This window comes from Xenopus laevis, chromosome 3L (genome assembly GCF_017654675.1).
Source record: "Xenopus laevis strain J_2021 chromosome 3L, Xenopus_laevis_v10.1, whole genome shotgun sequence".
Lineage (NCBI taxonomy): Eukaryota > Metazoa > Chordata > Amphibia > Anura > Pipidae > Xenopus > Xenopus laevis.
Window position 1 is genome coordinate 81,494,215 of NC_054375.1, and position 60,948 is coordinate 81,555,162.

At 38.0% G+C, this 60,948-nt stretch overlaps 1 protein-coding gene and 1 long non-coding RNA gene across 3 annotated transcripts in view; both read right to left on the bottom strand.

The window, feature by feature from the left end:
• LOC108711171 (copine-8) overlaps positions 1-7,926 on the bottom strand; it is a 167,737-nt gene extending 159,811 nt beyond the window's left edge. The window contains exon 1 of one of the 2 annotated variants that reach the window (XM_018252626.2): positions 7,556-7,926. In XM_018252626.2, the coding sequence (XP_018108115.1) occupies positions 7,556-7,683 (128 nt within the window). In that variant the 5' untranslated portion in view covers positions 7,684-7,926. The remainder of the gene's footprint in view (positions 1-7,555) is intronic. The other variant, XM_041586448.1, reaches the window with a different exon arrangement.
• Positions 7,927-32,700: 24,774 nt separating this feature from the next.
• Positions 32,701-60,076, bottom strand: LOC108711172. The gene is made up of 3 exons (XR_001934860.2): positions 59,787-60,076; positions 35,138-35,245; positions 32,701-33,051 (listed from the first exon to the last, which is right to left on the bottom strand). It is a non-coding gene; the product is annotated as an uncharacterized LOC108711172 (long non-coding RNA).
• Positions 60,077-60,948: the final 872 nt, after the last annotated feature.

Sequence of the window (60,948 nt, forward strand, 5' to 3'; positions counted from 1 at the left end):
ATAGTTATTGCTTATTTTTATTACTCCTCTCTCTTTTCAGCCCCTTTCCTATTCATATCCCAGTTTCTTATTAATATCAATGCATGGTTGGTAGGGTAATGTGGACCCTAGCAACCAGATTGCCAAAATTGCAAACTGGAGAGCTGCTGAATAAAAAGCCATATAACTCAAAAACCACAAGTGAAAAAAAGAAAACTGCAAATCATCTCAGAATATCACTGACTGCGTCATACTAAAAGTTAGTTAGTAAAGGTGAACAACCCCTTTAAAAGATTAATTTTTCACTTGTTTTCCTTTGTGATTTCACCTAGATTTAATAAAGCTTCTACTGACTCACTTTGCAGTTTAGACCTGCCTAAAATATAAATATCCTAATCTGTCTGTCCACTACCTTTCTTCCCACTTGGAAATGATCTGATGTCATTGGAAGTGTGCACCTAAAATGTCATTCTTTATCAAAGGAAATATTCCCTAAATACACCAATTGCCACAGATGGATACAATAACACTATGCTGTCATAAGTTCTCTCCAGTACTTAACTTAACAGTAGCAAACATTTTGGAAGTATTTACATCTAGTGAGGAATTTGTTTACATTGGGTTCACATTATATTAAAATTATATCATACAAATAAAATCTTTGGAGAAGTATATTAATCATCATCCAGGTTGCTGCTCCTTTATCGTAAAGTTCCCTTAAAACTGTCTTGTATACTTTATAACCAAAAGGTAATGTATTCTAGCCTAAACCACAAGAAACAGCTCCAAACCATAATCCTTCTCCACAAATCTTGTCAGTTGGCATAATGCAATGTGACAGACAGCATTCTCCTGTGATCCACCAAACGCAGGCTCATCCATTTGTCTGTCACAAAACCCCCCATGTTACAGATAGTTTTTGTGCTAATGATTCCAGAGGTTTTTATGTTATATAGAAGTAGTGTCTGAATACCTTAGGCCATTTAAAATCCCATGCACTTTTGATAGGCTTGAAGAACATTTAGAAGAATAATTACCAAGACTTGTTAGTCAAAAATGCATATGTTCGATCAGTCAGCCCAGCAATAAAAGCAGAGAAGAGAGAAGGGGAGCTACCAGTATGGGCAATCTTGATGCAGTTACTGAGCTTAAAGAGGATGTTACTCGTAAAATATGTTTGTGTGACATAGAGAAGCAGGTAATTTAAAAAAACAATTTGCAATATTTTATTTTAAATGCTTTAAATGTTTTTTTTCTCAGTAGCTCTTTAGTCTTGCATTTTAAAGGTTATTTGAACTAATGATCTTAACAACCCAGGTGTTTAAATAGCAAATCAGGAAATAAATAGGAAAACACCTGAAAAGAAAGATTTATGTTAAAATATAATGGCAACAACAATCAAGGCTCACAGTATGCTTTGAGGCTGCAATCCCAGCAAATGGAACGTCGTTTCAGTTACAGGTTGGAAAGTAAAACTGACATGCAAATTTATAAAAGCCTGAGCAAATGTGTCAGTGGTGAACAGTTACTACTATTATAAACCTATGGAAAGATGCAAAGCTTCCATTACCATTTTATACCTTGTTGCTGCCACAAGTAGCATCTATAGGCATGTGTAACTCACTAGCTTTACACTCTCATGAGATTTTTCTTTTTTTTTTGTAACAAAGTATTTTATTTATTTGTTGTTACATAGACAGAGTACAAGAAAATATGAATATTATAGCATATGTAGCACTTTAACATCCAGTAATAAGCAATACAGTTCAGCATATGCATTCTCACGAGATTTTTCATGTGTAGAGGAAAAATATTTAGGGACCTTACACAATGCTGCACAGGACAGACACCACTCGAAGTTAGGGCTCTTTAATATTGATGTGCATCTATTGACTACATACTGAAGGCTTAGAACAGCATGTATTACATTTATATACTTTTAATACAATAGTTTTTCTCTGATTTGACTTGCATTTCTATATTTCATCCCTGTCATTGGCAGAAAAATTTCAGACCTCAGTTATGTAGACAATTTTTTTAACATTTTGTGCTCTTTCACTCTAGGAGCATTTCCTTGGTGGGATTTTAATTGAAATAGAAAATTATATATCCTTTATGGGGGGGGTTGGTTGAAAATTTTATAAAAATTCATATAATTAAAATTGAGAAATACATGATTTGGAACGTTCCTCGTCTCTCGAACTGGCCAGTAATATGTAGTTTTATGGAGATTTTGTATTTTATAGGCCCAGTAATACCCTACTAAATTTAAAAGTACTAGTCCATAAATCTGCAACCTTTAGATTGAAAGGCCAAAAATTTCGATAAATAGTAGGTTTACCACAGTGGGCTATACATTTTTGAAAAGAACACATTCTGACAAATCCAAACTTGGTAAATATGTCTACTCCAAACTGCAGTACTTTCCTCAAGTTAGTAGTGTTTTTAAAAATTTCAGAATATTTGGAAAAATTACCTCAAAGTCTGCAATTTACAAAATATTATTCTGCACATCACTAGGTACCAACATAAAGCATCCTAAATATTAATGCCATGGGTCTACTAAACTGTGTGATGCCCAGTATGCACAGATATCCCAAAATATGTGCCCCCAAAATAAAAATAGTTCATATGAGCCATCTTTTCTGCCATATCAACTTGTCAAACTTAACATGTTTACTGTATTTTTAATGGGGTAAAGTCATAAAAGGTTCACCTTAGAAAGCCATAACTTTTTGAAATATACACATTCTCCTGAATACAAAATTCCAAAATTAGCAACAATGTAGGTCTTCTCCAAACTACCAAAATGCAATACTTTGCTAAAGTTAGTGATTTTGATTATATTTATAGAAATTGCCTCAAAACTTCCAATTCACAGCATTATATCTCAAACATATCCTTGAGTACCAAGATAAAACATCATAAATATAAATGCTAGTTGTCTACCGAACAGTTTACAAGCCATATACCTAGCTAATCCAATGTATGCAGGGCATCAGAGGACCAAAACCACATTTTCATTTTTTTAAAACTTTGGCTGCTGCAAAATAAGTAACCTGATGAAACTTGGTAAAACATTTTCAATGTTCAGTTGCCTTTGACTTAATTCTACTAGATATTGTATATCATGACCTGGATAAATGAGAATCTTCATAGACAAGTAACCTGAATGCATATTATATGTCAGAAGAGTCCACAAGAGTATTCGGATTCCTGAAAACCACTTTAAAAAAAATTACTAATATCTCAAATCTGAAACCTAAGTTGGTAAAGACATCTCTGCAAAGCAACTAGCTGTTTTTATGAAATGTCTATATTTTTGGAAAGTCCACACTCTGATGCATGTTCAAATTGATTTTGTGTATTTGTGTATGATTGTGTGATTGTGTGTTTGCACATGTGTTTGCAAAACCTTAGTAAAATGTGTGGTGTGTGTAAATGCATGCCTTACTGCTTTTTGGAGTATGGGGGCAGCTGGCAGCAGTTGAGGAACCCTAGATGCAGAGTCACACACAGCAGGAAGTGTGGTGGGCAGCTCAGGTCGCTGTAATGAAATGCCCAAACAGATGATGGAATGATTGTGTTGTTGGACTGAAATGACAGACACCATGTATCTAGGAGATTGTCAGTGCCCCTGATTCTGAAAATAACCTCTACCTGCTAAAAAATGCCATTCTTGGCAGTTTAGAGCTTTTGCTGCCAGTGTAGCGTGTAAGGTATATGTGTGTGTCAGACAAAGGGTTAATATATTTTCAACGCCCACCATGCTACACAGAATAGCCAGGTTTTAGTGCTGGGATGGAAAAAAAATATGAGCTGAGCCGAGTCCAATCATTGGTTCCATATAGTATAACTGATAATTATTATTATTATTGTACAGTGAATCAAGCACCATTCACTATGAACCCTGTACTCAGATTGCCACAGTAGATATTCTGTATACATGGCTTTTTAAAGAAATATAGACATTGGCAAAAATAAGGTTTGCACCGTTTCAGAAACATTATAATTAGGGATGCACCGAATCCACTATTTTGGATTCGGCCATACCCCCAAATCCTTTGTGAAAGATTCAGCCAAATACTGAACCGAAGCCAAAATCTTAGGAGTGGGAAGGGGAAAAAATGTTACTTGCTTGTTTTGTGACAAAGTCACACGATTTCCCTCCCCACCCCTAATTTGCATATGCAAATTAGGATTTGTTTCGGCCGGCAAGAAGGATTCGGCCGAATCCGAATCCTGCTGAAAAAGGCCGAATCCCGAACCGAATCCTGGATTCGGTGCATCCCTAATTATAATAAATTTAGAGATCTACACTAGCTTTAACTTGGTACCTATAAAAGGTATGAAGATTTTCTTATGATTTTTTTCAATCACATTTCATGAAAGGTCATCTCTGTTGGTTAGTCCTTGGTTTTATTCTGCAAGTATCTATTGGTAGTTCTTCTCTGTTCTGTACACCTGCTAGCAGCATGCCTTATGAATGTACATTCATCCAATAGAAGAGTTCTTCAGATGTGCAGTAGTCTGCCAACAAATTCAACTATTAAATGGATCCTGCTTTAGCCTAAAACAGATCTCAATTCTCTATCGAATCTTCCTTGAAAATTTCCAGCTTCACAAGATTCCATACCCAATGAAACCTTTAGGGTCAGGAAAAACGCTCAGATTCATGGAGATTAGTCGCCCGGCGACAATCTCCTCTTCTTCAGGGTGACTAATCTCCACAAACTGCCTCCCCCAGTGATTTACATTCCAGCCAGCGGGAGAGATTCGGGAAGATTAGTCACCCGAAGAATAGGAAATTTGCCACCAGGCAACTAACCCCCCCCCCCCCCCCCGGATCCAAGCGTGTGCAAGCAGCCCAACTGTGATGAATGTATTAGCTTCTTGATAACATAAGTTATAACAAGATAATCTAATGGAAGCTATTTAAAATGACACAGATAATATTGTCTGTCACCTCACATTGACAAAACTCTGTGTACAGTTGTCTGTGAAAAATACGTCATATGTTTTAGGTTATTCTGATTATACTGTGGAATTCACCCACATAAAATGTCATTAGTTTAAAAAAGCAATACAGCCATGATATTGAGATATTATTCCTGCAATGTAGGTGGTGCCATGAGATGAATAGTTAGCTCATTAGAGTTAGCTCATTAGAATTGTTACAAGGCCAAGATAAAATAATAAATATTTTACTATAGTACAAATTAGCAAAAAAGTCTTCAGAGGCGCCCAGCATGCACAACAGCCACTACCTGGCTCGCCCTCCACCCACCAGCCCACTTGTGCCCCCTGCACCCTACCTGCTTGTATGGGGGTAGGTAAAAGAGCAGCTGGGGAGAGATGATTTGCAACTATAAAGGAGGCAGACCCCATGGTCTGGACTCCCTGTGATCGTAGGGCATGCTTCCTGTATAGTTATGCCACTATCATTACATTGATGGAATGCACAACCCCAGGCACATCTGACCTCAATACAAGAAGTAACCAGTGGTAAGGTGTACATAATTAGATCAGATGCTACCCATGTCAGAAGTACAGGGGAAAGGTCACATATACCTCAAGGCCTTGGTAAGCCTGAATAAAATACATCTTAAAAAGCTAGATCCATACATTGATGTCGGTTCGGTAGTCACAGTCCATCATGGAATAAATCAGTATTTAATAGTATTTAACTGACAGTATTAGGGTACATCTGCTTTAAACAATTTAAAGCACTGGGTTTACAGAGGTTGTTCATCATTCAGATCAGTTCCTGCCCTAGTGGAGCTTACACTCTAAGGTCCCTATCCCATTCACACACACACTATGGTTCATTTTATCATAAGCTAATTAACTTGTCTGTGTTTTCAGAGTGTGGGAGGAAACTGGAGTACCCACAGTAAATTCAAGTAACCACAAGACACATGCAAAACATATAGACTCCCTGCAAATTGTCATCAGAATCAAACTTAGGACCTGCCACAACAAATAAATTCCCATAACGTTTTTTGTACTTAGATTCGTTTGAATGGAAACATTAAAGTCTCACAACAACATTACATCATCTTACAGACTAAACTCTGATAAAACATCAGTATATGCTTCTAGAATGTTCTGTGTAGATTTGTAGAAAAAAACAGTTAAAAGAGCTACAGCACCTGTAATAGTTGTGCTCATATTTTCCCAATCTGGCAACCTTTGTTTTTAGACACATGGGCATTTTCTGCACAACAGTACAGAGAGGTTTTAAAAAAAAAAAAAACACAGCAAAGATCTGCCTGGATCCACCTGTTAAATAGATAAAAAAAGGAAATACTGATCTTTGCTTTCCTAAGAAAATGTTGTTGTAAAGCTGATGGAAACTTACATTCCTTCACATATTACAAATCTACAAAAAAAATTACTGTGAATATGAATATATATAATTTTTTTTTTCCAAAATAAAGTGTATATATTATAATTTTACGATTTGTAACTCCAGGGAAAACAATATCACTATGTTAACTTGTAAAATACTGTATAAACAGGGAATTTAGTAGCAAAAAACATATTATGGTGAACTGAAGACCTCCATTTAATGGATTCCCTTGCTCAGGTATTACATAACTGCTTGCTTGAACACACTATTGGTATCTAGCTAACCATAATCCTCACCTAGCTGTCAGGAAAAAAATGCTTCCTTGGAATAGACCATGTCACTTCAATTGCCTTGCTAACCAGTGTTTATATAAAGCAGGTAGGTACCACATGCTTAAAGGCTGCCGCCATCTACTGCACGGGTATTTTATTTGTTTTGTTTATACTGTAGCACAGGGTTGTAGGGATTGAGCCACACATACAAACAGTCTGTTATTTCCTTGTGCATGGCAGCACTGGGAATATTTATACAATAAACGTGTCTCAGCCCATATCTCCCTTGGATTGAGCAAACTTGGATGTTTTGATATACTGTCGGATAAATGGCATTTGAGACAGTGAATAGTGGAAACACCATCAGCAGTTGTGCAAGACCAAGTTCATGTGAAGCAATGCTTATGGAAATGCTCTTTATCAGCTGCTAATCAGATGGAGCATTTAGTAAATGCCCGTTTCAAATCTGAAAAGCAAACAAACAGTAAATCATCCTCAGATCTGAAGTCACACAGTAACAGGGAATGCCAGTTAATAAACTTGCAGCTGCCATCAGGCATTACCCAAACAAAACCAGAAATCTGCAAAACACAGCTCAATTCTCTATTCCTATTAGCAAGGACCCAGCAAATCTCTGCCCTGGCACTGAGATTATCTGCCTGTGCTCCCTGTGAGCGGACAACACAAGCCCTGGCCAGGTACTGTTGCTTTAAGTACATACATTCAATAAGGGAATAAAAACTGCAGGATACTATGGGGAACCCCTGCCCCAATACTGCCCTGTCTGTAACAGATGCAAGTGACAGGCACTTGATCCAGAGAAGTAAAAGCAGATAGTAGGTCAGACACACACAAGTTTTCACTATGATAAATGCAACACATGTACTGCTCTGAGGGGACAGTCCCAGCACTGCCAGTGAGTGAGGAAGATGCGCACGGGTTGGACTCTCACCTGCACGACACTGTCAGCTCCACTTTGGTGGCCGGGATACTGGCACTGAAAGGGCAGAAATCCCCCATGGGCGCCATGCCTCTGTAACCGAAGTCCATCTCGAAGCCCAGTTTATCCGGTCCGAACATGGGAACTGCTGGGGCTGAAAGAGCCAACACTGAGCTGCGAGGAAAGATCAGGGACAACGAGCAGCTCCAGGCTCTGGACTGACAGAAGCAGAAGACACAGGAGGCGGGAGCAAGGCGGGCACTGACACTGGCTACAACTGGGCGGGATTCCCACTCACACACACATATTAAATCCTTCGCAACTTCAGCCTAACAACATCCCGTGCACACAACAGATACAACGGCAGCATTGTGTCCTGTGTGTGTCCTGCCCTGAAACGCTCTGCCTATCTACTGCTGCCTCTATACTGACACAGCTACTGACACAGCTACTCCTCGCGTCACACGGGGGAAAGGCGACGCGGAGTTCCCGAGTTTGTTGTCAGTGAGCGATTTATGTCAGTGTGCATAGGGATTCATGTAGCTGTGTATAGGACTGGGTCTGACATAGGTTTTGTCTGAGCTGTGCCCTTGCCCCGAGGAACCCGCACCAATGCCCATGTGCAACTTTGCGCAGTCAGCTGCCGAGTGCCTTCTGCATTGCAACATTTGCGAATAAGGAGCTGTTAGATCAGTATGTCTTCCTTGCTTTTCGCTTATCTTTTATTCACAGTCGTTGTAGATCTCACACACACTCTCTCTCCCCAATGCTTGGGTGCTTCAATAATCAAAGTATGCGAAAAGTTACAAACGTTTAATTTCAATGTTCCCCCTGGCTCTGGTGTTTCAGTGACAGCTCAGAAATCCAGGCGCAGATTCTGAACTGTTACAATTTGCTACATTATCTGATATATTTCTCAGCAGCGTCCGTGGGAATATTAGCAACTATTATCAATTATAACAGCTGCCTTCAGGGCAAAGCCAGACATGTAGTTTTGACGTTGCGTTTTTACAAAAAGGTCCATCAGCGTAATTACGCCACACGCAACCGTCAACATGCGTTTATCAGCACGCAGGTTTCTTTTCCCAACATGCACTTGACATTGTTCTCGTTTCCCTTAATTTCGGCTGGAAATAGAAAATAGAAAAGCTATTTTGAAATAGAAAAACTATTTACATGTAAAATATTCACAATATTCCACCTCTATGCCTAGGCATAGAGGTGGGGCAGACAATTACTTTCACTTTCCATTCAGCACTTCCAAGATGTCACTGCTCTCCACCGTTCACCTACCATTTAATTATGTAGTCAGTGCATGGGAATGGACATTGGGTCCCCCATTCTGGTGCACAAACAAGATTCTGAGATGATGCAAGGCTTGCCTTAATAACAGTGCCCACAAAATGGCTCCTGCCTGCTTGCTTTAATTATGAATTCCCAAACTGAAGGAAACAAGATTCAAATAATTTATATAGTGTAATTAAAGTTCATCTTGCTTGATTAAATAGGATTTTGTATATAGTTTTTGGGTGACAGGTCCCTTTTAAACCAATTTATAGTTATTTTCAACCAGGTTCATATAAGCATTCTAAGTAGGTTTCCAATATCTATTAATTTTCAATACTTACTTCAATAAATACATTTATAAACAACATTAAAACCACTGACCGTTATAATCAATGTATATTGGAAAGTTACTTAAAATTTTATTTGATTATGCAAAAAAATCCATTTTGGGGTGGGGATCCCTTAAAAGTACAATAAATAAGGAGGATTGTACTGAGATTTTATTTTAAACAATTTATGGTATTAGTAAAGGAAGTATGGAGCTGCATATTTTCCCAGCAGAAAATACATAATTTTCATATAAGAGAGTGTCTTATGGACACACACGTCTAGCTTTTGTTCATTGGAAGTTGTATTTATTAAATTCATCTCATTGTTATAATTATACTTTAATAATAGTATGCATGTTCTCTTTTTGTCATGAATCTGCTGTTTAAAAGAAGTCACTTGGGCACCCCACTACAGATTCTTCTGCTATTTTTGTGTAATTTTTCTTTAAAGGGGACCTGTCACCCTAAGAAATAATTCCAAATTATTTTCTATCATGTTAGTTGTGCAAAATAAACTTTACTTACACTATATTTATTATTTACATTTTGTTTCCTTCAGTCTTGGAATTACACAATCACAGCAAGCTGGCAGGAGCCATTTTGTAGACACTGTTATTAAGACAAATTGTGTATCACCCCAAAATCTTGTGTATGCACCAGAATGAGGGGCCTTATGTCCATGCACAGTGCCCTACATAATTATAGAGCCTGAAGAGGGAAGGGAAAATGTGAGGAGTGCAGTGACATGTAGGAATTGCTGAATGGAAAGTGAAAGTAATTGAGGCCTCGGGCATAGAGGCGGGGCAGAGAATATTTGATTGACAGCTCAGATATTTAAACACATTTATAACAGTTATGGATATTTTAATGAAAAAAATAATTTCTGTTCCATGTTTAATTTGCAAAGGACTTCCATTATACAGCTTTTTATATGTAGCCGACAGGTCCGCTTTAATACGTACTGAAAATTATATTTAACCAGCCCCCCTCTACACACAATTTAGAATGTTCTCTTTACCCTAAAGACATGACTTAGCTGAATCCAAATGCATCTAGTTCTAGTAACTCTCTTAATGCTTGAACAAAACAGCATGTCAGGGGTAGTGAACAAATGAGTTAGCTATGCATGACTGCATTTTAAAAGATTAGCCTTGCATCTACAAAGTGTCAGCAGAACAATCTTGAAAACTACTCTACTATATCACACACTATGTTAACAAAGAATGCCTCATACTCACCTTTCAAATCCTCTTGCAGTTAATAAAATTACCCCATTACACTTTAGCTGACAAATAAAAAAGAGACAAAATGCTATTCATAAAGCATATACTGTATGAATGATTTTCTAGATGCTTGCTAAACCAAAACAGTTTAAAATCTTCAAGCATGCTTTATTTTTTCTGATCTTGGTACAATAATAGGGTATTTTCACATGATTATTAAGCTTTCAACCAAGATATTTCCCCTTTCTCGATGCAATAATATTTTGTCCTAGAACTATTTTTTCAGCAGCAGAACATGCACTGGCCAGCAAAAGTTGTGTGGTGTGCCATATTTAAATACAGATGTGTGGAACATGTTGATACGGCCACTTTGTTTTTTGTTTAATTTTGGCATTTATTATTCAGCTTCATTCTACCATAGCTCAACTCATACACTATCATGAGGAAAGATATGCAAATGACTGTGCAAAGGGACCTCGTCTGTTCAGAGTTGTGATTTTCTACCAGACATTTCTTCCACATATCACATCTGCATACAGGGCAATGTCAAAATAGAGTGGAGATTAAGTTAGCTTTAACTTGATAAGGTTGGTTTGCTGAGGGATAAATAATAAAGTGCAATTTTTAATCTTCAGTTTATTCCAAGTTTCTCCCATGTAGCACCATTTTCTCTTCTACACCATCACTTTTGTGCAGAACAGATATACATTTATTAGGTGAGGCTATACTGCTATACAAGTTAGCAATGACTTAAAGAAGAAGTTTTCGTACTTTTAATGTTTAATTTTGCCCTGTCATTTACTTAGGCTTCTCTTTACCTCCGAACCATGTAAAAGATGCTATGTCATAGGTAAAAGGGTATTCAGAAAAAAAATAATAAATATTAACTAAAACGTATATCCCAGTTGATGTTTAGACTTGGCCCAACATCCACTGTTTGGAAACCACTACCATAGGCTACTGCCACATTAAAGCTATAACCCCAAAATGAATACTTAAGCAACAGATGTTTATATCAAATGAAGTGGCATAAAATGATCTTACCAAACTGATATATATTTTTAAGTAAATGTAGGGGATCAGAGAAATCCTTCCCCTATTTTTCTGTCTGTGACATCATCCAGCCATGTTACAGACTGGAGAGCCATCTGATTGGCTGGGCACCCCAGTGGTGGGAGAGAGGGTGTGCCTCACTTTGGAGCCATTTGTACAAGGTCTCCAACAGAGCTTAACAGGGGTTGTATGCTGCAACATCCAGCCAGAAACAGTTCTTGTGAGACTGTCCAAGCTTCTGCATCTGTAGAAGTACAAAGAAAAGTGCCACTGGTGAGATTGATCCTGCTGCAGAGCTGCCTGTAATCTCCAGTGTGACTGCCTCTGAGAGCACCCAGGTGACTAAGCCACCCAAGGAAGGATACTGACAAGGATACAAGTGTGGGGCCCCAATTTGAGGATAGGTCTTGAGCATTTACCTGCTACATAGGAGCGGCTACTAAGTTCCAAAGGCAGAGGTACTTTTGGGAAAGGTAGCGGTACCTGGGGTATAAGAGCTCTGGGGTAGGGACATTTCTGAACTGAACTATGTAGTTATTAACCCCTTCCAGATGATTGGGACTTAATAAAAGGACTGTGTTGGAGAAACAGTCAGGTATCTAATACTGAGATAGGTAGGTCCCACGTGCCACCAGTGCAGGAGTGCATTGTGTATTAGATTGCCCAAGTTCTTTCACTACTGTTTTAGATAAAGTTTAAATTTGTTCATTTGCAAACTGTGTGTTTTATTTTTCCTAGTGGAAACCCCCTGAGGTGTGCTCCTCTGTGTGGAGGTACTGCACTGTAAATGCCTGTTCCCAGTACTTTTCATATGCAAAAGGGACTCCAAGGATTGCCAAGGGTTATTTCTATTTAAGAGACAGTAACCAAATTAGGGTTACATAAAGATTGCCCTTTTACATCTCTTGCCTTCAACCACCATTTCTTGATTGTCTGTGTGCTGCCTCAGAGATCACCTGACCAGAAATACTACAACTCTAACTGTAACAGGAATAATTGTGGCAGCAAGACAAAACTCTGTCTATTAATTGACTCATATCACCTAACATGGTTTGGTTTGGCATGGTTTGTATGGTTGTTTGTGTGCACCATGAATCCTACTATCCCAAGGGGCAGCCCTTGTTTTTTAAAATGGCAATTTATATTTATTATTACCCAATGGCACATACTACTAAAAAAAGTATATTAATATGAAAATGGTTTATGTACATGAAGCAAGGTTTTACATATGAGCCGTTTTATTTATTATTGTATTTTTATAGAGACCTACATTGTTTGGGGGTATAGTTTTCCTTTAATGTGAATCGATAAAACAAAAGATCCGACCGCTCGAGCTCCCCGATACTCCCCTCGTCCAGGTGCTCAGTCGACAGTGTCACCACTGTAAGTATAACGAAAACTCCGCAGGCAGACAGCACTTCTGGATGGATTTATTAGGAAAAAGGCTGCTGTATACCGCCTAACGCGTTTCGGGATTGTATCCCTTTATTTATAGGCTCATAGGAGCCTATGATTAAGGGATACAATCCAGAAACGCATTAGGTGGTATACAGCAGCCTTTTTCCTAATAAATCCATAGGAGCCTATGATCAAGGGATACAATCCCGAAACGTGCTAGGCGGTATACAGCAGCCTTTTTCCTAATAAATCCATCGCCTTTGATTAAGGGATACAATCCCGAAACGCGTTAGGCGGTATACAGCAGCCTTTTTCCTAATAAATCCATCCAGAAGTGCCATCTGCCTGCGGAGTTTTTGTTCGTTTTCCTTTAAGCCAATTCTTTACATGCAGATAAACACTCCAATCAGAATACCCCTGTGCCTGCACCATTGTATCAGCACAGTTGCAGGTGTATGTATTTCAGCACCACAATGCCTATTGTCGGCCTGTGTTTATCCACAGCCAAGAATCAGCCTGGTGTGGCATTAATCTTAAATGACCCTTGGTGCAAAACGGTGTTGCATCAGAGAGATTTTGTTCTACCATTGCTCTTAGCCAGCCATTTCACCTGGGCAAATACCCCACACTACCACTCCTCAGTGGGGCACAGATCTTTCCTTGAAAACTCTTAGAGGACACTCCAGAGGTGTGCTATAACAGTACTAGATCCAGTCAAATAGATATGGTGGGTTGTACAGTTGTATAAATTAAAATGTATGACTTGGGTTTTTAAGAAATCTTTGGTCCTTTATTTATTGTCTCAGGCTGTCAGTGGACAGATTCTTAAGGTGTCTCTTCTTTCACAGTGGTCTACTGGAGTGACATGAAACATAGGCAATACATTGGTTGGGAGTTGCAGGGAGTTGCCCCAACTGAAATTCCGTCATAGGCACCTTACAAGCAGCCCACACTTTTACCACTACTATAGCACACCTGCAGGTAGGCTACACCAAGGTTCAGCAAGTACAGTATGCACATCATTTTTTACTGGAGGAGTTATTTTATTTTTATATTATTTTTGCATGTCAACATAACCTTGCTCTCCTATGAACTTATGAAAACATAAATTATACGAACATGTACAGTCATACATATAAGTGTATACAACTTCTGCATAGGGGAGAAATTTGGCATATATTGCTATACTATAACCACACAGTTTAGGGGGTGAGGCTGTTTTATACGGAAAATTGTTTTTATTTCTGTGCCCCACGTAACAAATATTGGGATGAGCCAGTGATATCCATGGTTTATCATACCTGCTATTGGCTGTATGTGTTAACTTGTTTTGCCAAACTTCTCAGCTTCATCTAAATCAGTGTGGCATACTGACACTGTATTAGTTGGTTGTATTATTGAACTGCTAAATTAAGTCAAATCTACAGAGTAATAAACTGAAGTGAATGTTTAAAAACTACCAGAAAAATAATACATCATTTCTAAGTAGATATCAGTAAACTAAAATAAAAGACTATAAATTGACTCACATTCATTAATAGCAAATGTATCTCCACAGATATGGTAATCCATTTATTTTTGTCAGGAAAAGGATAGTTTACTTTCCTTGCCTTTTCCCTAAGGTTCACTGACAAAACAGCAAAATGTGATGTTTAAATGTGAAATTGCCATCCATGAAAAAAATCTTCATACTTATAATGTTTGCAAAAAGCAACAAGAAATGCTAAAGAATCAGTGAGATGGAAAAACAGCAAAGCTTCAAGCAGAATTGCTCATTAATACCAGGTTAAAATAGAAACCTCTTAAAGCCTGACAGCAAGCTTATGAATTCATTAACAATGCTGAGGTATAAGAAAATGTAGTTGTTTTTTTTTTTAATTATACTAATTATTAGACCCTAATTATTGGTGGAGTCCAAAACACACTCACGCAATAAAAATGCCAATTTATATTGTATATACCACAGTGGTTAGATATTTTATTAGTCAGCCCTATTTTCTGCATATGAACAAGAGAAAAAGGGACCACTGATCAGTAGCTTGAGGGAAGCTATCTTCTAGAAAACTCATCAGTATCCTTCAAAGAGAACATTATAGATACAGCCCACCATTGTGTCTATTGTTCCACATACTATAAATAACAACCCATTTATGACTGAAAAATGCCTGCAGCTTTTATGAGTGACGTTTGTGAATATTAAAGTGACGTTACTATTAAATGGATCTATTTTTAAAAAGTTAAAGCTTGTATTTTTTCAGCATTTTGCATTAATCTAAGAATGTGGGAAGATTTGATCCCTGGTAATGGTCACCAAGTTAATTAAGTCTATAACTAACTCTATAATGTGCAATTACTGTCACCTAATTAATGTTACATGATAACCATTTGTGTGGGGTGGTTAGTTTAACTGTACTTGTATTACGTCTTTTTTATCTGTATGGTAAAAAAGTTATGTCTACATATTCTGCATTCACTGATCAGTTCCCAGAAAATCTACTTCCCAAAGCTGCCGTAAATAAAATGTATAATTATATGAAAATATGAATTACTATGTAAATAAGGAATCAGTAACTAAAAAGATCTGTATTACAAGCATATATGGATTAGAATAAGTGTGTGTAATGCAACAGAAGCACTAAATAAGCACTTCAATGGAGAAAGAACTGTGATACCAAAGCAGCTTCATGTACATACTCATGTCTTTGAACCTACTGGCTTTAAAGTAATAGAGCAGATGAATGCATTCCTCGAGCTTCAGCTTTATTATTTAGCTATTAACACATAGGGTTATGTGTTACTAATTCAAAATTTGCACTAGGATTTAAACATATTGAATGCATCTTTACAGCTATATTTCCCCTAATTTAAGCATGTATGGACAGCGTTGGACCGGAGCACTGGAGGCCCACCAGGTCTGCAAAACAAAGGGCCCTCTTGGCAGCCACTGGTTGCCCCCTTCTGACTTCCAAACTAAATCCATACTGCCCCCCGCGCATGATGCACGCACACGATTGTGCCGATCACACATCGATAATCTCCTTTACGTAAGGGACAGCCGATTGGAGGAGCTGGCCAGAGAGGGCCAGGGCCCACCGGGTTTTTCCACGGTGTCCCAAGACCCAGTCTGACCCTGTGTATGGATACTCATCTCTCTCAGACACTCATGCAAGCTGTTATGTTGCAATAACTTAAAAATGTCCCTGGGAATAAGCTTCAATAAGCAAATTCAGAGTTAGAAGAAAATCAAGAGTCCATCTTGGGCGGCATGGCTAGCAGCCAACATGAGCAGACATCTTTTAAATGCTCTGTTCTCCAGACTAATTATCATGATTTTACTATAGTACACCAGTCCAAAAACAGATCCACTGGGCACCTAATGGGACCCCTTACCACAAAGAACAACAACAGGGCAGAATAAAGCACAGAAGGGTGCATCAAAGGTCGCAGCTAGATTGGAAAAATATGCAAGGGAGGGCAGGGAGTGGCAAATCTCTAGTAGACGATCCTTAGATATCAGACTTCCTTCCTGCTTTGCGCGCACTGCCAGAACCATACCTCCCAACCGTCCCTTTTTCGGAGGGACAGACCCTCTTTTGACAGCTCAACCTACAGTCCCTCATTTGTACTGGAAAGAATTCCATTTTCAGCCAGAAAAAGAAACAAAGTTTCTCACTTAATTGGCTTTTAGCAGAGAGCACAGAACAGCTAACAGGTGCAAATAAGATACTTTGTAACAATTTTGAGACACAAAAAAACAGTTTTACACTTTCATAACCTGCCAAATTTTGTAAAATTAACATGGTAGTTGAGGGGTGTGGCCACAGAAAGGGGCGTGGTCAAAAAATTTGCTGTTCTACGTGCAAAAAAAAAAAAAATGATGTCCCTCTTTTTACTTCCAAAATGTTGGGAGGTATGCCAGAACCGATGCTACCAAAATATGGCCATAAAAACAGGCATGTACCAACCTTATAAACACCAGGATGGACAAGATTAAAATGAACTTGTCCATCATTTAACAGGACATGCAAAAACAGAGACTACACTTAGAAGCTTTAGAACAGGATGAGCGCAATGAAAGATGCTTATGAGGCCTGTCCAGGGGGCAGTGCAAGACCTCCATAACACACTCATAAAATGCCAACAGAAGGCAGGTGACCTAGAAAATAGGTTACATGATTAAATGGGTTATCTACTAAAAAGGTGACAAATTCATGCATCATGGACTCTATTCCCTGCTAGAACATAAACATCTTCACAGGTACATCTTAGATTCATCCTGACCAAAAAGCCACAGTACTCCAAAGTATTTTAAATGTTACGTTGAATCAAATGTCAGACTACTCACTTAGTATACTTTTAAAAATAAATGTTTAAAAGCAAGGTGAAGGAACATATTCTGGACATACATAATTTGAATTTATAGTCTAAGTATTGCTAAATATATTCACTGTGTACATGTTGGTCAATTTCAAGGAATACAGAATACATGCAAATGTTAGTGGAGAAGACCTGGATGAAATGCATGTGAAACTGAATGGAGATTTAAGACTCAATACATATAAATTAATAATTGGGCTAAATGGATCACTGAACATTCAGACATATTTATAATCTGAGATTGTGTACAAATATATTAGCAGCAAATAAGTATTATGGTAAAAGATGGGTAAGACAATTAACATTCTAATTAGGGCCCTTGCGTTAATACACACAAATTTTCCACGGACTGCAGTTGCACAGTTTCCGGTGTGTATTGCCACAGGAGGGCTATAACTATATGAACATGGGCACTGCTTAACCTTTCTAGGTTTGTGCCAATTTCCCATTTATAATTATCTGACATATCACACAACCTCATTTTCAGTAGAATAAAGAATGTCTCAATCTATTCCAAAGCAAAACAACTCAGGTACCTTATTATTGTGCATACATGTGAAGTGATGCCTTTAAAAAATCATTATAGATTGAGGGAAGACTAGAGAGCTTTGGCCTGTAGCATAAAGAATTAATTGGCAATGCTTTTATATCAGTTTGTTGTGCTTGTTAAGATTAAAGACTGTAAAAAGATAATGTTACATTTTTCAGTTAGAATTGCTATCTGTGCTATGGGAGGATGGGAGAATTCAGATAAACTGTTAATTATTAGCAATTGCACAATTTAAAACTACTCAATCATAATATGGGTTACCCATAAGCATATTTGTTTCATAAACATCTCAGTCTGTTCACAACATATTATTCTGAACGAGAAAAAAAAAGAGAGGGAGAGATTCCAGCGAAAATATTTTTCACCCCTGGCCAGCAGAAGGTTTAGGTTCTGAGTTTAATTTCCCACAACACAACTTATCATACAGTATATTCAGTCAAATGTCCAATAACACTGTGAACAGTCCCTGACAAACCATGTTTTGTGCATATTGTCCCAGATAGAACAAACTGGGGTGCAGTATACTTTGTTGCTTATTACACTGTACAGGCCATTAAAAATAAAATGAGCTTTGTGCATGTAACTCTTAGATCAGCGAAATGTTTTTTTTCAAAACATATTGAGCAAACAGATTTATATTTTATTTAATTTTGAAATATAACATGGGGCTAGACATTTCAGTTTCCCAGGTGCCCTTAGTCATGTGACTTGTGCTTTGATAAACTTCAGTTACTCTCTACTGCTGCACTTCAAGTTGGAGTGCACTGCAAGTTGGACCCCACTCCCTTACCCTCCAACAGCCAATCAACAGAACAATGGGAACATAACCACATAACAGCGCCTGGACACAAGATAACAGCTCCCTGTTAGATATGAGAATAACACTCAATAGTAAAAATCCAAGTCCCTCCGAGACTCCTCCAGTTACATGGAGTAGGAGAATCTGGCATGAGGAATCTGAGGATCTGAGATGTCTGCCTACACACCAATTTTACGCCTAAGAAATACACTTGTTGGTTCAGCAATAAAATGTTATATGGTAGAGTGAATTATATGTAATGTAAACAGTGTAATTTAGAAATAAAAAACTACACCATAAAAATCATGACAAAATCCCTTAAACAAGTTATCCGAAAAATAAAACTAGTTTTAACACTTTAGGATTACAAAAACAGAACAGTTTTCCTTGTTGGAGTATATTCCATACTACTTTTCCTATTTTAGCCGTCACAGTTATGGACAAAATTTATATTATATTTGGGATATTGTTTGTGGAAATCAGGCTGTTCTTGTCCCCAAACTGCAGCATTTTAATAACCGCACATAGTAGCAGTGATTGATTATGAAAAGATCCTTGAGTGACACATATGGAGTAGTGAAAGGCAAACCAGGCCTGAAAGGCAAACCAGGCCTGAAAGGCGGCTGAGAAAACGCAACCTGCTTCCATCCGCCCTATGTTGGCAAATGTATTGATCTGCCTGCCAACACCCAAATAGGGCAGATTTCTCCAGCAGCACCTGACAAGTACTAGCACTTTCAGATAATAACCATATTAAAGGAAAAGTAAAGGTATTTTAACTTGGGGGTGCCAACAGTTAGGCATCCCAAGTGATCGGAGTGATCACTTGGGGGGCCTAACTTTAGGCACCCTTAAGTTAAAAATCCTTTCTTTCTCCTTTAAGTAATGGGGGCGAATTCAGGCAATTTATTGCCTACTGAGCTTTTAAATACTTCATGTGCCAAAATTGCTCCAAGTTTCATTGTTCCTACTACATTAGTATTTATACAGTAGAACTCCCATGTTATGTTTTTCAGGAGACCTTGAAAAAAAGATGTAAAATCAGGGAAAATGTAAAATCTGGGCCCATAGAGATACATTAAAATTGGTGGGACCACAAAAAAAACAGTGTAAAAGGCAGGAAAATGTTAAATCCGGGGACATAAATTCGGGGTAATACTGTAGTTTAGTTTTTACTTCTAATCATTAAAAATCATGAGGCATGTTTCTTTTATGTGTAATGAAGTTAGCACATTTTGCACCTTATTTTATAAAAATGCTAAATTCCATCAAAATAAAATGCTTGTATAAGTACTAGCTCAGTGCTGCATATTAAATATTAATGGAAGTCTGTCATCTTGGTGAAAAAAAACTTCCTGTAAGTAAAGTGCATTTTATGTCATGGGATGCTTTCACATACTTGTGGTCAATTTTATTCATCAGCATTTTTATTGCTTCTCTGACATCAATAGCTCAGAATTCCATACTCCTGCTATGTTATAGCACTTAGCTCTTTTGCTTTGCCAAGCCAAATATATATCAAATAAATCAATGTATAATTTACACATTGCATATTCATATACATGTTTTACTGAGCTACCCAGCAAGTGAATTTATTGAAAAAAAACTTTCACCAATCATAGATCATATATTTTTGGCCACATAAGGATTCGCTGCATTTGCATGCTTTTCTGCATCGAATTCTAGGAATGTGAACCAGGATAGTACCATTTCTATTAAACTATGGGGGGTGACCCTCAGAGAGGATGTCACCCCCTCCATTGTCAGTATTTGACAGAACCTTTCAGCTGTGTTGGGTGGGGGTGTTTATTTCCAGTGTTGTGGGATGGTCACATTTGCAGACTGGGTATGATTGCATAAGCAACATCTCTTTCCTTAGAGTGCATAATGGGCCCAGGCATAAGAACAATTAAATATACAGTATACTGTTTCTTTTAGTCTGGCCCAAATTGCTGATATGCAATCTAGGTCTGACCACAGTAAGAAATATTGTATGTTCTTCCATCAGATTTCAGCTTTTTCTATCACTGGTGAAATTCCAGGGCTGCCTTGAGCTTAATTCTTAGGAAAATCAAATCTTTCATTTCTATGATCTTGCTAGTGTAACTTCTATCCTAGTTATTTCATGTAGATTCAGCGTGCAATCTTTTTCACATTTTTGACAAACAATACAAACAGTATTTGCAAATCCATTAAAACATTCATCTTGACAAGCACTACTTCAACAAAGCTTACATTCACTCCATTTGCCCCTCTGCCCAGTTATACCCACGATAAAGGACAAAGATTGATCAATTTACCCATGAGCTTGAACTTAATGAAGTTCACCTTGGCATGAAACACAAGGCTTTCTAAAATGTTGTTATATATTTTTTTTTACATCAGTTGCCTTGTGGATTTTTTTAATGCCCATTTACCCATTTTTGTAATTGACAGTTTTCCACTTTCCTACAGTATATCGAGGGTCTGGGGCTGGTGCAACAGGACTACATCTGTAATCTTAGTGCCATGCTGTCATACCCCCATATGTAATAAAAGGCACTAAGTTTGCCCAGGAGCAGTATGCCATAGCAACCAATAAGATTTTTGCATTCAGACAGGTGACCTGTAAATGCTGCCTGCTCATTGATTGCTATGTGTTACTGCTCCTGGGAAAACTTAGTAGGGCTCATTTATAAACAGTGGGCAAATTTGCATCTGGACAGTAACTGATTTTCTCAGCCAGCTGCAGGTTAAACAGTGAAAGCAAACATTTGATTGGTTGCCATGGGTTGCATATGCAAATTTGCCCAGTGTTTATAAATGAACCTCAATGTCTTTTATTACATAACCCCCATTGTATTGTATGTTTATCAAGAACCAATTACCCTTTCCAATATGTTTTTGGAGGGAGGGACACACAGAGGAAAGCAACCCAAGGAAAAAGTACCTGCACCTCAAACCAGTAATGCGAACCACTGGAGCCATATTCCAGAACTGCACTCCTTAACTGTGCCCTTGTCGGGGCAGCCATGCATGCAGAGCTTGCTTCTCACTGCTCGAGCAAATATGAAATGAAAATATAATTCACAGCACAAGCTTAGTTCAGCAGGGTGAATCATTTGTGCATAGTATTAATTCATATTTCAAGCTTGTGTTAGTCAATATGTGTTGTAGGAGAAGGGTCAGAACCCACTTACTGCCATTTAGAGTAATGAGCAGCCAAAAGATCTAACAGGAGGGTAGTGGGCTAGTACCCTGGTTGTACACCATAAAATAAATTATACCACTTAAGTAATTCTTAGTACTTGTAAGTAGTGATAATTGAAATGTTTGACAAGTTTCGCCTGAAAATGATACCCATAGACTCTAATGGGTGAAAAAAATTGTCCCGTGTCAAATAAATGTTGTTGTCCGTACACTTCAATGCAATTCTCTGATCCGTCAGGGTAAATAGCGTGACCTGCCTTAATCCCTTATGTGACCTGTGTTGTAGCTTAGCCAAGCATATTAACAGTATAATAGTTAAATCACCCTTTCTAGTGTTCCAAATTTCCTGTAAAAGGCAAGGTAAGCATCATACATCTTATTATCCACAGTAAGAACCCTCTATCAAAAGTCTGTCAAATAAAATGTTTCTCTAAAACATTCAGTTAGGGAAAATGTTTCAGAAAAATAGAAGTCTGTGTTGCATTATGATTAGTTTGTGGAGTTTTCTTTGTTACTAATCAAATGAAACACATTTTAGCATATTTTAAAAGTGTGAAATTTGTTCTCTAACAAAAGCCTCAGTATCATAGTGAGCACAATGCAGTATGAAATATACAATATTGCTGGAGCCTACAGAAGAATGTGGTGCCCACTAACTTCTTATGCTTGAATGCATACCATGTGACCTGTTTATAATGCTGATGGTGAAGTGCTATAATTAAATATGATTATGTGTTACATTTATGTAAATATCATAACTGACAGTACTGATTACAAGGCTTTCAGAAATTAGCCAACTTATTGTTTTTGACAAGTGAAATGATTCTGCTATTTTATATGTACAGTCTAACAATGTTTTTTTTTTGCCTTACAGAATGAGACTATGTATTTAAGATTTACAGCATATTGTTGATGCAATTTGTGAAATGTGTTTCATGGAGCATTACTCATGAATTTATTATATTTCAAAGAGGAATTGATTGTTTTATGCCAATCAGTTCATAAAAACAGAACTTATTGCTGAAATTATAACATTGGCAAACCATTAAAAGTACAAATAAGAGTGAAAATAAAAAAAGTTTACCCTGAATCTTGTCTCCCACAGGTAACTTTGCCATTGTGATTCGGGAAGGTGAACTGAAATGTCATCTAACTTACTACAGGACCGTGGAATTGGGGTCTGACAGGGGTCTGTTAGGAATGTGGCTAGCCATATACTTTAACTCCTACTTGGTAAATTTCAGGCTGTTTTGTATTGTGTACTGTATGTGCCAAGTCTTCATTCTTCACAATATTAAGAGTAATAAGCCTTGTGAATTTCAGTTTATTTAAGAAGTTATTCACAATGAACTGACCCAACAAAGAAAGTGGAAATATTTACAGTGTTATGTTGCTGCTCCTGTTGCAGTTGGCTACAGGTCGTACTTAGAGCTCCAGCCAGGCTGGCAATGATCCCATCCCACACTAGCATAGTGACCCCCTTATCCCATAATGACAGACTGCTATGACTGTAATAGGCCAGTGTCAATATGACCCCTTCCTATCTTTTTACCCAGCGATTCTGAACCTGGCGACAAACTCACCTGTCTGTGTAGTGACCTACCCCACCCTATACATGTCCCCATTGACCCAAACTGTTGATTTTAAGGACAAACTGGATGATAAGGTGGATGGTGAACTAGAGGGAGAAGCGGAAGAATAAGTTCATACCAGAAGGCTTGCTACATTACATGATGACAATTATATATGCAAGTTGAAAAACTCTGTTTTTGAGTACCCACCTAAAAAATTTTATAAAGGAAAGTTAAAAAGCTTCTTTCTTTACATTGCCTATGGTGGTGGTTAAATCGAAAAGGAATTGACACATACGTGTTGGAGTTAGTCCATCCTTTGAGCACAAAACGTGGTGCCATATTTAAAGCAATATAACCCAATATATCTGTTTGTCTGTTCCTGTGCCTTTGGCTCTGGCTCTCTTTTTTTATAGATATTGTGATACGGGTTTGAAGGGATACAAGTGCGAGCCAGATAAGGATTGTGAACTCAATTGGATCTTGGGACTATATTATTTTGGACACATTTTATACTGGGTTCAGCTTTGTTCTGGTGTCTTGTGTCAGTCGTTTCCTGACTGTTCCAATTGCCTCGGATGTGGGTATGCATGTGGATAGAGATATAACTTCATAGGATACCAATTTCTCATTGGTCTCCAGTTTAACTCCATACACTTTCTTAACAAAGTCCTGAATTTGTGGTGAAGAACCCAAAAACTCGAATTAATCAAGTTTTCATTGGGAAAAAAAATACGCAAGTCGCTCAAATTAAATTGAGTTTTCGAGTGAAATCCGCTCTAAAGCCCCCCCAAAAATCATGAAGGCTACAAACATCTTCAAAATGGTTGAAGGGACCTCTGCCATTGACTGACAAGTTTTAGCTGGAATTTTTTCAGATTTGAGCTATTTCCAGGTTCCGGGTATAATACATTTTTTAAAAAAAAATCAGGTTTTTTTTTTTAAACCTCAAACACTATTTTTTTGGGTAAAAATCAACTGACCTTTGATAAATAACCCCCTAAATGTCCAGTTGCATTTGACTTAATTCTACTAGATAAAGTAGAGACAAGCACATCAACATTCCAATGGGTAATTACAGCCCTTTCATTAAAAGCTTTAATTGTACAGTGCAAATAGTTTATGGCATGGACAAAGGGGTTGGCTCCCACCTCCCTTCAGATGCAGAAAAGAAGTGGGAGTCACCAAAATGTTGGCATACCAGAACCAAAGTAACATTAAGCACACAGCAAAATACTTCAAAGCATAAAACATTGGTAGCTTACTCCCATCAGTGTTTCTCCCTTTTCAACTTGAGGAATATCCTGCTCATCAACAAACAAACTATGATGCATATTAGTAACCATGTTTAACTTTCAATGGAATATTCAATGGGTGGTTAGAGATGGCAATAGATATAGCACCATGGTGTGGACTGCCAGCAAATAGGTCTCTTTGCATTCCCCATCCTATTGCTTGACATGCATTACATTTTGTCTATACTCAAACTGAAGTGTAACAGGCAAGTTAGTGTTGGCCAAAGAATTAAAAGAAAAACAAATAGAAGAAACAGCACTTTTTACCAGAATGAATGTAAACATGGCCCCCATGAGGCTGTGTTCATGAAACAAACCTCCAGGTTTTTAATTCTTAGATTAATCTGGTATCTAGTCATACCATATGAGTGTGATTTTTATTTTGTTTTTTGAAAGGGGCTTATTTATACACTCTTCGATCTAAATGAGAGTAAATTGCTCAAATAAGATTGCCAGATAAGTGATCACTTGATAAATCAAAGAAAATTGCTGAGCAAGTACAAAGATGTTTGTAAATGGTTTTAATTTCAAAGAATTGTAGCTTGAGTATGGTAATAATGCATGAATCAAGCTTATAGAAAATATGTAGAGCTCTAGAACATGAACATTTCCTGACATAGTTTAAGCTTAAACTTCAACCCCTAGTAGGCAAAATATATGCAAATAGATATATGTTATTTAATATTTTAGAGAACTTAAGGTAAATGCTAAAATTGAATGGCTAGAAATGCATCTTTAGTGGCACATATCTTTAATGTGGTTGCCTTGGGCTGCTATAGAACCCAAAACATAACATACAACATTTCTGCTCTACTTCTTTATGTAGGGGGACAGAGAACCATTCCCCCTGTTCTGTCTGTGACATAATCCAACCCGGTTACAGGCAAGGGAGAGATTAATTTGTCTGGGAGCCCCAGAGGACAGATGGTAAAAGAGGAGAGAGCGAGGATCAGAAGCCAAACAGGTTACAAAGGAGCCCCTGCTGCAGCATCCAGCAATAACCAGTTTGAGGGTTACTTTTCATAAGATCAGACAGAATTCTGCTTCATCTCATTTTGAGCTTGTCCAGGTGGTGAGGCCTAGAGCTCCAGCTGTACAGAGAAAGTCCATCCTGTTCCCTGCCAAGCTGCTAGAGATCCAAGGGGACACTTTGGAGAGTGCCTGTGCTACAGAGTTGCATGTAATCTCCAGTGTGTGCCTCTGAGAGCACCCTGGTGAGTGAACCACCCAAGGGTGAGTCTTGGCAAGGAAACAAGTTTGGGGCCCCTATGTGAGGACAGGGGCTGTTCATTTATACGTGAGAGCAGCTACTAAGCCCAAGGAGGAGTAATTTAGGGAAGTAGAGCTACCAGGGGTATAGGAACTCTTGGGAAGGGACATATTGCATGGAACTGAACTGTGCATCTATTTATCCTATGCAGAGTTAATTGTGGGAGTGTGATATTAAAAGGACTGTGATAGGAAGCCAGTCAGTCTACTAGCAAGTTAAATACGTTCCCAGTGCAGGAGTGTTATCTGTATTAGATGTCCATTACATTTTTAATTGCTACATAAGATTATATTTGTTGATGCAAAGCTTTGTGTGTTTTATTTTCCTAGTAGAATTCCCCTGAGGATTGGTCTGCTGGATTGCAAACAGATAATACACCAGGTAAAGTGAATGTGTTCCGGTTCTACAAAAGTCTGTCAAGAAAAGGTCACATTTAGTTCAGCTTTAAATGGTTGCTTCACCTTTAAGTTAACTTTTAGTATGTTATAGAATGGTCAATTTGAAGCAACTTTTCAACTGGTCTCCATGTTTGTTTGTTTTTTGGTTTTTTTGTTATAGTTTTTAAATTTTTTGCCTTCTTCTTCTGACCCTTTTCAACTTTCAAATGGGGCTCATTGGCTACTAATGTATTTTTATTGATTGCTCATCTTCTATTTTGGCCTTTTCCTTTTTGTATTCATATTCCAGTCTCCTATTTAAATGCATGGTTGCTGTAGTAATTTGGACCCTAGCAACCAGATTGCTGAAATAATTCACAATTAATACAAAATTTAAATCAATTGCAAATTGTCTCAGAATATCCCTATATCCTACTAAAAGTTACCTGAAAGGTGAACAACTCCTTTGAATGGCACAAGAATTGGGCTAGAAATTATTCACCTCAATTTATGTATGGCCAGTCTCACTGGCAGCTACTAAATGGTACACAAATCGAAGAAACTGCCTATTATCTAAACACTCCACAAAGCTGGGCCTTATGAAAGAGTAGCACGTAAAAGTGTTTGCTTTGTGTCCCACGTTTGCATGTGGGGCACAAACATGAAAAATGAAGGGAATGTAATATGTTTCATTAGTGCAAAAAAACCTTGCGAACGTTAGCGACCATGTTTTTGTCCTTTTTGACTAATTAAAGACCACAACAACAACCAAATAGTTTTTGCGAACATTCGCAGCGGATGTAATAAAATTTCACAATCACAAAACTTTTTTTTGCAACAAAATATTTAATGAAATTCCGGAGCAGGAGTTAACGCTAAACCTTTGCTTAGCAAAAATGCACAATGTCATATTCACCAGTGACAGATTTTACATTGCAAGCAGTGCTAAACATTCTCAAAGACGCCATTTTAAATAACGCTTGCGACTTTTAATTGCATTCCCCCCCATAATGTTTGACGAAAATTGCAAATCACCATTTTTTTACCTAAATTGTAGATTTTTTTTTTGATTTTTTTACTCTAATGAGGGTTTAACGAGGATTTACCCACTGGTCAGGCGGTGTTCAGATTGACTTTTGCACAACCTTTGCAGGTGGGTTTGTACTGAACTTTACATGTACCCACCCACAACCAAGCATGGCTCTTTATAATTTTACATCTTCTCACCCACCCCTTCTGTGACTTTAGAGAGGTGCAGGTCAGGCGCGGGCCAATAAATACAGTACCAGTGCTCACCGGCTTAGCACAGTACAGGTGTTGAACAGCTGGGTTAGGGTCGGGTACAGGTCTTTTTTGTCGCGCTGCACATGACTACAGACCTGATTGAGAATTTGTGGCAAGACTCGAAAATTGCTGTTCAACAATGGCCCCCGTCCAAGTAGGCGCTCTGGGTGGGGAGGGGAAGAGTGAACTATATCAGTGAAAGTGAGAGAAGACAAACTCAGCATTGCTTTCTTTCCATTTATAAAAGGAGTTTTAGCACCACTTTATCCTTCTCTTGTGCAGTGTGTACAGTAGTACATAAAATTTTATGGGGTCTCTAAAAATAATCACTGATCTTTGTATATGTAAAATTACTGTAGTATAGTCTAGCCTAGTTGGTAAATCACCTGATGAAGCCCGGGAGGCATTGCTGATGCTTTCCTCCACTCCCTTATGTATAAGGCAGTTAAATCCTAATTTTCTGCCCTTCTAACCCCTGTCCCACAGCTTTAAATTCCTGACACCTCCCCCAAATCCTCTTTTTACCTGCCCCCTGACATCACAGAACATCCTATCCCCCTCCCTATGACATCAGGGACCCAGAATTCATTGAGGTATGGCATGTTGCGAGAGACTGCAAATTGCCAATACATGCCTCCCAACTGTCCTGTTTTTCGCTGGAAAGTCCCGATTTTGACAGCTCTTCCTGCAGTCCTGGATTGTAACTAATATGTCCCGAGTTTCTGTTTGATCTCCTGCACTGACGCCAGAAAAAGATGCAAAGTTTCTAAAGTTTAATTTAACAATAGGCTTTTTCGCAGAGAGCCCAGAATACTCAGCACCTGCACTTAGATATATTTTTCCAATTTGAGATACAATTTTACCCGTTTATGATAAGCAGGTCTCTTCAGAGAACTAAGACTTGCAGTTTAAAGGGCAATTCACCTTTGTTAGCAAAACTGTAATAACACAAAAAAAGAACAATAAAATGCCCCCCAGAAATGTGCTTTCCATAACCTGCCAAATTTTGTAAAATGGACATGGTATTTAGGGGTGTGGCCACAAAAAGGGCATGGTTAAAAGGTCACCACGATAAGCGGGCCAGAACTTTTTGTTCCTCTTTCTAATTTTAAAATTTTGGGAGGTATGCTAATGTGGTGCCACTAGTCAATAAGAGATCCCGTTCTCAGCCTAAAAACTACAGGTCAATTAGTTTAATGTCAGTGGTAAGAAAGCTTTTCTAAAGGGCATTAAGGGATACAATACTTGACTTCATTGCACATAATAATACTATGAGTTAGTGCCTGCATGGTTACATGCGTAAAAGATCTTGCCAAACTAATTTAATTGCCTTTTATGAGGAGGTGAATAGAAACCTTGAGTCTGGGATGGCAGTGGAAGTAATTTACTTAGACTTTACTGAAGCATTTTATACAGTACTATACAGAATGTTACTGGTTAAATGAAGGAATATTGGCCTGGAACACATAGTATTTGTACTTGGATAGAGAAATAAATAAGCTGGAGAGAGTGCAGGGACGTACAATTTAACTGGTTAAAGAGATGGAAGATATCAATTATGAGTGTAGACCATCAAGGTTGGGGTTGTTTTCTCTAGAAAAAAAAAACTTGTGAGAGGACATTTGTACATTAGAGAGCATTATAGGCAGATAGCAGGGGATCTTTTTTCCCCATAAAAAGGTCACCCCTTTAGACTAGAGGCAAAGAACTATCATGTGAAGCAGAGTAGGTGGTTCTTCACAGTGAGGACAGTGAGGTTGTGGAATGCACTGCCGGCTAATGTTGTGATGGCTGATTCTGTTATTGTCTTTAAGAGGAGCTTGGAAATTTTTTGGACAAGTAAATAATTTAAGCTATTGTGTGCTAAAATCGACATTTAGTATAGATATTGGTATATATAGTTTAGTATGGAGGGGTCAGTGTGAGTATGTCTGGCCCATGGGTTTCATTTGGAGGGGTTGAACTTGATGGACTTAACACAGGTTGGAGATGATCCCTGGTAGGCTGCTGGCTCTTTTTGGATCTTAGTGTAACTAAGAAATATAGTAAGTAACTTCTTATTGCTAACTCTCAAATTGAATGATATCGGTGCATCTAAATTTGTAGATCTTTTGTTATTAACTTGTACCCATTGTAAGGTAAACTAGCTTATCCTGTGTGAGGGGCCTGGTGTGGAATGTACCCTATGTTCTGCTACAGGAAGGGATTTTTAAAGACCATAATAGCAGCACATATCTGTAGATTTTTTGTTTTGGGCTTAGATAAAGCCTATATAAAAGGTGATACCTATCCATTACTCTGGATTTTCTTGTATACAGTATATAGAAAACATTTATTGTACCTGTTAAAGTATAACGTCCAAATTAGTTCTCAGTACAGATAAATATGCATTTTAATTTAACACATTTTTTGTAACAGCTTTTCTGGAACCCTACATATCTTATTATTATTTTGGTGAGCATATTATATTACACATTTGTATAAATTGCTGAAGTCTTGCAAGAAGACTTCAGATTAACACTTAAGAAAACTAGAGCTTTATCATTTTTATGGATGTTTGTCTGTTGACTGCACACTTGGGAAGAAACCCCCCTACTCCACACTTTTATGGTCATTAAAGCTTGGAGCTTGACAGTTCTGTCACCTGCAGCCAGATACATGTCAGAACTAGCTCATACAGTACAATATTATGTCACTTTTGCATTGGAGTTCTCACCCCTCGCCCTGTTTTTTGTGTGTGTTAATAGATATTACATGTGACAAGTGTAAGCATAGCACACCTACTAAATCTAAACATGCATTTACAGCTACTGGATCTCTTTGTTTAAACATTAATGGCTGAAGGTCTGCAGCCTAATGGCCAAGGTGTGAGGGCTATGAAGGTGTCTGACCCACTGCCAAAAGCAAATTTTAAAAACAAAAAAAACAGAGAGTCATACAACATGAGCAGCAAGAGATGCAAAGAGCAGATACACACCATTTACTGCAAGAGAATCACTGAAAATATAAACTGCCACAGTAAAAAGGAACAGTCATACCATAGTTCATTAACCACTATAGAGATGTCCAGCTATTACAGTATAGATTGTACATCTGTATTGCACACAGAGAATATCAAAATCTAATAAGCATCACTCGATTTCGAGAATATAAAACATAATTTTTAACATATTGTGAGGTTGTGTACACTGCTGTAGCATGGATGCTGATCTTTTAATGCAGTAGTATAAGGTGGTGGCTATGGTTGGAAAAACAAATCACCTTTCTGAAGGAAAAGGGAAGACCATCATATATTTCACTGTAGTGCACAGTAGCCTCTGGTTACATCTATGACGAGACCCCTTGCAGCATTACTTTAAAGAGGCAGTTTACCCTTACATTTAGGTTTAGAATTATATAGGCAGTGGATTTGCAATTATGCATTTTTTGTATTAAAGGAGTTGTTCACATTTAAAATAACTTTTAGAATGATGTACGGAGGTAATATTCAGAGACAATTTGCAATTATTTTTCATTATTTGTGGTTTTGCGTTATTTAGCTTTTAATTCAGCAGCTCTCCAGTTTTCAATTTTGGCAATCTGGTTTCTAGGGTCCAAATTACCCTAGCAACCATGCACTGATTTAAATAAGAGACTGGAATATGAAGGGGAGAGGGACTGAATAGAAAGATGAATAATAAAAGGCAGCAGTAACAAAAAACTGTAGCTTTGCAGGGTGTTTTTTTAGATAGACCTCATTTGAAAGCTGGACATCAGAAGAAGAAGGCAAATAATTCAAAAACAACATAATAAAAAATGAAGTCCAACTGAAACGTTGTATAAAATTAGCCATTCTAGAACATTAAAAGTTACTTTAAAAGTAAACCACCCATTTAAATATTATTTTGGGGGGGTTTTGGAAGCTCTCTAGTTTTGCAGTTTTTCAGCAGCTATCTGGTTGCTAGAGCCCAGTCTACCCTAGCAACCAATTATTTTAATGAGATCCCCATTTGAAAGCTGAAAAGAGGCAAAAGAAGATTGCACAGAATACATTATCTGTTTTCAGGTGAATGTAAAATAAATGGTAAAGCAAGCACCACTAGGTTGAACTGGATTTTCCATTTCTATTTAGTGACAGATATATTTCATTGTGTTTTACTGGTTACATTGCCCCATTAGAACTATATTTGACTATGTGTCCATTTGCAACTGTATGAGTTGGTCTATATAATATGTTTCCAAGAGACTGGCAAGACCACAAGTACTGCATATTGCAGTCCACTATCCTTGTAAAGCTAAGGCGATGTGACTGAAGCAGACAACCATGTGGTGTTACTCACAATCCTCTAGGCTGGTGAGGAGAAGTTATTCAGTACTGCATTAACACAATTTACACTTCTCGTAGAGTGTATCATCAAATATTCATTGCTCAGGCACTGTATTTTACAAAGTGCCCTCAGCAGTCACAGGCTAAGGCAGCCATTACAGAGATTACTAATATAAAGGAGATGAAGTCAAAAAGGAAACCTGTCTACAATCAATGGTTTGAGTTAGGAGTTTACATCTGGGGTTCAGATTAAAGTGAATGAAAATGTAGAGGCAGAAATTAAGACATTTACGATCAATTGTATATATGTTATGAGCAGTGATTTACAAATGTTTACTTTATTCTTTAATTTCAGTATTTAATACCCTTCTTTAATCATTTGAAAAATTATTGTAACTTGTTTGGCGAGTCGCCTCATATGAAAAAATTTAATTTGACTGCCCACTTTTCTGAAACGGTGAAAACATTCGAACAGTAATTCTACCCCAAGGCCTAATCTGGTTTTATTTTGAGACATGAAACTATAATGAATGTGAGGTAGAGAATGCAAACGTTTATGAATATCATTTCTGTGCGGTTTATAATGTCATAATAAAAGAAGCAGCCAAAAAAACATGTTCCATTACTCCGAATAAATTGCATTATATTGCCTGCATTTTAACCTATGCTGCATGTTCTCTCCTTCTGTAAAGAGTTTATAAAATTAAGCCACAGAATGGGAAAGGCAGGAAGGTTAAAAAGGAAGCGCCAGTACACTTCAGTGCTAGATTTACACTTACTGCCAAGAGGAAAATTAGTTTTCAGAAGAGAGCAAATCTGCACCTATAATAAAAAACATATTCAAATGAATTTGTTTTTATGTATTTATTTTTTTCAGCTCTTTTCATGTCTACCACAATTTTTTGCAAAAATCTTAATACAAAGTGTTACATTAAATGACTGAATGTTCATCCGAGTTTATGATAGCAAACTCATTCCTCAGTCACCTCCTCTTAACAGTAATGACATAGGAGAACAATTCCTCCGGCCTCGCATCATCAGCAATCCATTGTGGCATGCTGTGGTCTGTGTTCAAGCTGTGCAGCGCGCTTGAATGATGTGATCATTTGTGACACCTTTATATCATGCTGGAGGACATCAGTGGGCCTGTCCAATGGCTCCAAACTTGCCTTCAGCACCCCAACTTTACACACTGTGACTCTGCAGGTACGTAGGTTAAGCACATGTATATCACAAAGTGTTAACAGGCAACATTAACATTTATACACTGACTCACCTGCCGAAGCAACACAACACTGAAAGCTGTTATGGAAAGAACCCTCAAACTTTCTATTCCATTTTGATCCCTGGTGGTGTGCTTTAATTCCTATTTTGGCACTAAGTAATAGGTTGGCTTTTTTTAAAAATACATTGAACAAGGCAATATTGTGTTAGTAGCCTTCAGGAAAGAACAGTTTTTTAGGGGAACTGTAGTGCATTATATGTCGTTTAAAAAAGAGCTGATATTTTCATTTGAAAATACTGGGCAGAAATGCTATTTTTTGCCATTATAAAGCACAAATAGAATATTGTTTTTCACTAAACTTGCTCCCCTCTGTCCATACAAACAGGATTATTTATTCAAAAGGGAAAAATTTGCTTTATATAACCTCCCCTCATTTCCAAGCTACAGCTTTTTTCAGACTTTGAGATGTGAAGCAAGTCATTAAACAGAAGACTTATTTTTGGACCGTCAATTTGTTTTACTGGCTTCCCCTGTACTGGGAGTGTTTTAAGTTCCGGCGAGCAATAGCAAGTGCTACAGATGTTACATAATTAAAACAAAAGGCAAAAATATTTTAATACAAGTGCTCTGCATTGAGCTGAGCTTACTAATGGTGGGCAAATCTGCACCTTGAGTTGCCACCTAGCCAGTAAAATCCAAGGCTGAGGCTAGTATTACATGTACCAGCAATGTATTGGCCAGTAAATTTGTTATAACCCAAGTTCCGATCACAGTCAGCCCCCAATACTAGGCCCTCTCCTGCCCCTGTGTTCCCCTGTCCAACTCAACAAATTGTTGCTTGCTTGGACCCAGTCTGTCCCACCCCTTTTATGTAATTGTATTTTTGTTTCTTAATGTACAGGTCATTTTCATATTATTTTTGAGCCGTGAACTGCTCATTCACACTTATGGTGTGATTACATTAATTTCAAACAATACCATTCATGCCACCTAAAGCCTACCAAGATATTTATTTAAAAAAACTCAATTGGGAAAAAAGGCAAAACAAAAACTTTTATATTTTACCCTAACTTTATATTAGAAAATATTTAAAGGGAGTGTTCATATAAAATGCTAGCATCTCTCACTGAAAACTTTGTTACAGTCCTGTATACAAGTTCTAATTGCTCATTTTCATGAGCTGAGCACAAGCTTAAAAGCTCTTTATATTAGTTTACATTCCAAATAAAGAAGCTTCTGAATTAGTTGTCCTAATCTTTTTCTCAAACAACTCTGCTGAACAGAAATGATTTAAACTTAGATAAATACTAAATTCCATATCTACTGGACATTTGGATTTTTGCCCTTCAACGATTCAGTTAATATTTCTTGCACCTGCGGAGCTTATTACAATATACACATTCTGCATAGATGTGAAAATGGCACAGCCACAGCATAGGGGTTTTTTTTTTTTACAAAACTAAAAAAATACTATATGCAACCTTGAGTTTACAAATTCAAAATGTTGTGGAAACATTCTTTATATAAGACAACCTTGTAGACTTATGACATTATAATTCACAATAATAAATAATTGCTAAATATTGTATTTACTGGAAACACAGCATAAATTATTACAATTAAGCACAACAAACATCTTGGACACTAAAGTATTAGTGAACCTAATTTTACTGTACATTTTAAAAAAAACATATCCCCCTAAAAAACATTCCACAACAGATTGTGCCTCAATCATAGAACAATTATTAATTATACCTATTAATCAAGCTATACCAAGACATGAAAGTCGCTTATATATGCAGTGAACCAATATAGAAACCATTGGAGAGCTCTCTTGCCTGTATTAAAAAGAAAGGCTTAACCAATCAATTAAAATCCCATTATTTTATGTACTACCTCCAGTGCGTCTTATTCTTCATCTTCTCTTTAAAAGTTTAAAATGTCTTTTTAATTCTTAAGTCATTGGGAATCAACAGGGTAATGAGCCTGTACCAACAGTAGTGGCCCTCTGAATAAAAACAGCTGCAAATTTTATAGCTGACTGTAAAAACTAGGGCTGACCTGTTATCGCCAAATAGACTCCATCGTAAACGTGAAGAGATGAAGAGCTACATGCAAGCAAGTGCAGTATGTTTTGAAATCCAGAAGAAAAGGAAACTTCACAGACTCCTAGGAGAGATACAAAAATGTCATACGCATCTGAATTGTGTGAATGTCACTTTTTTCAAAAAACAGTGCAGAATACTACAAGCAGAGTGTGGTGGCTGGAAGGTCCAGAATATTTTGGGCCAGGTGTGGGTCCTGACTCCTGACTAATATGCAGTTTTAGTAATTGCATGCATAACAGAGCATTAGTGATGAGCGAAACTGCTGTTTTTCACTTTGCCAAGAAATTTGCAAACCTTGGAAAAAAATCATGAAACAGCAAATGCTTTGGAGTCAAAGGGTACTGTATGTTTTTTTTTCTTATGCCACATACATAAGAGTCAGTGGGTGTTTGTTCTGAAGTTTTCTCTCCCATGTGAAAAAAACTGAATTCTTCCTGGCAAAAAATGTGTGTCATAGTAAAACACATATATACAAGTCTGTGGTGTTCTGAATAGGGTTCAGTTTAGGGTTGCAATCTGTCCGGAAGGGCTGTCCAGGAAAAAGGGGCCTGTCTGGATTTCCAAATTAGGAAATCCGGACAGGACATTGAAGTTAATGACATGGCCATTCGCGGATCGCCATGACATCAGTCCCCTGACGTCATCAGCCCCTCCCCAGACATCACTGAGATAGTACACATTAAATACACAAATGGGATCTTTTTCAAGCCCCACCTGTGCAGCCAAGTGGGATGTCAGTGTCCATGGAAGGGTATAAACAGAAAAGTTGTATATTTAGCTTAATACTGAATAAAGTGCAGAGGAGGTTAGTAAAAATAACCCTGATAATAAGATTCTAAGCCAGGTTTCATTTTGCCTGACATGAATACACAATGAAATAGAACAGATACACCTAATTTATTTGCTAAATCAATGGCTTTTTAATAATTGCTTGGGTTTTCTTGTGGATTTTTTCACAATAAGCTTTAATTGTTGCAAGCAGTGTAATAAGAGACAGTTGGAATTTGCATCCTGTGGTTAGAAAGAGAATTATAAACCTCTTATTAGACCCGCTGATTAAATTCATGTGAAGCAATAAATAAAATATTTAAAAACACCCCACCGAGAAAAAAGGCATTGGAATTAGATGCTTTCTGCTATTTATGGATCAAAATGCATACATTCTAAGCTATGATTCTTACTGGAGATATACACAAGAAAAGAAAATGAAGATTGATTAGAAAGAATACCTGTGTAAGCCAAGCAGAAAAAGATTTTAAAAAGTTTCAATTGATAAATTCAAAACTGATTATGTAGTATAGATCTGTACTAATGATAATTTCTATGTATCCAAATGACTGAATATGTAACTTTTAATATACCCCATTTAAAGACACTGTAAAAAAAAAAAAAATACATTAAAATCAAAGGTAAACAGAGAATCATTTTTATATTTAATAAGAGGCACAAAGTTTGTCCAGGTGCAGTAACTATAGCAACCAATAAGGTATTTACTTTCAAAGGGAAAACGTACAATTAAATAATTTCCTGCATGTTACTAGTAGTTGCTTAAGGGTAGGACTACACAAACGATTCTGTCACGATCCAACGTGCTGTGACAAAACGCACGCGACTTGTCGCATGCGTCAAAAATAAGGTAGGAGATAGAATTGTCGCATGGTGTCGCAGTGTTGATCCAACGCGACACGACTATCGGATGCAGACGCTGCACACTGCGTCTATATCCGACAGTCGTGTCGGATCAACGATGCGACATCATGCGACAATTGTATCTCTTACCTTATTTTTGTCGCATGATTGATTGCACCGGAATCGTTCGTGTAGTCCTACCCTTAGATTTTGATTTGCTCAAAATATAGAGACAGCTCTCATTTTGGCATGAACTCATTCATTCTGTGAAATCAGGTATTTCTCTGTTCTCAGGGACCATTTCCCCACCCCCTGTTTGGGAAATTAATCAGATATGGGAGGGCCCAGGCTGCCTTGGAGGTTGGACAGGAAAGCCCAAGTTTATCTAATTGGGAGCCAAGATGTAGAAAAGCCCTAAATAAATACTGTGTCCATTGTGGACATTCCGTTTGTCATTAACTGCAGAGGAATCCACCTGTCACTATTCTTGTCAAATACATCTCAATTAAGTAAATAAAATGTTTAATTGGGTGCTTCTCTGCCAGCTGAAAACTAACATTGGAGCACATGTCCCATGTCTTCATAATATAGAAACTCCATTCCCCTTTAAATGTTCACCAATAAAAGTGCTGTTTGGCTTTACATGATATATCTACTTCTAAAGCTGTAGTGTTATACTAATTCAAGTATCCTCTTTTAATATACATTTTGTAAATGTACGGAATAACGTCACTCGCAGATGCGTGCAGTGTCACTGCAAATATCACTTCCAGATTTTCCTGCAATAGGCCCTGTACCCCTTACTCTGCCTCCAGATTTAAGCAGTAAAATATCCTGCAGCAGCTGGTGGAGGGGGCTATTTTATTTTGAAATTGTTTCTTTTTCACTTGTAAGGCTATAGTAAATGGAGCGGCACCATTACTGTAACTTGTAGCTATAAGCCAGGCCCTCACTACAGTGTGGATGCAGGGTGTAATACACTGTAACGAGTAGTATTAACCATAGAACGTATTTATTAAAGAACATAATTCACATAAGAGTTCAATTAGAGATAAACAGGAACATAGAATAGAAGAGGATAGGTTCTACCACAATTAAACATCATATGTGGCAATCCCTTTTAGCCTATTTTTGTAAAGCAGTAAATGAAAGAAACTCTTAAGAGTGAATACCAATGCAGAACAGCATAAAAAGCATCTTTGAATTAGGATAAGATTTGCAATAGCTTATATATAGAAATGTATCACTTTTCAACAGTTTGTGCTAGTGCAAACCAAATTCCTTCTGAAAAACTTTTCAGAGGCAGATGAAAAAAAGCTAAAAATATTCCATTCAGTAAAAGAAAAACTACATTTAAGTATATCTTTCTGGTGCATACGTGGATGAAAGAAACATCACAAAAGGATGTCAAAGAAAAAGAAAGAGGTTATTGTCATGTAATGCGCGCCTGGAATGCCTCCAAATTGCATCACAATAAAATGCACATTCGGGTACATGCCAGTAAGGAATCAGCAGAATACAAAAATGATTCTTGAAAAGCTGCCAGCATCCAAAATGATTATATTGATTTCTTTTCATCACTGAAGGACTGAAAGCTGCTTCATCTTATGGTTGACAAAGGAATTTCGTTTATGCAAGGAGGTGTAAATATTAATACTGTATACTGTAATACTGTATAAAACTGTACAAAGCCACAATAAAGATGGAAAGACATTTTAGCATACCTCCCAGCATTTGAAAACGAGAGACAAAAAGACCTGCTGCACATAGCGCAGTGCAACTTTTGATCCATTTTTTGACCCCAAATTCCACATCCATTTTTTTTTTTAAATTTGGCAGGTTATGGAAAGTTTGAAAAAATTTACGGCAATGCTTTTTGTGGGTTTTATTGTGTGTTTTATGTTTCGCTAAGAGTCTCAGTTCTCCTAAGAGACTTGCTTATCTTAAATAGTGACAATTGTATCCTATAAATGTATCCAAATGCAGCTGCCTAGAGCTTTTCATTTAATTACATTTCAGAAACATTGTATCTTTTTCTGACTGTTTAGTGCAGGAGGATCAAAGAAAAACTCAGAACATTTCAGTAACAATCCGGGACTACGCACTGTCCAGCAAAAAACGGGACAGTTGGGAGGTACGATTTTAGCACAGAACTATGTGGTTTCATTAATTTCATTAAAAAGGTACTTGCATCAACATGTACTCCCAGCACTTCCTTATAGTTGCTGCCATCCTTTTGCAGTTGAGTGTATTGACACAGGCTGCTGTGGGAATCTTGGAGATACAGCCACTTCCAAACCAGGCAGTAGCTCCAGGGTTTGCTCAGCAGCCTGTGTCAATCGCTGCAGTGCAATAACATTAAAAGAATCTGGAAGGCACACCAGAAATCATGTCAACACCTCCATCAGTTTTTAGGTCCCCTGGCACCTGCAATGATGTTGAAAGTTTGGGGGAAACACTAATTTCTATCACAGAGGCGCCTGGCGTGTTTATACAAAGACACTGTTGTTTTTGCTCCCGTTCCACATTGCCTGATGAAGCAGGAAATGCCTGCGAAACGCGTTGCAATACTGTTTTGTGAATAAACTATTACTGAAAATTACCACTTTCGTTGGTGTCTGCTTGGAGGAGGTAAGTCCACTACTGCCTCCTCTGAATTACCCATTGGGTTTTTAAGTGTTTTTAGCTAATTTTATCCTTTTGGCGCCTCTGTTTTGTCTTACTACTATATCGAGTCCACCCCGAGTGGAGGGGTATCATCCCCGTTTTCTTCTTCTACAGAGAGCGACGTCTTATTCCTGAGTGGGGTCAGGATAATCTCCCCACCTGCCTATACAGTGGTTGCCTATCGGTAACCCTGGTTTGTGAGTATTAACTTGTTTACTCTACCATTACTCCTTGTAAAAACATATTACACTATTGGGGCTCTTAGTGTACCTTTTTGTCTTCATTTACTAATTTCTATGTTTTTTCTAAAATCAACTGACCCTAGTATGCGTTTGTGTAATAGAGTTGGTGAAATTACATTGCACGCTAACATAATTTTTGTAATGCATTGTATATTATGTTGCTTGTATATAAAGGATAATAAATGGTAAACAATAACAATATTTTCTGCATAACATCATTGAATAACTCCTAACTGCTCACAAAAGAGCGGTCAGGACAGTATTTACCTTCTTTTATTCTATTGTATCGTATCTGTTCAAATGGAACCGCACATTATTTAATTCATATGAAACAAAGACCCAAAAAGAAATCTTGCAACTTAATCATAGGCTATGTTGGTGCAGTACATCATACACTACTTAAATCTAAAACAACCAATCAAAAATGATCATACAATTAGTCAAACATTTCACAATCCTTTTCAAGTTTATGAAAGAACAATATGGTAGTTATATACCCAACCGATGACCCATATTCAGAACCATAATAAATAAAACACAATAGGTTAATCATTGAAGGGATACCATCAGTTAATATTGTTGCTCCAGCAGAATTATGCACTGAAATCCATTTCTCAAATAACAGATTTTTTTGAAATCTAAAATGGGGCTAGACATATTGTCAGTTTCCAAGGTGCCCCTAGTCATGTGACTTGTGCTCTGATAAACTTCAGTCACTCTTTACTGCAAGTTGGAGTGATATCACACCCTCCCTTTTCCCCCCAGCAGTCCATTAGCAGAACAATGGGAAGATAACCACGTAACAGCTCCCTAATACAAGCTTACAGCTGCCTGGTAGATAAAGAACAACACTCAGTGTCCCACTGCGACACATTCAGTTACTGTCAGGTATTGCTGGTATTCGAGCCGGGACCTTTGGGTTTCTGGCTCGATACCTTAACCATTTGGCCAGGTGAACAGCCTGTAGGGTTGCTCGCTATGTGTAACCTGGCCTCTGCAGTCCCAGCCCAGCTGCCGCCTGATTGGCCTCTCCAGCCCCAGCTCAGCTGCAGCCTGTTTGGCATCTACAGCCCCAACCCAGCTGCTGCCTAGTTTAATCAGCCAATCAGGGCTGACTCTTCCCTATTTAAGGGCAGCACTTAGACCACTCCTTGCCAGAGCATTGCATGGTTTTCCTAGTACTGCGGCAGCGCCCCTAACTAGGTAGTTCTAGCTCTTTCCCTTATTACTATTCCTCCTTGCCTTGTCTGCCTGTCCTTGTCTTGTCCTGCTTTACCTTATCTTGTACCTTCCCAGCCTTGACCTTGATCTGACCCTGCCTTGCTTGTTCCTGATTTCTGCTTCCTGTTCCACCTTGTACCTTGCCCTCACTTCACCTTGTACCGACCTTGTCTCGCCTGTTCCTGATTCTTGCTTTCTGACCCTGCCTTGTCCCTCTCTTGCTATCTTGCTCCAGTCCTCTCTTGCTATCTTACTCCAGTCCTCTCTTGCTATCCATTCTAGTCTCCTTCTGCTATCCACTCTAATCTCCTTCTGCTCCTGTCTTGCTATCCGCTCCAGTACTGTCTTGCTATCCGCTCCAGTCTCCCTCTGCACTCTATCCCCAGTTTGATCTGATCTATGCCCGCACCGTCCTGTCCCATCCAGTCTATTCCTGTTCCACTCCTGCCCCGTCCAGTCTGTTCCTGTTGAGTCGTCGCCCTCTTCTTCCTGCCTAGTCCAGTCCAGTCCTGATCTTCGCCCTCTCTGTCCTGTTCTGCACCTGATCCAGACTGACTCTTCACCCTCATCAACCTGTTCCTGCTTTCCCTTCAAGTGTTCCCTAGGCACATACAGCTCCTGCCTCAAGGACTCACCCTTTCCCTTCAGTCTCCTCAGCTCCCCCTACCTAATCCTTGACAGTTACATTGAGTAGGAGAAGCAATAGCCTTTCAGAAAGCAGTTCCATCCAAAAGTGCTGGCTCTTACTGAAAGCACATGACCAGGCAAAATTACCCGAGATGGCTGCCTACACACCAATTTTGTAAATTGAAAAAAAATACACTGTATAATAAAGACAAGTTAGCAATTTCCCCTCTGAGACAAATTGGTTAGGCTTTAGAAGGGTTTCTTCCTCTGAAACAACTCACAGTTAGGCAGGTTTTATACCCAAGTTTGAACTCGATGGACATGTGGTTTTTTTTCAACCTAAGTTTCTCTTACCAATTTATCGTCATCACGATAAATTGGTAAGAGAAACTTAGGTTGAAAAAAACAAAACAAAAAAAAAAAAAAACATGTCCATCGAGTTCAAACTTGGATATAAAACCTGCCTAACTGCGAGTTGTTTCAGAGGAAGAAACCCTTCTAAAGCCTAACCAATTTGTCTCAGAGGGGAAAAAAATCCTTCCACACTCCAAGATGGCAATTGGACCAACTTGGTACAGAGAGCCATTTTCAATAACCATTTATTTCCTTACTTGCTAAAAAGCAATTAAACCCCTTCTTAAAATAATCCAATGTATCTGCTAGTACAACCACTTCAATGAGAGAATTCCACAACTCTCACTGGGAAAACACATTAATGGATATTAAGGTGGAACCTCCTTTCTTTTAATCAGAATACTGTAGGAGCCCTTATGTTAACTGGAAGGAACTACTTGTAAATGAAGTATTAGAGAGTGTATTATATGACCCCCTTATATATATTTATACATAGTTATCAGATCACCTCATCTTTAGCATAAACAACCCAAACTTTGCCAGTCTTTCCTTATTAACAGAGACTTTTTATATCCTTTAGTTGCCCTTCTTTGAACTCTCTCATCAATAAAATGTCATTTAAGCACTGGAGACCAAAACTGCCTGGCATATTCTAGATAGGGTCTTGTCATTCTAGTAAAGTGAAAGAATGACCCTCTCATCCCATGAATCTATGCCCCTTTTAATTCAGCTCAAAACCTGCTGCCTGGCATTGCTTGCTACAGCCAAGTTTATTATCTACAAGGTCCTTCTCCATTATGGATTTGCTTAGTACAGCCCTATTAAGGGTATAAAGTGGCTTGCATATATTTAAATCTCAGGTACATTTATAGACACTGAATTTAATCTGCCACTCAGATGCCCAGATTACCAGTGTGTCAAGATCCTGCTGCAAGGATGTGATATACTGGATGGAATTGGGCTGGATAGTTTTGTGTCATTTACACGGATACATTACTTACAATAGCCTACCATAAGTCATGAACATAATGAACAAGTTAAATAAAAGTGGCCCCATTACAGAACACTGTGGGACCCCACAAAGAACCCTACTCAAAGAAGAGAATGTACAATTAACAACCACCCTCTGTACCCAATCCTGTAGCCAATTTCCTAGCCATGTGCAAACACCATTAGACCAACAGCCCTTTGTTTAGGAAACAACAATTTGTGAGGCACTGTATCAAAACTTTGACAAAATCCAAATAGATCACATGTACTGCAACCCCACTGTCCAACTCATTACTTATCTTATCATAAAAAGCAATCACATTTGTCAGACATGGCCTATCCTTCATAAAACTGTGCTGATTATTACTTCTCCAGGACATACAGTGGTGTGAAAAACTATTTGCCCCCTTCCTGATTTCTTATTCTTTTGCACGTTTGTCACACAAAATGTTTCTGATCATCAAACACATTTAACTATTATTCAAAGATAACACAAGTAAACATAAAATGCAGTTTTTAAATGAGGGTTTTTATTATTTAGGGAGAAAAGAAATCCAAACCTGTGTGAAAAAGTAATTGCCCCCTGAACCTAATAACTGGTTGGGCCACCCTTAGCAGCAATAACTGCAATCAAGCGTTTGCGATAACTCGCAACGAGTCTTTTACAGCGCTCTGGAGGAATTTTGGCCCACTCATCTTTGCAGAATTGTTGTAATTCAGCTTTATTTGAGGGTTTTCTAGCATGAACCGCCTTTTTAAGGTCTTGCCACAACATCTCAATAGGATTCAGGTCAGGACTTTGACTAGGCCACTCCAAAGTCTTCATTTTGTTTTTCTTCAGCCTTTCAGAGGTGGATTTGCTGGTGTGTTTTGGCTCATTGTCCTGCTGCAGCACCCAAGATCGCTTCAGCTTGAGTTGACGAACAGATGGCCGGACATTCTCCTTCAGGATTTTTTGGTAGACAGTAGAATTCATGGTTCCATCTACCACAGCAAGTCTTCCAGGTCCTGAAGCAGCAAAACAACCCCAGACCATCACACTACCACCACCATATTTTACTGTTGGTATGATGTTCTTTTTCTGAAATGCTGTGTTACTTTTACGCCAGATGTAACGGGACGCGCACCTTCCAAAAAGTTCAACTTTTGTCTCGTCGGTCCACAAGGTATTTTCCCAAAAGTCTTGGCAATCATTAATATGTTTTTTAGCAAAATTGAGACGAGCCTTAATGTTCTTTTTGCTTAAAAGTGGTTTGCGCCTTGGAAATGTGCCATGCAGGCCGTTTTTGCCCAGTCTCTTTCTTATGGTGGAGTCGTGAACACTGACCTTAATTGAGGCAAGTGAGGCCTGCAGTTCTTTAGATGTTGTCCTGGGGTCTTTTGTGGCCTCTCGGATGAGTTGTCTCTGCGCTCTTGGGGTAATTTTGGTCGGCCGGCCACTCCGGGGAAGGTTCACCACTGTTCCATGTTTTTGCCATTTGTGGATAATGGCTCTCACTGTGGTTCGCTGGAGTCCCAAAGCTTTAGAAATGGCTTTATAACCTTTGAAATTGAACTCAGGTGTGATAAACCACAGTTAAGTTATTTTTTAACAAGGGGGGCAATCACTTTTTCACACAGGCCCATGTAGATTTGGAGTTTTTTTTCTCCCTTAATAACGTAAACCTTCATTTAAAAACTGCATTTTGTGTTCAATTATGTTATCTTTGACTAATAGTTAACGGTTTTTGATGAGCAGAAAGTGTGACAAACATGCAAAAGAATAAGAAATCAGGAAGGGGGCAAATAGTTTTGCACACCACTGTACTTTTGAATGTGATCCCTTTAAAAACTCGCCCCCAAGTTACTATTATTTCTCACAAATATATTATAAAGGCACTTGAGAGTTCTTTATACAAAAAGGGGGGTTGTTGGAGCACTCAAAGTCTAAGTTAAAACACAGTACAATGGAAGTGCTACAATTAATCAATGCACATTCCCTGGTCACCTGTCTCATAAATAATTCAGTATATATGCAAGTGCATGTGTGTACAAAAACAGGGGTGTTTAGTTACAAAGTTATGATCATAAAGTTGATAAGCCACACTGAGGTTTCTGTTTTATTTTAAGGACTGCAACTAAATTCCTAAACCCAATCAATCCCTGGTACCATAGCCCTAAGCATTTAATATTATATGCTTGTACAGTTGCTATCTGGTGGAGCATATCTAGTAAACCATTATCTCACTGGCAACTACATACAGTAGTTAGTCTTGTATTAAGATCACACCTAAACAGCAACTGAGGGTGTTTTACCAATGGTAAACTCTTATGTCTTCCCTTTATTCCACCAGTATTATCAAACCTAATGCAGCTGGTTGCTATGGTTAACTGCACTAGTGTAATCTAAAACCTATTTAAGTAACAGCAATATTTTGCTACAGTATTTATTCTCCCTATGGAATACATTATTACACTTTTGCTAAAAAAAACATCTCCCTTAAACAATAACACAACAAACTGCTAGCTGTACTTAATCGTATTGTTAGTTAAAGCTGCTGGCAAGGTGTTTTTCTTTGCTATAAAATCATTAAAACTAGGGGATTCATTAATGGTCTTTTTTTTTCATACTTACATTCGTTTGTCAACCAGGCACTGCTTGATTAATGAAAGTATATACTGTATATAATTGGTAATGTCTTAAACTGTGGTTTCAAGACGTCTTTAGATATGCAGTTAACATGAAGTGAGTTTGCATATGGGAAAACAATTTGATATACTTCAAGTCTTGTTCATGTGTAATACAACTGCTCATGCTTTTAAGATAAATGACTTCAGTTTAATTCAATGTCCAAATCCCTGGTAAAGCATTTCTGTTTAGGGCCATCTCTGTTTATGCTCCAGTCACCATGGGTTAGGTTTTGGGCTTCTGTACCAGCCCAAGGCAACCACAGCTATTTATCAGTGAAGATCTGTGTCTCCATACATGTAGCCATGGCTCCCCCCAAGATTTCCACCCCTGGTTCCAGAAATTAGCGTGGGTGGTCAGGGGGCCACAGGAAAAGTTTTGTGCATTGGCGAAAACTACCCTCCCTTGAAATTATCTTCTGCAGCACGTGTGCCTCTAAAGATGCCCCAGTAAATTTGAATTTCTTTTCTGCTGATTGACAGCACATGCTCTGTGCTACTGTCACTTAGAGATCGATAAACAATATATCTAGAATATATCACAATACAAGGTCACAATAGAAGACTGATTAATCATTCAGATTCACATTACATGTCAATAAGTGATTGGTAACATAGTAAGTTACGGTAGGTTGAAAAAAAGATACATCCATTAAGTTCAACCCTTTAAGACTCTCTGACACACACACTCTCTCTCTCTCAATTGGGTATCTCTCTTTTGGCAAGGACATTCTTGCATTGACATTAGAGCAGTGATCCCCAACCAGTAGCTCGTGAGCAACATGTTGCTCTCCAAACCCTTGGCTGTTGCTCCCAGAGGCCTCAAAGCAGGAGCTTATTTTTGAATTTCTGGCTTGTGAGCAAGTTTTGGTTGTATAAAAACCAGGTGTACTGCCAAACAGAACCTCAATGTAGGTTGACAATCCACATAGGGGCTACTTAATGGCCAATCACAGTCCTTATTTGGCACTCCGGGAACATTTTTCATGCTTGTGTTGCTCCCCAACTTCTTTTAATTCTGAATGTTGCTCACGGGTTCAAAAGGTTGGGGATCCCTGCATTAGAGAAAGCCTGCAGTAATCTTGTGCTGTGCTAAATTATATTTTATAGCCACTGTATTTGCTAAGGAATGGTGAGAGAAAAAGCAAAAGACCCAATAAAAATCCAGCCATGTGGATCAATAAACTTTGTTCTTTAACACCAAACCACCCAGGGATTTAGTTATCTGAAATTAGTATTGTCCTTGAATACCTAGAAATGAAAAGCAGTCACCCTTTCACGATTAATGTCAGTTACAACAGAGAAGTCTTCACTTGTTAAAACATTTAAAGACTATTGGTTTTTTTACAGATTCATCTCTAGTGCAGCTGTGGTCACACACATTGGGCTTTGGTGAGTGAAATACAAACCAAACTAGTTTGTCCGACATTGTACAATGTATAATCAGTGTCACTGCTCAGGTAGAATTATCTGTGTTACTGGCAATCCCTGAGTTTCTACCAGAGTGCCTCCTTCTGTCAGGCTCTTTTGGAGACTTAAGTAGGAAGAGCAGTTAAAACTGCTGTTAGTGTACAGCTCGCAGGTCTTGACACAATGAGACGAGTGCAAGTTACAAAAGCGTGGTCGAATATCAGGCAAAGGGTCAGTAGGCAGGCAGTAAGTATTACGTAGTCAGGAAACAGGCCGAGGTCAGAGGCAGGCAGAAGATAGTCGTATCGATAATCAGGCGGAAGGTCAGTAGGCAGGCAGAAGAGAATCGAAGTCCAAAATCAGGCCGAGGTCGGTAACAAGAAAAGCAAATCCAAGAGTAATCAGGAGACACCAAAAACGAGTACAAGCAAGGGAAATCACCAAGCACTGTTTGCTCTTGCTGACGTCTATTTACAGAGACAAGTTTGGCGCCAAAATGAAACGACGCAGCGTTAACGCGCGCGCGTCGCGCCGAATGAACGGACGCAGGCACGCGCGGATGGCAAACGCCAAGAACACGCTGCGGTTACAGGTACCTTACACCTTCTCAGCTGAGAGTGGAATCTTCTATAATCAAACTTGAAACCAGCCTCTGCAGCAATAATTTGATCTAATTATTACCACAGTTGATATTCCATATCCTCTTAGGGGTATTAAACCATATGTATGCATACTTATTTGGGTACTGCATACGGTCAATGCAGGACCCTCAGGCCAGTAGTCTGTGGCTAATTGATGACATCAATTTCAGCTGACCCGGGATGGAAGGTAAGTTACCTATTTGCGGTCTAGAAAAACGCTCTGTTTTTCTAGATGAAAGTCAAGAAGTCGAAAAAAAAAAAGTAAAAGGGGGGCAGGAGGGGAGTCACAGGTTGACATTGAGCAGGTTGAAGCATACGGTTGCAGAAAGGGAAACCACTAGGGTTGCCACCTGTCCAGTTTTGAAACCTAAGGCAACCCTAGGTTTGAAACCATTCAATTTATAGAAGTGAGAGAAAATTAAATTGGGAGCACAAGGAAAAGCAATGCCTCTGGGCTATCAGACCAGTACTGAGTGACTGCATGAATAGATACAGACAATGGACACAGAACAAACTGGGGGAGAGGGGAGGATGGACAACAAACCCCTCCACAGTTAGTTTTTGGCAGGATGTTTGTTACATCCAATACGTTTCTAAAATAGGAATAAAAATACAGAAGAACCCCCATTTTAGATTTTTCAGGGGACCAGAAAAAAATTACATAAAATCCGGGAAAAATTTAAAAATTAGGAAAACTCATTATGCATTATATATATATTAGTGGGACCACAAAAAACAGTGTTAAATGAAGGACACCTTTAAATCAGGGTATTGGAGGTTTCACTGTACTGCTTGCATACATGCTGCTGTCTTTAATATGGTGTGATTCTTGGATTTACTTTAATGTTACGGGTCGTAGACCATTAAATTATATAACCAATGTGTCCTAGCGAGAAGGCTTTCTACGTCGTCTTGTATTATCCTGAAAAGATCAGAAAATGTTCAGTGCATTATTCTGCTTTTCTGTTAAGTAGAAGATGGAGAATATAAATTGGCAGAAAGATCATACAAAGCTTAAACTTTTACAGCACAGTTTTTTTTTTACCTCTTTGCCACCTATTATTATTATTATTATTATTAAATGAAATGCCTTTTTTTAATTAATCATAAGCTGTTCTAAATTATTTCCTTGTATAAGTATGCTGAAACTCTATTAAAATTATAATGATGTGCACATATTTCATCAATCTATGAATTTTAGAGCATTCATTTCTCCTCCTTTGTGGCTAATAAGATCAATGATTCATATATTAACTTGATATGCCACTTAGAGAGTCAAATCAATTTGGTTATATATATATATTAGAATGAGTAGAGTAATTCATTTGAGAATGGGCCTTTGATTAATTCACTAATCTACAATTTCTGAAAATATTCCTCAGATTTAGAGATTACTAAATATGTCAGGTTCAATCATGTAATAATATCAAACTTACATTTGTGAGCTGTAGACTAATACCATAGTCTCTTTTAGTTTAAAAAAAAGCACAAGGTGATTTTTATGACACTGCTGAACAAACAACAAAATCAGTTCATACACCAGTAGATAAGAAGAATCAGAGGACTGAATGAGTGAATCACATTTGAAGGTTTAGTAGTTAAAAGCTGTAGGTCGCATATGACATGCTGTGTCTAAGAGAGCATGTAATGTGTTAAAGGATCAGAACTAAAAGCCATGGAATAAAGTCATCTCAGTTTAACAGTTCAACAACTACAATTTTTTTTATTGATGAAAATAAGATTCTAAGTGAAGTTTTGAAAACACTAGCAGAGAAAACAATACCAGAGAATTTGGGACCCATGACTAAAGACTATTATTAACTATGAGAAAATAAAGTTAAAATTATAGTAAATCCTGTGTGTCAAAAGAACATACATGAACAGATAGATAAAAATATATCCTGCAAATATTGTTAAAGGCAATAACAAAAAGTGGGGTTTGATAAACAAACAGCTAAAATGGCATTGTGACCCTTGCAACCTGGACCATAGCGAAGTGCAAAAATTTAGATTTTCTTTCCTGAAGTAGGCCTGTAGTGTCAGTGCAGGACAACTAGGTTTAAGTTGTTCCTCTGTGGAGACAGGACAAAATCTCCATCCTTCAAGTCTCCCCCTCTTCCTCCAGTTTTGCAACAGGCCTGCTAGTGGAGAATAAACAGAATTCCTAACTAGCCTTACTAAGTGAAGAACAGTAAAGACCGGCAACCAGAAGCTACACTGACAGTTCAGGCCTATTATAAAAACTAGAGAAAGAAAATCTCCTTCATGAAGTACAGACCTACCTGTCAGTGCATGACTGGGGATGTTCCAAAGCAGTCCAAGAAAGGGTGGGCTAGTATATCTGGGGCCAAAATTTTTTTTTTTAATTAGAACTGACTGCATAGGAGCCAAGTACGAGCTACCACTGCTTGTAGCACTTTCCTGCCAAAGACCACTTCAGAAAAGGCAAGAACATTTAACTCATAGAACTTAGCAGCTGTGCACAACATCTCCAGAGAAGCAAACATATGAGCTTTTTTGTAGAGTGACCCATTTAATGCTTCTTGCAGAATTTATCCATAACTCAGCCAGCTGGACTTTTTCAAATAAAGCATCATGATAAGCGGTCTTTTAGAAGGCAAAATTAATTAAACAGTCTGTGAGCAGTTTGGAGGGGTTTATTATAGGTGTTGAATGTTCATTGGTTGTCCTTTTAGCTATCACTGTGTATGATACAGGGCTCATCCATATTCACCATTCAATCAACACTCTCCTCACAAAGCTCAACACACCAATACATATTTACAAGTCACTAAACCACGAATACAAACACATACATGCTTTATTAAAGTGGACCTGTCACCCTAAGAAACATTAAAACTAAATAATTTTCTATCATGTTAGCTTTGCAAAATACACTTTACTTACATTGCATACATTATTTAAATGTTGTTTCCTTCAGTCTTGGAATTCACAATCACAGCAAGAAGGCAAGTGCAATTTTGTGGACCATATTAGTAAGGCAAGTTTTGTATCACCCCAGAATCTTGTGTATGCTTCAGAAAAAAACATCAATGTTCATGCCCAGGCTACACAACATGATGATATCAAGGAAATGCTAAATGGAAAGTGAAAGCAATTCCTGCCCTGCCTCGTATGGATGTTTAAATAGAAAAAAATTGGGTTTCATATTTATTTTGTAAATTACATTAATATTATACAGCTTTTTATGCAAGGGTGACAGGTCCCCTTTATCTTCCATATTTAGCAGACTAGGGGGTTTGTGGAAAAGCACACAAACATAAAAGTATGCTTGACTTCTATGTTTATTGGGAATGCAGAGAAAAGCAAGAACAAGGGGGGCAAAAACAACAGAGTATGCGAGTTGGTTGTGAGCATAACAATGTCAGATAAAGAACCTTCTTGCAGCGCATGTTGTGTACAATGAAATAATAAGAAAATAGCAGCCTTCACTAGCATAATTCGTCTTATAAAAATGAAGGAACAAGGGGTCAGAGCAAGCTGTGAAGTTTGATGGAACCATGACTTTTCAGCTCTCTCCACTGGGAGGATTAAAACTGCACAAAATGACTGTGTTACTGTTTAAATGTATTTCTGGAAAATAAGTAAGGCTTCTTTATACAATATTTTTTTTACCACTGCAGGAAAAATGTCATAGCTTGCTTGCTGGCCTGTGCAGTGATGCTTTTAAGACTTCAGAGCATTCCACAGCTGGAAATGACTGAATACTTAAACATAATACAAAGTGCAAAGCAACACAAGAATGCCAAAACATTCCTCACTGGATACAGTGGGTGCAAAACCGCCTCATATTTTTTTGTTACTGTGTGAGAAAGGGACAAATTTGAGGCTTTAATATTAATATTTGTACAGGTGCATGTTTTCCCCAGTTCAGTGTAAATACAATCAGTGTTAGAATATTCATTAAAGGGGACCTGTCATCCTAAGAAATAATTACAAATCCTATTTTAAGATGTTAGTCCAAGTTAATACATTTTGCATACACTATATAAATTATTTTAAACTTACATTAATCAGGCAGTATCATTTTTGTGGACACTGTTGTTAAGGCAAGCTTTGTATCATGCCAAAATCTTGTTTATGCACCAGAATGGGGCACCTGTCTACACAATGAGATGGTGAGGAGGAAGGGGGAATGTGGGGTGGGCAATGATATCTAGAAAGTGCAGAATGGAAAGTGAAAGTAATTGCCTGCCCTGCCTGAAGTATAGAGGAGGGGCAGGCAATATATGATTGACAGATGAGAATTTTAAATGTGTTTATAAAAGGTATAGCATAACTACCAACATTTTGGAAAATAGAAGGTTCTCAAAACTTTTGACCATACCCCTTTTGTGACCACATCCCCTAATTACCATGTCCATTTTACAAAATTTGGCAGGTTATGAAAGTTTGAACACACTTCTGTGTTTTTTTTCCAGTTATTACAGCTTTGCAAATGAAGGTGAATTGCCCCTTTAAGCTGCAAATCTCAGTTTCCCCAAGAGACCTGCTTATCTTAAAAATTGCTTATTTGTGCACCTTAAAGGAAAACTATACCCCCAAAATGAATACTTGAGCAACAGATAATTTATATCATATTAAGTGGCATATTAAAGAATCTTACCAAACTGGAATATATATTTAAGTAAATATTGCCCTTTTACATCTCTTGCCTTGAGCCACCATTTCACGATGGTCTGTGTGCTGCCTGAGAGATCACCTGACCAGAAATACTCTAACTCTAACTGTAACAGTCAGAGTTCAGTCTTTTACTTCCACACTTCTTCCTGTTAATTGGCTCAGGTGACTTATCGTATGGTATGTTTGGGTGCACCGTGAATCATACGATCCCAGGGGACGGCCCTATTTTTTTAAAATGGCAATTTTCTATTTAGGATTACCCAATGGCACATACTAATAAAAAAGTATATGGTTATGAAAATGGTTATTTACATGAAGTAGGGTTTTACATATGAGCTGTTAAATTGTTACAAAAGTATCGAAGTATCTGTTCTGAGCTCTCTGGCAAAAGCCAATTAAGTTAGAAATGTATCTTTTTCTGTCTGTTCAGTGAAGGAGATCAAAGAGAAAGTCAGGACATTTCAGTAACAAACCTGGGACCCAGACCCACTTCCCCAATCGAGCACACACTTAAAAAACCAATTGCGCCGGGAGGGAAGCTGGGAGGGGGCCCCAGTGACTGCCTGGAGGGGCCTTCATGTGGGACCGTGTGCTCCAGTTCGACACAGGACTGTGGGTTGAGCTGCTGAAATCGGGACTGTCCTGTGAAAAACAGGAAAAGGACAGTTGAGAGGTATGGTATAGATGTTGGTCTGGGTGAGAGGTCCCCTTTAATGATATTAAATTTTAACTAAACAAAAGAGGCATATAACATGGCATTTAAAGGTAAACTGACCTGTATATTCCTGATGTGTGAGCAAAATCCTACATTACATGCAATATGTGGTTAAATCTACATACAGACAAAATGTATATACTTTTACTAATGGGGAGATCTGGACAACCTCCCATCACAGGATTAGCAGAGTTCCGAATAGTCAGGCAGGCAAGGGTCAGGATTGGCAGAGCTCAGAAGAGTCAGGCAGGCAAGGATCAAAACAGACAGGAATCGCACCCAGATACTAAACAAGTTAGCCTTAACAAACGTGATGATGTCCCACACACAACACTCAAAACCCGGAAGTGCGCACCACGCACCCCATAGGGAACCCGGTGCTATGAAGAAGCGGAAGCCTGTGGCGGGTGTTCCTACCGAGAGCATGGTGGGTGTCCCTGCCGGCCCACTGGACCACCAGAGTGAGATGTTACAGTTACTATGGCCTTTCTACAAGGAGTTTAATATGGCTGGCACCTGTCCAGTTTTCACCTGGACAACCCAGTTTTCATAAGGGCAGCCCAGGTAAAACTTGCAAATTACAAATTATGGACGGGACTGTATAGTAAATGATGTGGTGATGATCCAATTGTCATTTGTGCGTCACAACCTCATACCCAATGTACCCGACCTGCCCACAAATACTCACCACTCCAACCCGGACGACATCTGCCCCCACCGTTGTCCACCAGACCCCCTCCCCTACTGAACTGCAGGGACTGAAAAGGTGGCAACCCTACCTACCCTACCCTACCCTAAACTGCACTACAATGTGAGAAATAGGATCAGGATTGCAGTTACTTTGATTTAACTGCTGCTATTGTAAAAAATCCCTCTTCCAAATTAACGGGTCATTAAGCCAGGTTAGTGTGTCCCTGGGTTAAATAAAACATAGGATTTTAAATTGTCTTGTTTTTTACTTATTTCTTTGTCCAGCCTTTAACTACTATATTTTCCCAATAGCAAAGATTTATCATAGACAAAGATGGTTAGCTGCTAACCTAGCTAGGAGTTGACCAGATGCAAGGAATTGGAAATACAAAGTTTTGATCTGTTCTGTCACCAATTTTTTTTTTCATAAGCAGCATCTCAACGTCTTACAGTATATATGTCATAGAAAAAAAGTGCTTGAAATAGTTTCATACATTTATAAAGAACCCCCCAGCATAAACGACAAACCCAGTAGGGCTCATTTACTGCATAGATGGTAGTGCCTCTTAAAGGGAAAAATTACACCCCTGAAGACGGCCCATTGATCACTTGTGACTGTGGCATTTGGCACTCTCTACCCCTTTGCTGCAATATCCAACTTTTAACTCTTGCACATAATATGCACTTGCACAAAGACAGAAGGAAGGAAGAGGATTATTCGCTCGTAAATGCCCCGGGCCAGAGCAATTTTCTTCTAGCAGGAGCACTGGATGGGGTACCAGGTAAGTCATTACAATTTTTGGGGGATGCCCTAACATTAGGCATCCCCTTTGGATTGAAGCTTTGTTTTGCAAGCCTGAATGATACAAAAGCTAGGAGGTGTCAAAGGGGAGGCCGATCCCCACCTTATCTTTTGAATGCAGGGCTGCCAAATTCACTGTGGTCATAGAAAAGGCACAGGTCTACTGTTCTGGTATTCTAAAGCACAAAGACCTGTGCAACGCAATACAAGATGCAAAAAAACAGACACAAAGCATCATGTTTGGCACTTTAACTGCTGCTGAGCCAATAGTAAATAAGCCCTATTTTTTAATCGATTAGATGAGCTCTACAATATAATTTGCTTCAACATGGATGTGCAATGAATCTCTTTATCAACCATAAAATGAGGGCTGTTATAGCTTAAATAGCTTAATCATGACTCATAATTCCCTGCAAATTGTCACCCATGTAATTGGAACCCATTTGGAATTGTCTCTCATTCTTTGTTTCACCTGGAAAGGGTCAGGCCTACCAAAGTAATGCAAGGGTGTGCAAGGGAAAGAATGAATATATGTGAAGTATATAAAGAGGGGTACAGTAAAACACAGTAGATTTTTTTGCTAATTACACTGTTTAATGCGGATCTCAAAGGGTAGAAACTAGTTAAAATATACTCCTGATTAATGTTATATTTCACTATTATACAACCGAATAATATATGTTATATAACTGGGAAAGATGTTTCACAAGGTTAAACACAGAAATAAAATGAAATACTGCTTAACAAAATTACCTGTCAGTGTATGCCCCTCTTAAGCAAGGGAAGACATTACAAATCGAAATTGTTAAAGCTGGATAGTGAGAGAAAAAATGTAAAAATGTGCATATAAGGTATTTAAGATAGCTAGGGAAGCTAACACTTGTTATTTACAAAGAGGCCAATAAAGCAAGTAAAAAAAACAACCAGACAACCTCAAATATATAATTAAAAATGGCGCTGCAGTGATGAAGTAAAATGAATCACAAATTTAAGTAAATAGCAAAAAAGATTGGGCCCTTAAAATCAGAGGGTGTTAATGTTGATTGAGAAAGGAAAAAGTCAAAGATTCTGAACAGCTAATGAAGCTTTTCTGTTAAAATACACTCAATTATATATATATATATATATATATATATATATATATATATATATATATATATATATATATATATATATATATATATATAACACATTACAATACACAGGAGACATGAATATCCTGTAAATTCTATATAGTGAATAAATTATAAAGGATATTATAAGTTACCGATGAGTTTCATGACAATATAAAACAACGTGGCAGAAGGCCAAGTGTTTTAATACAGGCCATGGAACTCCGAGGTAACTTCTTATATCCTCCAACTATGTGTACTTTATTTATTATACCACAAATTTCAGTGAGTCATGTGACACAAATGACATCAGAACTCACTGTTTATATCAGAGGACATCAGAACTCACCGTTTATAAAGATATAAGTTACAAGCTATTCATAACTTTTGTGCATTATATCCTTATAAACAGTACTTAATGTCATTGATATAATCGGAGCTTAGTGATGTAATTTCTGTCACACGACTGACTGAAACTTGTGTATAATAATAAATATAGTACCCCCTCTTGCAAAACACAAGGATATTAGAAATCACCTCAGCGTTCCATGACCTGTAAAAAAAAATACCGCCTTTGGCCTTGGTAACTTAAAATATTCTTATATTTTACAATAGGGGGTTCTTTAGTCACTATTAATACTTATATGATTTTAATGATATGGAGGTCTCTTCTGACATTGCACTATGGGCAAACTAATCACATGTGAAAGCTGACAGCAGTACCTTGTGGGTAGCAGGATTCTGTTTTAACACTGTGTGTGTGTGCACATATAATCATTGACAAAGTGGATGTATTGCCCCAAAATGTCTACACTATAGTATAGTGTACTAGAAGCGCCAATAGTTGACTACTGAATTCAACTGACTTTTCTGGCTGTGTGCCAGGCTGTTGCACTCAAAAAATAAGCATTTTTAAAGCTCTTAATATTTTCATTACACAAAGAAAAAAATGCAAATTGATGATATAGTGACCCTGTGACTAAGGCTGTAAAGACATTTATATAAATATTGGCATTAACAAATGCATTTTGTAATGTCTCTGATGGGGTACAAAACAGATACATTTTTTTCTGAAAAAGAAAACGGCACTAGAATATGAGTATAAGCTTCAGGCCTCAATATATAGCTGGAATACTTTCAGTGCAAAGTGTGTTCTAACACATCATTCATTTCCATAATTTTATGTCTCTTCAGAGAAACTTACTCAGCTGTGTTCTCAAAAACACCTTTCACACTTCTATTCCAAAAATATCAACTTTGTATTTTCTCAGAGAGATGCAAGATTTTCTAGCAGCATTTCTGTTAGTTATTTCTGTTAAGTGCCTGTAATTTACAGTAGCCCACAGTGAAATGTGTGCATTAAATCTTATGTAATAAATGAGTATAACTTTAATTTACTGAACTAGGCTTTTTTCTAGCACTGGCTGCTGAACTTATATCATATTTAATGTAAATTTCTGCTCCTGCTAATCTTCCATGTCAGCCTATAAAAAGAATAAACTCTTCTCCTTTGACCTCAGGGAGAAAACCCTCACCTACTTTAAACCCTCTCCAGTCATTTACACAGGTGTCTTAGTACCAAGCTGTCAAGTTCCTCTTACGGTGCAATAGAAAAACAGGTAGAAAACTGGCAGACATGGAAAATGAAGTAATAATGCATGATTATGAAGTAATTTCTATTTTACCCTGGCCATACCCATGTCAGCCTATACCATCTGGATATACTCAAACTTTACCAACACCGAGGGTAATATTTGGTCCATAACAATCCAGAGTAAATGTCATTAAAATTTAGGGATGCACCGTATCCAGGATTCGGCCTAATTCCTTCTGCCTGGCCGAACCAAATCCTAATTTGCATACGCTTGACTTTTTGTCACAAAACAAGGAAGTAAAAAATGTTTTCCCCTTCCCACCCATAATTTGCATATGTAAATTTGGATTCGGATTGTTATTCAGCCGAATCGTCCGCGAATGATTCAGGGGGTTCGTCCGAATCCAAAATAGTGAATTTGGTGCATCCATATTAAAATTCTATATGAAAAGCTTAACAGCCGAGACCTACTCATTGCCTTTAGCGGTACTATTACTTGGCCTTCTGCTGGTATAATAATACTGAAGAGCACAGTATAACACTGGTATTTGTCCACCCCAATGCAGCATCATTAAGAGGTTCATAAACGAAGTATTTCTGCAGAACTAGAATACAATCCCTGAATGAAACTGCTGCATCAACACCACAGAAATGTAATCCAACAAAAATGTATTTTACACCCAAGAGGAACAAAAGTACTTTCTAAATTTTAGAGGAACAGTAAAAGAATATGAAACAAAGTCCAGATTTATGGCAAACTATTTTGAATATGTTTTGTCAATGTAAACTGTCTTTAAGGCAAATATTCGATACTAACAAACCCAGTATCAAATACATTTCTTGACAGTAATAAAACATTACAGTGCAGTAAAGTAGAATCATACTTATAATCAGTTATAGAAAATAGAACCTGTGTTTGTATACTGAAATGCAGCCTACTAACAATTGACGACAATTCTACATATTAATATACTTGGCTGCCACAGTATATAAATACCACACAGCCCTAACCTAAGGATTTAACAATTATCAGGCACAGTAAAACTGCCACTGCTGAGCTGCAGTACCATAGTACTGACCAATTGTAGCAAAACACCCCATATTACAATATATATCTCACTCGTATTAAACCGAATGACCATAATGAAGTATCAGATGCTGCCATACATCTAGTATTAATTACTAAATAGTAAATCATTATATAAATGTTTAACATTTACCTCTAAATGTTAAACCAAGTCATAACCAAGTATACCCCTGAATGTATAATTTGTCTGAAGCAATATGTTATCCAGAATGGTCAGAACCTGGGTCTTACTGTAATTTAATCTCCATACATTAAGTCTACTAAAAAATGACAAACATTAAATAAACCAAATAGGACTGTTTTGCTTCCAATGAGGATTCGTACACCTGCATCTTAGTTAGGATCAAGTATAAAGTCCTGTTTTATTAATACAGAGAAAAGGGAAATTGTTTTTAAAAACGTTTATTATTTGATTAAAGTGTCTAAAGAGTCTATGGGAGACAGTTTTCCCACTAATTTGGGGCTTTCTAGATAACAGATCCCATACCTTTACACTGTATCGCCTTAACCAATGGCTTAAAATAACCAGTTTAATAGGCACATCATTAGTCCTGAATGATCTTAGGCACAGAGGGCCAATATTGTACAGAAATTGTTATACACCTAACATTAGAATGTTGGATGAAAAGATAAGGGCCATAATGACTAGCTGCAATGATACCCCGCATGAGTATATTAACTGAGTATATTAAAAGATATGAAGCACGTACTGAATAACTAGTGCGATATATACATTATTAACACAAAATTAACTTAAGGGAATGACAAAGGTATACAAAGTGTAACAAACAAGACAGAAAAGTAATCATTCCACATTGTGACTAATAGCAGCAACAAGTGTCATAATTGTAATACCTAAATATATTTGATCTCTTCATTTAGAAAATACAGCAAAATTCCACATACTCTTCCCTAGCAGAAAATCATTTTGCTCCTTTAAAAAAAGAAAAACCTGTTACAGAACTGCTTGTATCAAGTCCTTTGCCTGGGTCAAATTGAGCCTTTAGCCCGAGTTCCCCTAAAGCAGGATTTGACTAGTATTCCAGCTGAGTGGCTAAAAAGCAGGGGTGTAACTAGAGAGGAAGCAGATCCTGTGGTTGCAGGGTGGCCCAGGAGAGTAGTGGGCTCAGTAAGACCCTAATTAATGGGCAACTTCAATATATCTGAGTAGAAGTGGTTAACTTAGCAATGTTTTGAGTCCCAAACTTGAATTTGCTGTGGGGTCCAGTAACATCTAATTACACCACTGCTAAAAAAAAAGAAAAAAAAAAAAAAAAAAGTGAGGCTTAGTAGGAACTAGCATACAACTGGGGAACCAGAACTGTATACAAACCCTCAACCTATCTGTACCTGCAGACTAAACCTGTCAGTGTAATCATGAAAAAAAGGTATCCGCTTATCACCTCATATTTATATTAGAATCTAATAACCAGATAAGGAATAAACTTCAGTGCCCAAAACAAGATATGTGACCTCAGTTAACAACATAGAAAAATAAATGAATTCTTACCAGAGGCTTCTGAGGCAAACACAGCACAGAGGTACAAGGTACAGCATGGAGCAAGGATCTGCAGGGAGCTGGCTAATTATTGCCCCCAGCTGAGCTGAGTAGAGCACTAACTGGCAATCAGCATATTTGCACAAGCCAGAAGCATGTACATGTTTTTCATTATAAAATATAATCTGTACAGTATATATACATATAAACACAGAATTTCAGTCTTCCAAATGTTTATTTTGCTCAATATTTTGTCCCCCTCTTCATAGACCTTTGTTGGGAGTCAAACCGGACCCACACTACTGTGACAGATTTTAACTCCCCACAACTTCCTGGTGCCAAACATGGTTGCCTAGCAACTACAGGAAGTTTACATAGCAAGCGTGTCACCTGTGGCAAGTGTATATCCAGATATATATATGCAGCACAGCAGACATAAAACATGTGTACTAGAAATGTAACAGTTGTGGTCATAAAGATAAGGAAAAAGATGCCACACAGAAAAAGCCACATTAAGCATAGTTCAGAGATAGAGATACCCTTGCTTGACATACCCTCTTTGAAAGCAATTTTGAAGGCCTAAACATCAGTTCCCCAATGGTGTCACAGCACTTATATTGTGCAGTGGTGTATGTCTCTATACCTAACTATTGCGTGCGCTGTTGCTAAGCAATGCGTTCGAAGTTACCAGGAGTGTCCAACCATTTTTTCTGTAGAGTGAAACAGAAATGATATCAGGCAGTGGTGGGTGTGTGCTTTCCTGCGCACTAGTCTCTTTACCTTGCCATAATGCAAACTGTTGCTAAGCAATGCATCCTTGGTTACAGGGGAACGCCAAGACCTCACCAAGCCTATAGTGCAGGACTGTGCAGCGTTACCTTAGTGTACCACAGGCAAAAGGCTCCTCTGTACTGAATCAGCACATTCTTAGCACACTCTGTAGTGACCCCCCATAACTGGGAGGAGGACAAACCAGCAGGGGAACATGGGAAGACCACCTGCTTAGTGAGGTCTTAAAGAAAACTACACCCCCAAACAATGTAAGTCTCTATAAAAAGATATTGCATAAAACAGCTCATATGTAAAACCCTGCTTCATGTAAATAAACCATTTAATAATATACTTTTCTAGTAGTATGTGCCATTGGGTAATCATAAATAGAAAATTGCCATTT